The sequence below is a fragment of the Aegilops tauschii genome, chromosome 3 (assembly GCF_002575655.3).
Source record: "Aegilops tauschii subsp. strangulata cultivar AL8/78 chromosome 3, Aet v6.0, whole genome shotgun sequence".
NCBI lineage: Eukaryota > Viridiplantae > Streptophyta > Magnoliopsida > Poales > Poaceae > Aegilops > Aegilops tauschii.
In genome coordinates, this window is record NC_053037.3 from 413,635,505 (window position 1) to 413,707,593 (window position 72,089).

Here is a 72,089-nt window from a genome sequence, read left to right on the forward strand (position 1 = left end):
CCCGAGGACTATGCGGACATGACTAAAATGCTCGAGAAGTAAGTTCAATCGATCATTATCGCACCATATCGGCAACTTTGTTCATTTTCTGATAACAAGTGATTGTTTTCTTTGTCTCGCAGGGTTTGGAAAGACTTCACCGCACAAGCTCCGGACTGCCGGGGGAGCTACAATTTACATACCTGAAAGTAAGTACTACTAGCTAGCTAGTTCCGCGCATCTCCCGTTGATTCTACCTACTTTCATCAATACCATTTATAATGCTTCATTATCAGTTTGATTGACCTCTATTTCTCGTAAAGTGCTTGTGGCAGGAACCCGGGAATGATTACTATGGATACTACGTCTCCGAGTTCATCTACAATGCGACGGCCAAGAATAAGCGGGGCTACTCTAAAAGACAATTTGAAGTGCGTAAGCAATAATATTCATAATTTTATTTTATTACCATAATTTATGTTGAGTTTCATTCATATACATGTATTGGCCCCCTTCTTCAAATTAGATGTGGCAGATGCGGAATGAACTCCTACCACAAGATCGCACGCGAGCAATTCAAGAGGAATTGGTGGGATTCTTTCTTGACCACGTCATCAATAAAGCTAGAGAATATCATGTGGAACTTGAGTTCAGATGTTAGGGTATTGTAAGACATCTTACATTTTATATATATATATATATATATATATATATATATATATATATATAGCCAGTAGCGTCGGATAGATATACGAAAACTTGTTGTTCGACCAATCTCTCGGAGAAGGAGAGGTCGATCACTTCTCTCTGTATATGTTCATGACGATCTTCTGTACTTAATGATTTCCTTCATTTGCTTACTAGCTAGTGTGTCGAGTCCTCTCTATATGTATAGTACGTAGCGTCGACCAAGCACGGAGATAAGAGAGGACACTTCTCTTTATTAGCTAGCTAACACAATATATGAAACCCCTAAATTAACCCTACAAAACCCCCCAAACCCCCCCCCCCTTCAGAAAAAAAAACAAAAACCCTAGCCCCTGAACTGCTGACGCGTGGACGCTTATTGGTCCCGGTTGGTGCTACCAACCGGACAAAAGGCCCCCCTGCCTGGGCAAGCCGCAGCGGCCACGTGGAGCCCCATCTGTCCCGGTTGGTATAAGAACCGGGACTAAAGATATTGGGCTTTAGTACCGACCCTTTAGTCCCGGTTCCCGAACCAGGACAAATGGGCCTTATAAACCGGGACAAATGGGCCCTTTTCTACTAGTGGAGGCGGCCTGGACGCGCCCGGGCGCGTCCGCCACGTCAGCCCGGCCCACCGCTGGCCCACCCTGACCCCACAAAATCCCCCTCCGGAGCAAACCCTAACTCACTTCACTCCGCTCCCTGACGCTCCTCTTTCCCCAATCCGTCCAATCCCTAGCGCCGGCGAGCATGTCAAGCACCGGCAGCCACTCAGACGGCAGCTCCGAAGACGAGTATGAGATGGCGCTCCGCATCGCGCCCGAGCGCTCGTGGGTCGATACGGGGGCTCCGGGTCTGGTGTGACGCCTCCTGTCACCCGTCGCCACAGCGCCAACCCTTCCCGCACCATGCGCGGATCTGCGCGGGCTGCCCAATCTGCTCCGCCTGCCCGACGGCCTCCTCCACCTCCGGCCTCTGCTCCGCGCGGGCAGCGGTGGGTTCTAGTGCCCGCTCCGCCGGCGCTGCAGATGCGGACTCCAGAGTCGGAGGCACGTGTCGCCTGCCACGAGAGGCAGAGGCCAAGTAAGATGGGGCGGGTCCAACGCGGCTGCGCAGTCCGCCCGCCGCCGCCACGTGATGTCGGTGCCTGATGAGGAGGAGCGTCTCCTCCAGTGGGTGTACCGTCGGTCACTTAATTACCACGGTGGAGACGGACGCCCGACGGCTCCGAAGGATCATCGTCAAGCAGCTATGGCTCGGCATTGAGCTATCCGAGCGGGAGGCGGCGGCGGCAGCGACGGAGGCGGCAAGGGTGGCCTAGCTCAAGCACAAGCAAGACCGCATCGTCCGGCGCTTGCAAGGCTACATCGTCATCTCCTCCTCCTCCCCCTCCTCCTTCTCCGACGGGTCCGACTCTGACGGCTATGACGTCGACCCACCTCCTGCCGCGGATGCCTACATTAGCGCCGGTGACTGGAAGGGCAAAGGGCCGGCAAGGAAGTGGTGAAGCTCGCCCTCTCCTTTTATATAATCTAGTTCTAGTATGTAGTTAGAATGTGTCGGATCATTGAACTGTGTGAACTATGCCCGTTTGGTGATCTTTTGGTGATGTTTATATGAATTATGCCCGTTTGGTATCGGTTTATATGTCCGTTTCCTGTTGATTTTTATCGTTTGGTGATCTACGTACTACATTGCATGAACGTGTATGGATATAGGCTACCGGATATAAGATACACGATTGTGGAGACGCGTATTTACGGAGTGCCCAGTCAGTGTCCACGGACGCGCCAGTTGTAGATGCTTTTACATGATACTATTGAAAAAGGAAAATAAAATGGGAAACAATTCCGCTCTTAAAACGACACGACACGAAGTATGTCGTGTGGCAATAGGTCTACTAGAACGGAAGGCCTCCCGAAAATTAAGAAGAAGAAAAACAGTCAGAATGTTGTCAGAAGAACCGAAGAACTATATCGTGACATTTCAAACTTGCAAACTTGCAAACTTGCAAACTCAATCGCTCTCGTTCAAATCGAATTTCTGATGCATCGCATTCCTAGTGCGGTGACCGCGTCTGACAACGCTATACTCCCACATCCTCTTATCCACTCTCTAGTTGACAACTAAAGATTTGAGTGTGTTAGTCCATCCGGAGGTTGGTTTTTATACGGAGAGATTCGATATTTTGTGTAGGACCAACGTACACAAATCCACTCAAAATAAACAAAAAAACATACACAAATCAATGCTTCTCGATCTCATACTTAACTCACAATCGACCGGTGGTGTATTTCCTGCAGTAGGCACAAAGATTCAGCTTGTAGGTGGCGCACGTTACTAGCCATTAGTAACACATAAAGATTCAGCTTACAAGTGCACGTTACTGGTCATCGATACGTGCATTGCATTTGCCAATTTTTTGAAAAATGGTTAGAGTTGTCATAGACGAAAATTTGTAGGAATTTAAGATTTCAAAAAATCAAATGATGTCTTTATCTTTACCATTAAAGTTTAGTTAGTGCCCGCGGTCTTCATGTCACCTCCCCTTCGCCCCACCTGGTCCCACCCGATAGATGCAACATTGCTTCACCCCTTTCCATGTGTCGCCCAACATAGCAACGGTTGGTTTACCATATGTTGTTTGTGATACGGCACTCTCCATACCCTCATCTACATTAGAGCTAGCAATTAGTTGTCAACGAATCTCCACAATGATTCAAAACAAATGATTTCACTCTCAATCTACTCTCAGCAAATCATTGCTCCAAATCATGGCTTCTGGTACCTCTCATCCAATGTCACCCCATGCTGTCTTGATGTGTCGCTCTGTCCATCTAATCCACTCCTATTCATCGCCACGAGCCTACTAGCGATGATAGGCGGCCTGTCGGAAGTTCTCAGAGATTGATGCATAGGTAGATGAACTCCTCCCCCGCCCAATTGCAAATCTGAAATGGAATCTATAAGTGGCATAGCTAAACCTCAATCAGGAATTTATGATCCACGTAGCATCTATCCATAGCACGTATGCATACACATCTGAGATCCATTTCCAGACATGCATACTAGAGAAAAGTTGCAAGTTATATATTTTCGTTGTTGTTATTTTTTTTCGCCATGCCAATATATGTGGGATATGTGGCATGTTGTGTTCAAGCAAATGATCTGCCGTAGAGTCTCCATCGACTAAGGGGCTGTTTGATTTGCGACTAACTTTGCCAAAGATTGCACACCTAAGGTTAGGCAAGTTTGACCAACCTAGAAGAGTGTTTGGTTCAAGCCACACCTTAGGCAAGCCACACTTGGGCCCAACATGGCATACATAAAAAAAGTGTGGCAAGATTCACTTAGGCTTGCCAACTTGTGGCTCTCATTTTGATGAACTAATCTTAGGCAAGCTTGGTAAAAATGTGTGGCAAAGTGTGACAATGCTAGTCCTAAAACCAAACAGCCGTTAGTTGTTGTGCTTCCCGTGTCTGCACGGGGTTGACCGGCTGACCACGTCGCCTACTAGCTCCAAAGGGTCGGCCTGTTCACCATTGATGATCAGTGTGGCAGCTTTAGCTGGCCGGCCGGGTTCGGCCGCCCGAGACGCTGCAAGAGAACTCGGTCCACACCGATTGCACAGTTTGCAGCTGTACTAGAGTTCTAGAAAGCATGACCCTGATTGATCCGGTGCAACGGTGAAACACGAGGAAGGAGCGGTGAAAACAGCCCGTGTCCTCTGCTCCTGGGCGGCTCAACCCAGTAGCAGCCGCCGTGCCATGGTAGATCCCAGTATAGTGAAGGTCCGTTTGTCCGTACTATTTCTGCTGGTACCACGGTAGAGTGGCTAGTGGCTAGCGCTGGAGTAGATAGCGCTGTGGAGTGTAGACATGAGCCTACCGGTGTACGTACATGTCGTCTACCACGTGGGACTGGTGCCTAAATCTACAGAGAGGGTGGATAAGCCTTTTAGGTTCTGCTTGATTTTGCTGGTGAAGCACATGCGTTCGTTCATTTTTCTTTGGCCGATTGTTTCAGAAACCAAAACCGCCAACAAAATTCGCCCACTCTCGGATGCATTCCGTCGGATGCGTAGATCGATGTAATTAGGGCCTATGGCTATGGAGCAGTCAGCAGTGCCTACAAATTTGATGGTCATGCTCCTGTCGGGCGTGCCGGCAACGAGTGCTCCTGCCACCGTGCCGGCCCCTGCATGCGCTGCCACGGCGCGCGACATGGCCGAGAGGGAGATGGGTGCCACCGCAACGGCGAATCATTTTGCGGCCTCGTGGCACCAGCTGCTGCTTTTTACCATCCCGGAGTGTGGTCGCTCGAGATCCAACATGGTGCCAGGCACGGATCGCTGAAATGCCACCTTCTACTTCGTCCACGAAACGGGCTCCGGTAAGCTGACCCGAGGACCTTGACTTCAATATCTAAACAAACTGGCATCTCCAGACAATATGCCACTTCATACTAGTAGGTCGGAAAAGATGGATCTTCCATCTATGGAAACTCCGAAGATTCCTTTTTTTAAGCCGTACAGAAAGGTAGAACAGCAGCAAGTACAAATATCAACCGTAGTGTGACTACTTGGCAAAAAAGAAAAACGTAGTGTGACTACTGGCCCCTGCTTTTTTTTTGAGACAAACTACTGGCCCTTGCTTGACTTGTCAAGACTGGAATCGACACAACGCACAAGAACGCTGAGGCGGCAAGGGCCCAACGATGAGCAACACGGGCAGGTTCCCAACGTGGTAGGCCCTTAGCGCAGGACCAGGCAGCAGAATTGGCCCAAATCAAAGAAAGACCACTACAGGATGTGATCTCGATCTCCATTCATTATTGTTGGCGCAACATTTATCCAATCAGCAGCAACAATACAGCACCAGAGCGCAAAGACCCTTAATAACTTGCTCTCCTTTTTGAGATTCAAATATGCACAACCAGATCGACATAACTTGGTCTCCTAAGCAGACATTTCCAAGCCAAAGCATATGGCAACCGGCAAAGCTTTGGCAGTCATCAAACCAGGTGTCAGCTTGTCACAAATATACATAGTAGTATTATACTAGTAAGGTGGTAAAGGACCAGCCACGCGTGAAATCTCCAACTGAAGTGACAGTTAATTCAAAAAAGGCAACAGGGGGCTTTTCCGTATACAAGTCATAAAGGAAATGTAGCATAGAAGCATGGTTATGCTTACATCCTTATAAAGTGGCATGAAAAGGCACTACCCATTTGTATATAAAGTTCTATTCCTCAGTCTTCTGGGCCTTCTCAGCTTCTGGAAGTGGAAGCAATCTACCACGCCCCATTGTAAAGCCCCTTGTTCCATCCGGCATTCTCGGTCCAGAAATAGGCTTGCTTGCAGAGTCCGAACCAGGAATAGTAGGGGATGAGCCGTGCCCTGATATGGATATTGAAAACATTAGAAGTGTGCGCGTCCTGTACACTCCACTATAGTTATGTAACATAAATGAGGAAATTAGAGTCAAGGGTGTAAAAGCACAAAGGCTTATGAGGTTTGCCTTCCGCGTTTCTGTTTGGTTATCAAGAATGTGCATGCAAGGATAATCAGGGTAGTTCTTTGGCTCGTGCAAAGGATAAGCATGCTAAAGCAATGGTTCTATCCACAAATTTAAGCCCGACAGAAATTCCCACGTTAATCCTCAAGTTGGAAAGGGACCTAGCTGGGGAAACAGATGACACGACATTGTCACATGGACTAGGTAAATGGAAGTATCACAGCGCATTTAGCAGAGATAAAAAGATCAATCCAGCTTCCCTTACGGAGATTAACATGTTTACCATCTAGCTTCTCTTAGTGTTGATTTTGGAATAAACTCAAGTTATGTGTTCAAATGGACTTCATACAAACGGATGTTGTTCTATCACTACAGAAGTACAAACCATAATCAGATCCAAAATTTCAGTAGGTGACGATTGAGTAGAATACCTTGTCCACTCAGGCCTTTTCCTTGGATTCTGTACCTGCCTTTTCGACCACCGCTAGCATTTGCCCTTTGGTGTTGGCGCACTTCCTGTAGATATGGACAACTGGGTATCACTATCAGCTTTCTTCTGAAACTATACATATGTAATTCTAGTTTGCAGCATGTGCACCGCACAAGAAAAAAGGCCCAGACTATCAGCATGGAAGTGTGCAGGCAACGAATGATGCACTAAAATACAGGAAACTGAACCTTCAATCGTACAATAGAGCATGAATGGAACAAGTATCGAAAAATTCAGACCTCATGGTTAACATCAGAGTTCACATTCTCCTTATCTGAAGCAACCTCTCCTGAATCAGCACCACCATTTTTTTCTGATACCGACTGCTGTACTTCTTTCGAAAACTGGCCCTCGTTGTTCTTTCTCAAACATGTTCCATGATTTTCTTTTGAAGACTGGATATTCTTTCCTGATCCCACTACACTTCGTTTAGCCAGAAGTATGACTCTCATCCCAGTTCTCCAGTTCCTCTCATCGTTTAAGGTGGCCACCTAATATAATAAAAATTTCAAAACATCTTAAAAAGAAGGTAATTATACTAGATGTATAGCTCTTCAATTAGCACCGAATGGGTCATTGAATATGAGGTGAATAACTTACAGCCTTCTCAGCTGCCTCCACTGCTTCATACTCAACAATGGCATGTACCTGCACAACCCTCAAGTTACTTGATTCAGCACCACAAGATAATTTTCTCAAGATGTAGAGACGAATGAAGTTATTACTTAATTAAACAGAATACGTATATATTTCCATTGAATAACTAGTTACAATAGAGTGGTTATTTACCAGGTTAATAAAAATGTGCAGAGCTACGTATTGACAGGTATAAAATCAAGAACTGCCATAAATTATCGGTAAGATCTTAAATATGCCACCACTAACCAGATGTTTACAGCATACCTTATTACTCAACATGAAGTCAGGCTTCTTCGATGCTGCAGATTCTCCAACTGCATGTGGATCATGGATGGTTATCTTCATAATTCTGGTATATAAAATGATAAAGTTCAGTTTCAGAATGATGTAGCATTTGCTATTAACTGCCTTCAGAATGTCACACCATAAATTACCAACTGCAATAAAAGCACAGACTACTATAAATGTCCAGCTAACATACTTGCCAACTGATCCAAATTTCTCCTGTATACTCTCCAGGGAGAAATCCAGAGGTAGATTTTCCACCACAACAGTCCTTTTCTGAAAATGGTTTTAAGCTAAAAGTCAAAACATAGTTAAAGAGGGTAAAGTTAAACATTCCAGTACGGAAGGAATCAGAAATTCACCTTCACGTCTTTCAATTCATTGCATGGTAAGGGATGTAACCTTCTGACCCTTTTCCCATTAGAGCTCACAACCTTATAAGACAAGATGACAATTATAAGTGGATATCAAGTAGCCCACACATATTTCCATCTGTATGATCTCCAAAGTGCCAGCAAAGAGAACAAAAGCGCAAAATATTACCAGCTTGGATGATGTCCTAAGGGCAGCTTCAATTGTAGAGTGGTCCTGAACAAGTTTCTTCATTTTTCTGAATGATGCAATAACTCCAAGCGGAACTATTGTAAAGAATAACACACCATTAGAAGAGAGCATTCTACATTTCTATGACACACTACATGAGATGTTCATTAAAATCAAACCATGATGCACATCTATTAAATATGGGCTGAAGTACAATAACTGCCGAGCAACACTAAATATTGAAGAAACACAGCACAATAGAAATCCACAAACGTAGAACCAAAAAAAACACTGAATAAAACATAGTTTACATCCAAACGGGTGCTGAATGGAATGCTGTTTAGGGCTTTAGGCTACTTCATAAGTGTTATTTAGTATAGTGTGTGCATACAAAATTCCAGCAAATATCAAACATATATGATGTATCTGTCTAAAAACGAAAGCAACTCCCTGCCTTGCAAAAGAAAGTGCAGTATTTCTGCCATTCTGTTTGGCACGTTGTAACTAGAGATCACATATATTTCGAAGGAACTATTTGGTTCAGTCCTCGCATCATAATTCCACAAATTATGCCTGCGCAAATTGCTTATTTCTTGTATTTTGTAAGATCTTCATTTATTTATTTATGTTTAAGGGAGTAAGATATTTTATTTACCATTCACCTTATATTGCTTCATGTGAAATTTGAAAATGCGACTCGGTCACCATCACATACAGAACAATACAAATAAAAGCAAAAAATCAATCCATCTTAACAAAATTATGGAGCTATATTTCGATTAGTACAAAATTTCGTTCCTGCGTGCACTGGGCCCAGACATGCCAGACCTAGGTCAAAAATCTGCTTCATTGTAGGCTAAGGAACAACTCAGATGAGTAAGGTACATATCATATTCCTGGGGAAATAATCTTGACAGAGCTACCATGGTGGAAGACCAGGCAACATCTGTCAACCAAGGGATCGGATGTATTTATCTTCATGGTCCCAAACTCCCAAATCAAACCAAAAGCAAGGCAAAATTAACAGAAACCACCAAAAGGGAACTGACAAGATGCTATGCATAGATCTTAAAGAAACAGAAATAAACAATGAAGCCCAATAGTTATTCCACAAGACACTGCCCATGATCTCTACTTGTTTGAATAGAATGGAGTGAATCAGAACAATGTATATGTAATATTCACAGAGGCCTAGACCAGCTTCTCGGCACAACTAAACAAAGCTGCACCATGAGTACCCATGTAAAAGCCTCATCATAAGTACCTGTCACATTTCATCATTTTCATCTCCATTCCACTAGACAGAACAAAGCTAGGGCAAGAGCAAAACATCATGTTTACTAAGGCAGTAATCCTGAGGACCGAGTTTGCAGAGCTAGACCATGCACCATAATGTGTAGGCATGCAAAAATGTTCCACAAAAACAGATGCCAAGAAAGGACTTCAAATTGAATATGTACTGCTGAAAATGCAGCAAATTCTAGCCTTCTAGGGCAAAAATGTTCCACAAAAACAGATGAACAACAAAAGCTTGTTTCTAATACAAGTTCAAATAACGTGGTTGACAAATATAATGGTGCCGTTAGAATAAAAACACTCGTTGTAAGAAGTTGAAAACAGCCAGAATAGTTCATCCATTTTCCATGCCTATTGTCTCATAAACAAACCTAACACAACTAGGAACTAGAATATGTCAACTTCTGAGCACCGTGATACAGAGTGTTTTCATTACATGTATGTCCGAAGGCAATGGCACACTACTTACCATTACCAAGGCCCTCCTTGTTCTTCATCACAAATTTCAACATAAACTCATCTGTGGGAAGATTCTCATCGCTGAAGTAGTACTCCACCTGCAAATATGGAACATGTTACCTTCTAGTAACAAGCACAGCATTCAGAATATAATTTGCTTGCACGAATACAGGATTATACGATTTTTGTGACACGAACTATAAGAGGATGCATTATAGTATATCTATATGAAGGGTGCTAAGTGCTGACTAAAGAGAACACGATACTCAGCATTCTCACGCGAACCAAGTATCAAAAACCGGACTACCATCGGTATACCTGTTTAACTATCTTGTCACGGAGCTCGTCCGTAAGCACGACACCAGAGGTAACCACGTCGGAGGCCTCCGAGGAGGCATCAATGACGGGGACGATGAGGGGGTCGTCCTCCGCCTCAAGAGGTGGCGATGGCAACAGGGGCACCACGCTACCTGTGCCAACATTGGTGGCCTCGGAAGTGTCGGGGACGATGAGGGGATCCTCCTCCGCCTCAAGAGGCCGCGACGGCGGCACCACACCACCTGCGCTAACCACGGAGGCCTCCGAAGAAGCGGGTTCGACGGAGTCGGGGACGACGACCGGGTCGTCCTCCGCCTTGATAAGAGGCGACGTCGAAAGGGCGCCGACCTTGGAGGGCTCCGAAGAAGCGGCATCGGAGGCGTCGGGGACGACGACGGGGTCGTCCTCCGCCTCCGTCTCCAGACGCGGAGGTGGCTGCGGCAGGGATTCGGGTGCGACGGCGACGGGGTGTGGAGCCTGGCCGTCCATACCGGAGGGGATCAGGGGAGCCGAGTCGGCCGCCGACCGGTCGCCGCCGCTCTTGGTCGATGGCGGCTGCGGGGACGGGTGTGACTGCGGGCTCGAGATTGATGTTCGTGTGGGACTTGGGCTATATACGACTCGATCGGTGAGAAACGGCCCGCTGGACAACTGAAACTGGGCCAGAATGTTGTGTTCGTTTTACTTTTAAGAAAAAAAAATGGAAGTAACTATCTGATCCCTCAAAAATATAAAGGCCAGTACTGGGCGCCGGTGCGCCGGCCGAAAGTTTCGGCCGGTCAAACCCCAGTCGTTCGATTTACTGAATAATAACCGTTCAGATTGCATCTTCTACCTTGCTTGGAGGTCAAAGCCTCCTCCTTCCTCGCGTACGGGCTGCGCTCGACGCAAACGCATCCTCCACCATGGCGCCTCTTTCTCTTACCCGGCCCTTGCGAAAAAACTCCCGCCTCCCGTGTCTACCCTCCCGCGAAGGACGCCGCTCCTCGCTCGCCTCCTCGTCGACTTGTTGGCAACCACGCCGCCGCTGTTGAAGCTGCATCTCGTGGGTGTTTTGCGGCCCTCGTCGCCATTGGTTGCAACATGGCGTTGCTTCGTGGTCGCATCCTCCGCTGTCGTTTGGTAGCAGCCTCGCCGTTGCAGCCTGCAACCTCGCCGTCAACCCGTCGTAGCCTCGCCGTCATAGCCATTGCCGGCTCTAGCTTGAAGCTTTTTTCATGGTCGCTTGAAGCTTTTTTCGTACCTGCTTCCAGCTTTTCCATGAGGGTTGAAGTTTTTCTGTCATGTCTGTTGAAGGTTTTTTCTTTATCGGTTGTAACTTATACTAGGCCGGTTGAAGCTTTTTTCCATGTCCGTTTGCACCAATTCGCCGCCATTGCCGTCGCAGGTCGCGGTCTCCCCCCACATATGATGGATGTAGCAAAAATCCGGCCGGTAGTAGCAAAATCTTAGGATGGTTGCAACAAAAAGCCACTGCCCTAGTAGGTCGCAGACCCGCCGTGACGAATGTAGCAAATCCGTCGCCGGTAGTAGCAAAAAAAGATGACGGTTGCAGTTTCTAGCTCAACTGGTTGTAGCTTTCAGGGGGGAGGTCGTCGTTGGAGTGGAGCTAGATGGATGGACGGAGTGCACCATGAGGACGAGGGGGTAGGTGACACACGCCATGGCGCGTCTTCTCCGGCACCGATGGGCCGTCCCATATCGCTGGCCAAGGTCGTTGCAGCTCCGGCGACCCCGCGGTTGTAGCATCCGCCAACGTCGTTCCAGCATCCCATCACTGCCGGTCTCCAGGATCCTGTCACCGCCAGTCTCCAGGATCCTGTCACTGCCAGTCTCCAGCACCCTGTCGCAGGACGCCATGGTCGTCGGTTGGTGGCGAAGGCTTGGATTGGATTGAGAAAGGAGAGAGCCAGGCGTGAGGAACGAATGGATGGGAACGAGTGCATCGCGTGAAGTTGTTTGCATGGGCCTGTGTGTTAGTGCGTTACGTGACCGAGCGGCCGGCCGAAGTTTCGGCCGGCGCACGGTTTTCAAACGTTTCCCAAATATAAAGGAAACTTACCTTCAGCCGACCTATTGCGTGCAATCGTTCTCCCCCTCTGTGTCCGTTGGATTGACTCTTGATCAGACGCTCAAGAGCAAGCCCTCTGCGTCCATGTTTTTTTTTTGCAATTCGGCCTTTGTTTCAGAACCGAGGAGGGGCTAGATCCCGCAGCGGCAGAGACTTGGGCGGCTGCGAGGGCGACGGCAGCAATAATTCTAGCCGGATCCAACGAGGATGATGCACGGGCAAGAGGCGGGGATGTCCAGGAGCAGCGGGGGCGGAGACTCGTGCAGCTCAGAAGGAGATGGCGGCGAGGATTGCAGGCAGATCTCGCTGGATCCGATGAGGATGGCACGCGGGCAGGCAGGGCGACCTGGTCGGAGGTGCAGTGGTCGCCGACAGCGCCGCGAAGGCGTGGATGGGCGGCACCAATCCTCCCTCACCACCATCCGGTAGAGCTCACGGCGAACGACGGTGATGTTTTTTTTGCCACTTCCTCTCTGTTGCAAGAGAGATTTTTCTGTAACACCAGCCATGTTGAAAAACTTCCTATATTATGAAGGTGAAGACAAAAAATTAATTATGCAACATTACCACTGCCTGCAAAGTTTTCGTGCTATAATACCTTTATTGCAAAGGTAATCTGCAACAATACCTTAGTTGCAAGGATTTTCTGTAACAAGACCTCTGTTACAAAACTTCTGCAACAACAGCTTTGTTGCAATGGTGAAAAACGTCGCTCTGTCGCACGATGTCGCCACATCAGTGGCTCGCCAGGTGACAGATCTTTTAAGCAGTGCCCAAAAAATAATCTGACAGATACCCCTTCAGGGTAACCTGAGCGGGCGCTCTTGGGAGCCTCTCCGGGCGTCGCATGGTGTGCCCAACGACTGGCATGTGTCGCACGCTGGTACGCTAGCGGGATCTCTTTTTTTCCACACCTATTTTTGGGTTGTCTTTCTTGTTTTTTCCTAGGTTCCACGAGAGCGGCAGGGATTTCCACTCCACGTGTCGCACGTTGGTGCACCATTTGGCCAAGGTAATGTTGCGATTTTTTTTAAAGCAGTGATTTCCACAAGAAGCATATTCGTGTTTTCAAAAGGAAAAAATACAGCTTGTGCTTCCATGAGAAGCACAACTATACTTTCTAAGAAGAAAAAACACAACATGTGCTTTTTGAAAAGAAGAAAAAACATAGTATGTGCTTGCACAAGAAGCATAAAGGACAATTATAGTTTTGCTTCCCAAAATGGGGAAAAGTACAGCTTGTGCTTCCCAAAAAGGAAAAGGACGGAAGCACAATTGTGCTCCCCGAAAATGGCAAATCATAGTTGTGCTTCAAAAAAACACAAGCGTGCTTCTTGGTTCCGTTTTGGTTTTTTCGTCTCCAGACTTCTTTTTCCTGGTTTCATTTTTCGGTTTTTGTTTTTATCCTGGTTTTTTTGGCTTTTCAAAAAAAATGCAAGCTTATTGAAACCTATTAAAATGAGATCTAGTTTCGAAGATCTCGACGCGATAAATCCAACAATGAAAACAGTTCATGATTTGAGCACAATTCAAGAGATTTTTTTTTTTGATAAAATGAATCTAGGAAAGAAAGGAAAAACTCAAAGTTTGCAACAAGTGGGATGAAAGTTAGAACTCGGGAAAAGATTGTCATGACATACAGTACGTTATTTGTCAGCATAAAATAAGGTAGGAGTAACATTCGCAAGGGGGCCCTTAATTAGTCATTTCAAAGAAAAATAGAAAAAAAAACTCAATCCACGTTCGGGCAAACTATTTAGGGAGCGTCTATTCGGGATTTCCATATTCCTATTCAGCGCTCAAGGCGCCAGCTACAACGTTTTCAGTAGCTGGCGCCCGCATGCTTCTTCCTTCATTATGTAACTGGGCTGACCGGTTTTAGTTCCCCCAACCAGTTTTGAAAACTTTCTAGAAGGTGTTCTCAATTTTATAGGGTGGTTTTTTCTTGGGTTTTTTAGGATGGGTGATACATCTTCATCGTATCTATTTTTTCAAACACTTTTGCTCTTGTTTTGGACTCTAATTTGCATGAATGAAACTAACCCAGGCGGACGATGTTTTCAGCAGAACTACCATGGTGTTATTTTTGTACATAAATAAAAGTTCTCTGGGTCGGACAAAAAATTGCGGAGATTTTTTATTGAATAAAAAAAATATTGGAACGAAGATCCACCGGAGGGGCGCCACCAGTTGATCACAAGGCAACAGGGCGCGCCCAGATGCCTTGTGGAGCCCACGAGGCTCCATCTGGCCTAATTCGAAGCCTATAAATTCTATCTTCCCGAGAGAAAAATAAGAGAAGAAGTTTCATCGCATTTTACAATACGGAGCCGCCGCCACCTCCTGTTCTTCACCAGGAGGGCTGTTTTGGAGTCTGCTCGGGGCTCCTGAGAGGCGGATTCGTCGCCATCGTCATCATCAACCCATCTTCATCAACAATTATATGATGCTCACCATCGGGAGTGAGTAATTCATTCGTAGGCTTGCTGGACGGTGATGGAGTTGGATGAGATTTGTCATGTAATCGAGTCAATTTGTTAGGGTTTGATCCTTAGTATCCACTATGTTCTGAGATTGATGTTGCTATGCTTAAAGCTTGTCAGTAGGGCCCAAGTGCCATGATTTCAGATTTGAACCCTCTATGTTATCATCAATATATTTGAGTTCTTGATCCTATCTGCTAGTTGTATGCACTTGTTATTGTTCTGATCTGTAGACCCAAGGTGACAACAATTGGGGTACTCTTCGAGGATGAATGCAATTCGAGGAGTTCATGTATTCACCATGTGTTAATGCTTTGTTCCGGTTCTCTATTAAAAGGAGGCATCAATATCCCTTAGATTTCCTTATGGACCCCGCTGCCATGGGAGGGTAGGACAAAATATGTCATGGAAGTTGTATTATAAGCACATATGACTATATACGGAATACAGGTCTACATTGAATTGATGAATTGGAGCTATTGTGTATCACTCTATGTTGTGACTGTTACATGATGAATGTCATCCACACAAATACCCATCATTGATCCAACGCCTACACTTTTCTCATATTGTCTTTGCGAAGTTACTACTACTTCTACTGCTGTTACAATCATTACAAAACTGCTACTGCTACCGCTACTATCAAACTATTCTACTATTGTGGTACTAAATACTCTGTTGCGGAAATATTATTTTCCAGGTGTGGTTGAATTGACAACTCAACTGCTAAGGCTCATAAATATTCTTTGGCTCCCCTTGTGTCGAGTTAATAAATTTGGGTGAAATACTACCTGATGGGGTCACCTACTATAGGTAGGGTCATGGGCCTGACATCTAAGGCCCACCTAGGGACCCACACCATCATTGGAAGGTCCTAGAACCGCATGCACATTCAGATGCGCACCCATGGAAATCCACTTGGATGAACCAACGACACTCGGACGTCTTTCCTCCAGTCAGCCTCGCCAACAACACTCGGCAGAGAAGGCGTAGGGGCGATGTGGGAACTGCAATGGTCGAGTAGCTTAATGCTGGACTTCAAGTGTAGTTATAGCTGCCATTACCAGTAACTGTTGTAGTTATGCTCATTCAACTCCCTTGTAATGTGGCATTTATGGGCCAAGGCGCACTCTATATAAGCCTCCCTTCAACTCCATGGCAAGGGTTCAACACCTTATGTAATCACATAGCCCAAGAGAAAACAAGCCTCCGGGCACGAGACGTAGGGCTATTACCTCTCCGAGAGGGGCCCGAACTCGCTAAATCCGAGTGATACACCTGTGCCATAGCTAGGCTCCGCCCTTTGTTCGTACCCCTAGTACTCATTGTTAGATTCGTTGCCTCGATAGTTGGCACCCACCGTGGGGCTGTGCGTCTAGCGAATATTCGACGCATGTGGAATTTTCATCATCAGCATGATCCTGGGCGGTGAGATCCGATTCGGAGCTCTTAGCTTCATCACCGATGATTCAGCGTGGCTTCCGGAAGCCCCGCTGGACGTGGAGTTGCTGCCCATCCATGGCACAGCGCACTTCCATGCATCATCATACGGAGTCCTTCTCCGCCAGCCATTAGTTCCGTACCGGGTGGCTCCCCTTCTTCCTGCTGGCCGCCGTTGCAAGCGCTCACGGCTCCAGCGCTGGGTCAAGCATGTTGTGGCCCTCCAGGCCGCGGCAAGTGATACATCTCCAACGTATCTATAAATTTTTATTGTTCCATGTTGTAATATTATCATTCTTGGATGTTTTACAATCATTTTATATCAACTTTATATCAATTTTTGGGACTAACCTATTGACATAGTGCCCAGTGCCAGTTGTTGTTTTTTACTTGTTTTTTACTTTGTAGAATATCAGTACCAAACGGAGTCCAAATGCAGTGAAACTTTTTGGAGATTTTTCTGGACCAAAAGGCACCCAGTGGGCCAAAAAAGTACCAGAGGGGAGGCCCGTGGGTAGCACAACCCACACCAGGGAGCACCCAGGAGCCCAGGCGTGCCCAGGGGGTGTGCCCCCCATGTAGCCCCCCTGCACCGCCTCTTCGCCCTATAAATTCGCAAATATTCCAAAAACCCCAGGGGAGTCGACAAAACACGATTCCAGCCACCGCAAGTTCCAGAACCACGAGATCCAATCTAAACACCATCACGGAGGGGTTCATCATCCTCATTGGTGCCTCTCCGATGATGCGTGAGTAGTTCACCATAGACCTATGGGTCCGTAGGCAGTAGCTAGATGGCTTCCTCTCTCTCTCTTTTGATTCTCAATACAATGGTCTCTTGGAGATCTATTTGATGTAACCCTTTTTGCGGTGTGTTTGTTGGGATCCGATGAACTTTGAGCTTATGATCATATCTATATCCATGAATATTACTTGAGTCTTATCTCTTATATGCATGATTACTTATAGCCTCGTATTTCTTCTTTGAATCTTTGGTTTAGTTAGGCCAACTAGATCGATTTTTGTTGCCATGGGAAGAGGTGCTTTGAGATGGGTTTGATCTTGCAGTGTTCTTTCACAGTGACAGAAGGGGCAGTAAGACACACATGTATCGTTGCTATTAAGGATAACAAGATGGGGGCTATTCCTACATGAATAGATCTCATCTACATCATGCCATCGTTCTTATTGCATTACTCTGCTTCTCCATGAACTTAATACACTAGATGCATGCTGGATAGCGGTCGATGTGTGGAGTAATAGTAGTAGATGCAGACAAGAGTCGGTTTACTAATCTTGGATGTGATGCCTATATATTGATCATTGCCTTGGATATCGTCGTAATTATTAGATCTTCTATCAATTGCCCAACAACAATTTGTTTACCCATCGTGTGCTATTTCTTAAGAGAAGCCACTAGTGAAATCTACGGCCCCGGGGTCTATTCCTTATCATATTTGCTTTGAGATCTATTTTTATTCGCTTTTATTTTCAGATATATTATTCCAAAAACTCAAAAATACCTTGCTTCACTTTTTTTATCTTATTTTATTTCATGTTTTATCGAGAGATATTTATCCAATCTACCACAAATTTATCTATCTTTTTACCGTGGAGGGATGGACAGTCCGACTTGCGCGTAGGGTTGCAAGTATTTGTTCTTTGTGTGCAGGTACTGTTTACATAGTGTTGCTTGGTTCTCCTACTGGATTGATACCTTGGTTTCACAACTGAGGGAAATACCTACCGTAGCTGTACTGCATCATCCCTTCCACTTTGGGGAAATACCGACATAGTTTCAAGCGACATCAAAAGGAATTTCTGGCGCCGTTGTCGGGGAGACATTATCAACATCTATCAGGTTCCCAATCACAATCTCATCTCCTTGCAATTTACATTATTTGCCATTTGACTCTCGTTTTCATCTCCCCCACTTCACAAAAATTTGCCGTTTTATTTGCCTTCTTTTTCGTTTGCCTTTTTCCCGTCAGATCTATCTTTTTGTTTGCAATCTTGTTTGCCTACCTCGTTGCCATGACTAGCAGTACTACTCCTCCTTTGTCACCAAATTTTGAAGTTCTATACTTCAAGCAGAAACAAGGCGAAATTTTAAAAAATGGTTGGTATCGGTTAATGGAATCCTATCGCATTTGCAATCTAAAAGGGGATGCAAAGATTTTGCTTCGTAATTTTTACATAGGTTTAACTTTGCATCATGGACAACTCTTGGATTTTGCCGCAAAAGGAAATTTTATTGAGCTCAATGCCAATGCTACTTATGAAATCTTAGAGGGGATATTGGGGGTTCCATCACTAAAAAAGGGGTTTTGTTTTACACAAGAAGGGTTCAAATTTTAGACAAATTGGTTGATTTACATAAACATATGGCCGAGTTGCAAAAATATACTGAACCTCTCAAACATATTAGTGGAAACCTCAATCGCATGAATACCTTGATTAGTCTTTGCAATAAACGGTTGGATATTTTAGATCTCAAGATGGTTTCTTTTCCTGAGAATTTGGGGAAGCGTAAAGAGCCTCCCGGCTTTGAGAAAGCCCTTACCAAGGCAGCAAAAACTAAAGATGACAATACTTGAATCTATGGATTATGCCTAGCTAGGAGCATAAAACGTAGCGCTTGTTGGGAGGCAACCCAATGAATAAATTTTATTTTTGCCTTTTTCTTTCTGTTCTTGAGTGTTTGCACAATCATGCTACTGTTATGATTGTGTGTTTTTATGTTTTAATTCGTGTTTGTGCCAAGTAAAGCCTTTGGGATCATGTTTGGTGATAGTTGATTTGATCTTGTTGGAAAACAGAAAATTTTGCGCCCAGTAAAATAATTTTCATAATTCACAGAAGCGCGATAAAGTACTTATTTTTTTACACAAGATTGATATACAAATTACCTACGTTATCCTAATTTTTCAGAATTTTTTGAGTTACAGAAGTATACGAAGTTTCCAGATTACTACACACTGTTCTGTTTTTGACAGATTCTGTTTTTGTTGCATTGTGTGCTTATTTTGATGAATCTATGGTTTGTATCCTGGGGGGTATAAGCCATGGTAAATTTTGGAATACATTAAATATAATGCAATAATAAAATATGAATGGGTTTGCAATAGTACTTATAGTAATGATTTGCTTTATTATACTAACGGATCTCACGAAGGTTTTGTTAAGTTTTGTGTGATTGAAGTTTTCAAGTTTTGGGTGAGATCACGATGGATGAAGGAATAAGGAGTGAAAAGATTCTAATCTTGGGGATGCCCCATGGCACCCCAAGTTATTATTCAAGGAGAACCAAGCAACTAAGCTTGGGGATGCCCCGGAAGTCATCCCCTCTTTCTTCTAACGACCATCGGTATTTTACTTGGAGCTATATTTTTATTCGTCACATATCATGAGTTTTGCTTGGAGTTTCTTGTATTATATGAGTCTTTGCTCGTTTTGCTTTTTTAGTTTGTCACAAGTATCCTTGCTGGACACACCTATTTGAGAGAGCCAAAATTATGCTATGATTTGTTAGAATTGCTCTTTATGCTTCACTTAATTTTTTTTGAGCTATGGAATTGCTCTAGTGCTTCACTTATATCTTTTTTAGCACAGCGTGCTTTGATATTTTTGAAGAAATACTCTCATGCTTCACTTAGATCTATTTGAGAGTTAGTAATTTTTTGAAGAAATTCTCTCATGCTTCACTACAGGAATCAGGTTCTTTGCCGTCCACCATGGCGGACGGCAAAGGCACCAAAGGCGGACGGCAAACCTCTTTGCCATCTGCCACCAACGGCAAAGATGTCCAGCAAAGAAAGTGATGGTAAATAGGTTCTTTGTCGTCTGCTATGTCAAAGCGGATGACAAAAGCCCTTTGCCGTCTGTGACTGACGGCAAAGAACATGGACGAAAAATAACAGGTGTTAGCCACGTTAGGAGCCTAACGGCGGCCTTTGCCGTTCGGGAGCAGACGGCAAACATGCCCTCTCATTTGCTGTCTGCCATCTTACGTCAGCCACACGTCATGCCCCCCCAAGTCTTTGCCATCTGCCACAGACGGCAAACTCCCACAACCTTTGTCATCCACGGACGGCAAAGTAACCAAATGGGTCAGCTCCCAGATTGCACAGGTTGCTGCTCCGTGGCCTCTTTGCCGTCTGTGGCAGACGGCAAGGTGCCTGTATTGTTTCTGTTTTTTCTATTTTCTGTTATATCCCTGCATTTTCAAAAGATATATATGATATATATAGTTCCAACCTCAAACATAGCCCATGTATCAAACATCTAGCAGTCCATCAATGCAACAGAACACATAGGGTATTAAAAGATCCAATACATAAATAGTTTCACGGAGTTCATCCATATATATACATACATAGTTTCACATTGTGCATCAATACAAATGAAAGCAAGAACTAAACACTAGTAGTCCATCAATGATGCTTCCATGAAGTGAATCAAACCTGCAAAAATGGGAGTAAGAAAGTTAGAATAAGAAGAAGACTAGAATAAGAATAAGAATAAGAATAAGAAGAAGAAGAAGAAGAAGAAGAAGACTAGGAGAAGAAGAAGAAGAAGACTGAAGAAGAAGAAGAAGACTAGAAGAAGAAGATATTTTCTTCTTCTTCTTTCTTATTTCTCATCTTTCTTCTTCTCTTCTATCTTTTTATCCTTTTCCTCCTCATTCTCATTCTTTTTTTTCTTTTTTCCCTTTCTTCTTCTATTCTTTCTTTTTCTACTCTTCCTTGTTTTTCTTCTTCTTATTCCTTATTTGTGTCATTTTAGAGCTAACTTAGGTAATTATGACATTTTTTAGCTAACTAAGCTTATTATGTCAATTTGGAGGAAAATAAGGTAAGTATAGGTAATTTTTGTGCTAACCTAGGTGATGATGCCATTTTTTAGCCAACTTACATAAGTATAGCTCATTTTTATCTAACTTAGGTAATTATGCCATTTTGGAGGAAAATAAGCTAAGTATATGACATCTATGAGAGCCAAGGTTATTATGCCATTTTTGAAATGAATAAGCTACTTATGTCATAAATGAACTAAATAAGATAATTATGTCATTTTGGAGGTACCCTCATCACAACAAATGCGATCAAGATCGCAACTAAGGTAACAATTGATCCAACGATATAATGATACCAAGCCTCATTATCAATGGCATATTTTCTAATCTTCTTAATCTTCAAGCGCATTGCATCCATCTTCATCTTGTGATCGTCGACGACATCGGCAACATACAACTCCAATTTCATCTTCTCTTCTTCAATGCTTTTCATTTTTTCTTTCAAATACTCATTTTCTTTTTCAACTAAATTTAACTTCTCGACAAGAGGTCCGGTTGCAATTTCCGGTTCACATAACTCCTAGATAAAAATATTTCTATGTCAACTTGATGGCCATAATTGTCATAAATGCGAAATGCAACAAATAGTTATAAAAGAGAATATACCACATCCGAATCATAAACCGGGCGAGGGCCGGCGGGGACGGATATCAAGACCATGGCACTATGTATAACAAACAATAATGCAAAGTAAGAAAATTATACAAGTAACTATATAAATCATACATTCATACAAGTAACTATATAAATCAAGTACAACATAAAAAATTGAATACCTAATAATAATCTTGATCGTCGGGTTCAATAAATGCTCTGGGATCAATAAATGCATCATCATCATCACTATCATGAATGAAGTGCTCATCGGGTTCAGCGGCATCAACATGTGGAAGGCCACCTTTACGTAATTGGTCAAGCATTGACAAATCATCTGCAGTAGTAACCTCTTCTTGTTCAGGCTCTTCTTGTTCCGGCTCAGGGGTGAAGTCGGCTTCTCTGTCGCTGTCTACTTCAATGTTCTGGGGTGAAGTAGAGCGTTTCTTGAAGCGTTTTTTGGAAAGACGTGTTTCTTGGAAGAATTCACCTTCATATGTGTCTGGGTTAATGTGAGGTTCATAATCCTCTTCATTGGGGGGAGGTGGTCTAACACGTGGCGGCACTTCATAAACGACATCCCAACCATTCTGATTTGGATCAGTTTGGCAGGCCCACGGTAGATAGAAAACTTGGGTCACCTGTTGAGCCGTAATATAGACATCGGGAACATCTAAATGGGTGCTTTGATTGATTTCGACTAGCCCTATATGTTCATGAGTCCTTCTAGTCTCCTTCGGCCGGAACCAATAACATTTGAAGACTACGACGTTCGGTGGGTTTTCACCATAGAATAGAAGTTCACAGATTGCTTCAACTCTCCCATAATACTCGATACCTCCATCGCTTATAGTAGATACACAACAATTTGTAAACTTTCGGCCGACCATAGATAGCTCTTTGCCGTAGGTACGAAAGCGATATCCGTTGATGTCGTATTTGTCAAATGAACGGACCTTGTAGTCAAAACCATTAGCGACTTGTCTCAATTTGGCGTCCATAGACTCTGAATTAGCCTACAAGTTTAATACGAAAGTATTGTTGCATTAGCCGCAAATTAGACGAAGAAAATGAGAATGGTCTAATGGAAATTACCGTTTGTTTGAACCAAGAGATGAAACCGAGAAAGCTGCCTCCTAGCTTTGCCAGAAGCTCATACTCTTGATGGATTCCTTTTCGATCCCCGCTCCATCAGAGAATTTGGCGAAGTATCGACTATATCAAATATCCGGGAATAAGAGATTTTCAAAGGAATTAGAAGTTGCGAAACAATGTACCGCGATAACTTACTCAATGTACGGCCGCACTTCTGTTAGGTTGTTGAAGATATACAACGAAATGGTCCTCCATTCTTCGACATCCAACGATATTGGTTTCGAAGCACCAGCTGGTGCGAGATTCCCTTTGAATAGGCTGAGGTTGGATCCACCTTTTTAGGGTCGCTAGCATTGTACTGAGGCTTCAGATTATGCAAATGACGATTTTTGGATTCGTAGTGTGTTGTCACGAAGTTTGCCGCCTCCTCAGTAATGAATACCTCGGCCATCGATGCTTCAATTCTACGTTAATTTTTATATTTTGCTCGGAGAGTCTTCTACATCCTCTCAGTTGCGTAGCACCAACGATTTTGCACGCCCCCCCAATCTTGCCTCGGTCGGGAGATGCAAAATCAAGTGTTGCATTGGATTAAAGAAGCCTGGCGGAAAGATCTTATCTAACTTGCAGATCAACTCCGGCGCCAACTCTTCCATGTCTTCTAGCACGGCAGGCGTTTTTGCACAAAGAACACAAAAGAAATAGCTCAGCTCTGCCAGTACTAGCCATTCATCCTCAGGGATAAAGCCATGCAACATCACCGGCATTACCCGCTCAATCCATATGTGCCAATCATGACTCTTGAGACCAAATATTTTCAATTTATCAAGACTCGCTCCCCTCTTTAGATTCGCTGCATACCCATCGGGGAACATCAATTGCATTTTCACCCACAAGATAATTTCCCTCATAGCTGACCTTCCAAGATTGAACCATGCCTTTGGCTTCATCCAGTTCTGCTTTCCTTTCAGTTCTTGCATGTTTTGTAACTCTTTCACATAGCGCCTCTTGATCGACTCTAGCCTTAGTATTATCCTTTGACTTCCCCTCTATGCCGAACAATGTACCAAAAAGGGCCTCCACGATATTCTTTTCAGTGTGCATCACGTTGATGTTGTGTGGGCAAAGGAGGTCTTTGAATTAAGGCAGATCCCACAAGCATGTCTTGTGAGTCCAGGCGTGTTTCGAATTATACCCCTTGAAATACCCTGGACGCTCTGGATCTGGCTCGAGAGCGTTTAACTGATCCAGGGTCTCTTGTCCTGTCAACGGAGGTGGTGCAGAGTTTTTGACAAATCTACCTTCATGAAGTTCTTCTTGTCTTTCCTGAACTTATGGCGAGGATCAAGGAACTATCTATGCAAGTCGAAGCAAGAAAACTTGCGACCCGCATGCAGCCAACGAAAATGAAGAGCTGTCTTGCATGTGGGGCACGGGAACCTTCCATGCACACACTAGCCAACGAATAGCGCATACGCCGGCAAGTCATGCGTCGAGTACATGTACTAGACACACATTATGAAGCTCTTTTGGCTAAATGCGTCGTATGTCTTGAACCTATTACCCCAAGCTTCTTGCACTTCGTCCTTAAGCGGTTGCATGTACACATTCATATTCTTCCCCGGATAGTTCGGCCCTGGAATTATCAACGTCGGGAAAATGTTCTTTCTTTGCATAATCTGTCCAGGGGGGGGGGGAGATTGAGTGGAAAGACAAATGCGGGCCAACAACTGTATTGGGTTGCTGTCTGACCAAACACACTGAACACATCTGTGCTGATGGAGACTCAAGGATGCCTTGGATCTCCTGCTTTTTTCGCATTAATGCATCGAAGCACGTCCACGCTTCACCATCCGATGTGTGTACCATCATCAGATTCCCATCTGCATCTAGTTCGGTTCTTTTGCCCGTTTTGTGCCATGTCATCTGTCTAGCCGTCTCTTCGACCATGAAAAGACATTGAAGTCTTGGTACGATTGGCATATACCGAAGAACATTAACGCGGATTTTGGTCTGTGTCTTCTCACCCATACCGTTGTCTACCACAACATACCTGGAAGACTTGCAAATGGGACAATAGTTCAAGTCCACATACTCAAGCCTAAATAAGGCACATCCTTTCTCACAGGCATGTATCTTCTCATAGGGCATCTTAAGAGCACGGAGGATTTTGTCTGACTGGTACAGGTTTGCAGGCAGTACATGGCCTTTGGTTAGAAAGCGTCCAAACACTGTCATCATCGCGTTGTAGCATTCTCTGCCCAAGTTGAATTGAGCCTTCAGAGCCATTATTTGTGAGATGGCATCAAGCTGACAAAGCTCAGTGTACTCATGGAGAGGACATTTTGAAGACTCCAACATTTCATTGAAGGCCTTTGCAGATTCCTCCATCTCATCGTCCGAATCCCGAGCATCATCAAAGTTTTGCACCATGTCTTCCATCTCGGTACCATGCTCGTCGGTGCGACGACGAACCACCTCAGCTCTGGCACATTGGGCAGACTCACCATGAAATGTCCACATCGTATAACCAGGTGTAAAACCACTCTTCTGCAGGTGTTTGCCCATTTCATCCTCTGTCCTCTTTTCCCAATTGTTGCACCGGACACAGGGGCACCAGTTTTTCCTCTGGCCATTTGCAAATGTGGCTTTCACAAACCCCTTGGTTTTTGTTAACCATTCATTGGCAATCTCTTTCTAACTAGTGCGACCGGTGTACATCCACGCACGATCACTCATCTTGCTTAGCTACTGGACAGACAAGAAATATATATAATTTAGCATATATATTCATCAGTTAATCTAGTTTGTCAATTTTATTAAGTCCATGCAACCTACACTCTAATAGGTAAAGATAGGTCCTAATCCCACCCCAGTATGTGTAGATTGAGTATGTTCTCCATGCTCTACCCCATTCCGAGACAAAATTTCGGTAGCACCTCCTCGCTGTTCTCCTGATACACGTCTCGGCAAAAAGCCGAGAGAATGTGCATCCGGAGAACAACAGGGAGGCGCTGACGAAATTTTGTCATGGAATTGGGTAGAGCATGGAGAACGTACCCAATCTACACATACTCGGGCTGTCCGTGGAGATCGCTGGACAATCCGAATGAGTTACGGTGATAAATATGCAAATGAATGCATATTTATCGATGCAACCCTTTCGGACGGGAGACGCATACTAGTTACGCGACTTAACATGAAAATGAAATCCACTGACATGATTAAAAGAGCGTAGGAGGTGAAGGTGGATTCGTAGCTCACCCTCGGCTGTAGAGGAAGTAGTCGAACAATGGCGGGATCACGGACCAAAAACTTCGACCAATGATGACTCCAAGGAGATGAAATAGCACAAAGCCTGCAAATTTTACCGATCGAGTCAAGAAAATTTAGGACATCACATCACATAAAAGCATCGACACTTCAAACTATGAAAAAAACTTCGACCCCTCGGTGATCCTCGACCCTCGACACCTCGACCTTCTTTTCCTTCATTTTCTACTTCTTTTTTCATCTTCTTTTTCTTCTTCTTCTTCTTCTTCTTCTTATTTTCTTCTACTCCTCCTCCTCCTCGTCTTCTTCTTCTTCTTCTTGTTCTTGTTCTTGTTCTTCTTCTTCTTCTTCTTCTTCTTCTTCTTCTCTCCTCCCCCTTTTCTTCTTCTCCTCCTCCTCCTCCTCTTCTTCTTGTTAGAACTAATCTAACTAACCTAACTAACACTAGTAACTAACCTAACTAACAATAGAAAAAAAAGAAAAAAACAGGGGTAGAGGCTCATCCGGAGTGGGGCGCCGGGGGCGGTGGGTCGCCGGGTCGTCGGGTCGGCGGGGGCGGTGAGGCGCCGGGCCATAGGGGGGTGGTGGGCCGGCTAGTGGTGGGGTGGCGACGACATGGTGGGGTGGTGGTCGGGGCGGTGACGGCGGGGTGGTGGGGTGGTGCGGCGGGGGGTCAGGGGGCGGCGACTGAGGGAGTCATGGATTAAGGGGTCCTCTAGTGTCCGGGATGTGTAATGGGCCGAACTGATGGGGCGTGAAGATACAATAAAGAAGGCCTTCCCCCGTGTCCGGATAGGACTCTCCTTTGCATGGTTGACAATATTGGCAACCGGATGTATAGTTTCCTTCTTCTGTAAACCGACTCTGTACAACCCTAGGTCCCTCCGGTGTCTATATAAACTGAAGGGTTTAGTTCGTAGAGGCTATCAGAATTCATATAGGCTAGACATCTAGGGTTTAGCCATTACGATCTCGAGGTAGATCAACTCTTGTAACCCCTATACTCATCAAAGTCAATCAAGCAGGAAGTAGGGTATTACCTCCATTAAGAGGGCCCGAATCTGGGTAAACATTGTGTCCCCTTTGTCTCCTATTACCTTCGATCTTCAAACGCACAGTTCGGGACCCCCTACCCGAGATCGGCCGGTTTTGGCACCGACATTGGTGCTTTCATTGAGAGTTCCACTGTGTCGTCGACGGCAGGATCGATGGCTCGCTGATGCATCCATTTTGCATCATGCTTTTATATCGATATTTATTGCAATATGGGCTGTTATTACACGTTATGTCACAATACTTATGCCTATTCTCTCTTATTTTATAAGGTTTACATAAGGAGGGAGAATGCCGGCAGCTGGAATTCTGGGCTAGAAAAGGAGCAAATATTAGAGACCTGTTCTGCACAACTGCAAAAGTCTTGAAACTCCACGAAAGTCTTTTTTGGAAATAATAAAAAATTACTGAACGGAAGAATACGCCAGGGGGGCCACCACCTGCCCACGAGGGTGGGGGGCGCGCCCTACCCCCCAGGGCGCGCCCCCTGCCTCGTGGGCCCCCTGTTGGCTCTCTGGTGGCCATCTTCTGCTATATGAAGTCTTTCTCGAGAAAAAAATCATAAGCAACCTTTCGGGACGAGACTCCGCCGCCACGAGGCGGAACCTTGGTGGAACCAATCTAGGGCTCCGGCAGAGCTGTTCTGCCGGGGACACTTCCCTCCGGGAGGGGGAAATCATCGCCATCGTCATCACCAACGCTCCTCTCATCGGGAGAGGGCAATCTCCATCAACATCTTCACCAGCACCATCTCCTCTCAAAACCTTAGTTCATCTCTTGTATCCAATTCTTGTCTCCAAGTCCGGGATTGGTACTAGTAGGTTGCTAGTAGTGTTGATTACTCCTTGTAGTTGATGCTAGTTGGTTTATTTGGTGGAATATCATATGTTCAGATCCTTTATGCATATTAATACCCCTCTGATTATGAACATGAATATGGTTTGTGAGTAGTTACGTTTGTTCCTGAGGACATGGGAGAAGTCTTGCTATTAGTAGTCATGTGAATTTGGTATTCGTTCGATATTTTGATGAGATGTATGTTGTCTATCCTCTAGTGGTGTTATGTGAACGTCGACTACATAACACTTCACCATTATTTGGGTCTAGAGGAAGGCATTGGGAAGTAATAAGTAGATGATGGGTTGCTAGAGTGACAGAAGCTTAAACCCTAGTTTATGCGTTGCTTCGTAAGGGGCTGATTTGGATCCATATGTTTCATGCTATGGTTAGGTTTACCTTAATAATTTTGTTGTAGTTGCGGATGCTTGCAATAGAGGTTAGTCATAAGTGGGATGCTTGTTCAAGTAAGAACAGTACCCAAGCACCGGTCCACCCACATATCAAATTATCAAAGTACCGAACGCGAATCATATGAACGTGATGAAAACTAGCTTGACGATAATTCCCATGTGTCCTCGGGAGCGCTTTTCTCTATATAAGAGTTTGTCCAGGCTTGTCCTTTGCTACAAAAAGGATTGGGCCACCTTGCTGCACTTTATTTACTTTTGTTACTTGTTGCTCATTACAAATTATCCTATCACAAAACTATCTGTTACCACTTATTTCAGTACTTGCAGAGAATACCTTGCTGAAAACCGCTTATCATTTCCTTCTGCTCCTCGTTGGGTTCGACACTCTTACTTATTGAAAGGACTACGATAGATCCCCTACACTTGTGGGTCATCAAGACTCTTTTATGGCGCCGTTGCCGGGGAGTGAAGCGCCTTTGGTAGGTGGAATTTGGTAAGGAAAAATTTATATAGTGTGCTGAAATTTACTATCACTTGTTACTATGGAAAGTAATCCTCTGAGGGGCTTGTTCGGGGTATCTTCACCCCGACCAGTAGAGCAAAGAGTTGCTCCTCAACCTACAGAACCTACTAAAAATGAAAATGAAAATGAAAATGTCCACTTTGAGATTCCTTCGGGTATGTTAGAAAAACTGCTAGCTAATCCTTTTGTAGGAGATGGAACAAAGCATCCTGATGAGCACGTAATATATGTGGATGAAGTTTGTGGATTATTTAAGCTTGCAGGTATACCCGGTGATGTTGTTAAGAGGAAGGTCTTCCCTTTATCTTTGAAGGGAGATGCATCGACATGGTATAGGCTATGTGATGATACGGGGTCATGGAACTATAAACGATTGAAATTGGAATTTCATCAGAAATTTTATCCTATGCATCTTGTTCATCGTGATCGCAATTATATATATAATTTTTGGCCTCACGAAGGAGAAAGCATCGCTCAAGCTTGGGGGAGGCTTAAATCAATGTTATATTCATGCCCCAATCATGAGCTCTCAAGAGAAATAATTATTCAAAGTTTTTATGCTCGGCTTTCTGATAACAATCGCACCATGCTCGATACTTCTTGTGCTGGCTCTTTTATGATGAAGACTATTGAATTCAAATGGAATTTATTGGATAGAATTAAACGCAACTCTGAAGATTGGGATCTCGACGAAGGTAAGGAGTCAGGTATGACACCTAAGTTTGATTGTGTTAAATCTTTTATGGATACCGATGTTTTCCGTAAATTTAGCACTAAATATGGACTTGACTCTGAGATAGTAGCTTCATTCTGTGAATCTTTTGCTACTTATGTTGATATCCCCAAGGAGAAGTGGTTTAAATATCATCCTCCCATAGAAGTAAAAGTAGCTACGCCTATTAAAGTTGAAGAAAAGACTATCACTTATAATGATCCTATTGTTCCTACTTCTTATGTTGAGAAACCACCTTTTCCTGTGAGGATAAAGGATCATGCTAAAGCTTCAACTGTGGTCCGTAAAAGCAATATTAGAACTTATACACCTCCTGAGCAAATTAAAGTTGAACCTAATATTGCTATTGTTAAAGATATCTTGTCTGATAATATTGATGGGCATGTTATTCATTTACGTGATGAAACTGCCAGAATTGCCAAACCTTGTGCTAAAGATAAACATAGACCTGTGGTAGCCATGCCTGTTATTTCTGTTAAAATAGGAGATCATTGTTATCATGGCTTGTGTGATATGGGTGCTTGTGCTAGTACAATACCTATTGACTTATACAAAGAAATTAAGCATGATATTGCACCTACTGAGTTAGAAGATATTGATGTCACAATTAAACTTGCCAATAGAGATACTATATCACCAATGGGAATTGTTAGAGATGTTGAAGTCTTGTGCGGGAAAACTAAATATCCTGCTGATTTTCTTGTTCTTGGTTCCCCACAAGATAGCTTTTCTCCCATTATATTTGGTAGACCCTTTTTGAACACTATTAATGCTAGGATAGACTGCGAAAAGGATGTTGTTACTATTGGTCTAGGTGATATGTCTCATGAGTTCAACTTTTCTAAATTTCGTAGACAACACCGTGAAGAGGAATTGCCTTGTAAGATGAAATTATTGGTCTTGCTTCTATTGCCGTACCTCCTAGTGATCCTTTAGAACAATATTTGCTAGACCATGAAAATGATATGTTTATGAATGAAAGAAGGGAGATAGATGAAGTATTCTTTAAACAGGAACCCATCCTGAAACACAATTTGCCTGTTGAAATCCTAGGGGATCCTCCTCCACCCAAGGGTGATCCCGTGTTTGAGCTCAAACCTTTACCTGATACCCTTAAATATGCTTATCTTGATGAAAAGAAGATATATCCTATTATTATTAGTGCTAACCTTTCAGAGCATGAAGAAGAGAGACTATTGAAAACTCTGAAGAAGCACCGTGCTGCTATTGGATATACTCTTGATGATCTTAAGGGCGTTAGTCCCACTCTATGTCAACACAAAATAAATTTGGAGAAAGATGCCAAACCAGTTCGTGATCATCAACGAAGGCCGAACCCTAAGATGAAAGAAGTGGTAAGAAAAGAAATACTAAAGCTCCTTGAGGCAGGTATAATTTATCCCGTTGCTAACAGTCAGTGGGTAAGTCCTGTCCATTGTGTCCCTAAGAAGGGAGGTATTACCGTCGTTCCTAATGATAAAGATGAATTGATTCCGCAAAGAATTATTACAGGTTATAGGATGGTAATTGATTTTCGCAAATTAAATAAGGCTACTAAAAAGGATCATTACCCCTTACCTTTTATCGATCAAATGCTAGAAAGATTATCTAAACATACACATTTTTGCTTTCTAGATGGTTATTCCGGTTTCTCTCAAATACCTGTGTCAGCCAACGATCAATCTAAAACTACTTTTACTTGCCCTTTTGGTACTTTTGCTTATAGATGTATACCTTTTGGTTTATGTAATGCACCTGCTACCTTTCAAAGATGCATGATGGCTATATTCTCTGACTTTTGTGAAAAGATTTGTGAGGTTTTCATGGACGACTTCTCCGTCTATGGATCCTCTTTTGATGATTGCTTGAGCAACCTTGATCGAGTTGTGCAGAGATGTGAAGAAACTAATCTTGTCTTGAATTGGGAAAAGTGCCACTTTATGGTTAATGAAGGTATTGTCTTGGGGCATAAAGTTTCTGAAAGAGGCATTGAGGTTGATAAAGCCAAGGTTGATGCTATTGAAAAGATGCCATGTCCCAAGGACATCAAAGGTATAAGAAGTTTCCTTGGTCACACCGGATTTATAGGAGGTTCATTAAGGATTTCTCAAAAATTTCTCGGCCTCTGACTAATTTATTACAAAAAGATATACCATTTGTCTTTGATGATGATTGTGTAGAAGCATTTGAAATAATTAAGAAAGCATTGATCTCTGCACCTATTGTTCAGCCACCTGATTGGAATTTACCCTTTGAAATTATGTGTGATGCTAGTGATTATGCTGTAGGTGTTGTTCTAGGGCAAAGAGTTGACAAGAAATTAAATGTTATTCAATATGTTAGTAAGACTCTAGACAATGCTCAAAGAAATTATGCTACTACTGAAAAAGAATTCTTAGCAGTTGTATTTGCTTGTGATAAGTTCAGACATTATATTGTTGATTCTAAAGTAACTATTCACATAGATCATGTTGCTATTAAATATCTCATGGAAAAGAAAGATGCTAAACCTAGACTTATTAGATGGCTTCTCCTGCTACAAGAATTTGATATGCATATTGTTGATAGAAAGGGAGCTGAGAACCCCGTTGCAGACAACTTGTCTAGGTTAGAAAATGTTCTTAATGACCCACTACCTATTGATGATAGCTTTCCTAATGAGCAATTAAATGTCATAAATGCTTCTCGTACTGCTCCATGGTATGCTGATTATGCTAATTATATTGTTGCTAAATTTATACCACATAGTTTCACATACCAGCAAAAGAAAAAGTTTTTCTATGATTTGAGACATTACTTTTGGGATGACCGACATCTTTATAAAGAAGGAGTAGATGGTGTTATTAGACGTTGTGTACCTGAGCATGAACAGGAATAGATCCTACGCAAGTGTCACTCCGAGGCTTATGGAGGACACCACGCTGGAGATAGAACTGCACATAAGGTATTGCAATCTGGTTTTTATTGACCTACTCTCTTCAAGGATGCCCGTAAGTTTGTCTTATCTTGTGATGAATGCCAAAGAATTGGTAACATTAGTACACGTCAAGAAATGCCTATGAATTATTCACTTGTTATTGAACCATTTGATGTTTGGGGCTTTGATTATATGGGACCTTTTCCTGCCTCTAATGGTTATACACATATTTTAGTTGCTGTTGATTACGTTGCTAAGTGGGTAGAAGCTATTCCAACTAGTAGTGCTGATCATAACACTTCTATTAAAATGCTTAAAGAAGTTATTTTTCCGAGGTTTGGAGTCCCTAGATATTTAATGACTGATGGTGGTTCACATTTTATTCATGGTGCTTTTCGTAAAATGCTTGCTAAGTATGATGTTAACCATAGAATTGCATCTCCTTATCACCCGCAGTCCAGTGGTCAAGTAGAATTGAGTAATAGAGAGCTCAAATTAATTTTGCAAAAGACTGTTAATAGATCTAGGAAGAATTGGTCCAAGAAACTTGATGATGCATTATGGGCCTACAGAACTGCATATAAAAATCCTATGGGTATGTCTCCATATAAAATGGTTTATGGAAAAGCATGTCACTTACCTCTCGAACTAGAACATAAGGCTTATTGGGCTATTAAAGAGCTCAACTATGATTTCAAACTTTCCGGTGAGAAAAGGTTATTTGACATTAGCTCACTTGATGAATGGAGAACCCAAGCTTATGAAAATGCCAAATTGTTTAAAGAAAAAGTTAAAAGATGGCATGACAAAAGGATACAAAAGCGTGAGTTTAACGTAGGTGATTATGTATTGCTATACAACTCTCGTTTAAGATTTTTTGCAGGAAAACTTCTCTCTAAATGGGAAGGCCCTTACGTTAGCGAGGAGGTCTATCGTTCCGGTGCCATAAAAATCAACAACTTCGAAGGCACAAATCCGAAGGTGGTGAACGGACAAAGAATCAAACACTATATCTCAGGTAATCCTATAAATGTTGAAACTAATGTTATTGAAACCGTAACCCCGGAGGAATACATAAGGGACACTTTCCGGAACGTTTCAGACTCCGAAAAGGAATAGGTATGTGGTACGGTAAGTAAACCGATCCCAAAACATTTTTATGGCAATATTTCTCCATTTTGGAATATTTAGAAAAATAGAAAAATAAGAAGCAGTCCGGGAAGGACACGAGGCCTCCACGAGGGTGGAGGGCGCGCCCTACCCTACTGGTCGCGCCCCCTACCTCGTGGGCACCTCGTGTGCTCTCCGGACTCCGTTTTCTTGCACGATACGTATTTTGGTCGGTAAAAATTCATTATATAATCTCCCGAAGGTTTTGACTCCCGTATCACGCAGTTGTCCTCTGTTCTTGTTTCGAGCTATTTTTTCTGACAGAACTCAATCATCATGACGTCTCCAAGCGACCCCAAGGACAAGTTCTCCGAGAAGGTCATCAACCCCTACCTCGCGGAGGTGCTGCAACACCCTCAAACCATTGAGATGCATGATGGGTTGCTGCACATCCGCGATGTTGAGGGACCACGGAGGACCGGAAGCGTGGAGACAAGGCTTGAAGCAATGGAGCAACAGGTTTTCAAGTGCCAAGAGATGGTGGAACGTGGACTTGACTCCAATCACATAATGATCACGGAGTTCACCAACAACCACAAGCTGGATGCCAAGGACATTGGGGAGGCCATCTTCAAGCTCCACGAGAAAATCGAGCACCTCCAAGCCCAAATCTATGACCTGCAAAACCAAAACTGTGAGTATGAATATAGATTCAAAAGGATGAGTTTGGCTGCAGATTTAAGGATCCTGGAGACTCGATCATCCTTCTATGATGGTGAGCCTATGCCTTGGAAGATGGACGACAAGCCTACATCATCAACAATCCCTTCACCAGCAAAGGAGACATAATCACATGGGTATGGGCACTCCCCTTGGCAACTGCCAAGCTTGGGGGAGGTGCCCCGGTATCGTATCACCATCACACTCCTATCTTTACCGCTTTCTTAGTTCGATCCTTTTAGTAGTATCTTGATCTAGTAGAATAAAGTTTTGGTATGATCTAGTTTTGAATTTTGCTTTATGATCTCTCTTTGTAATCGAGTCTGTGAGCTATATATAATAAAGATTAGTGTTGAGTCAAGGGCTTGATTATCTTGCTATGATCTTGAGTGAATAAAAGAAAAGAGAAAAGAATAAAAAGGAATAAAAATATCATATTGATCTTATTGAGAGTAATGACTTCACATAGAAAGAGTATGATGATTAAAAATTGTTGGGAGTTGGCAAACATAGCTTTGGTCATCGTTGCAATTAATAGGAAGTAATAAAGAAAGAGAGGTTTCACATATAAATATACTATCTTGGACATCTTTTATGATTGGGAGCACTCATTAAAATATGACATGCTAAAGAGTTGGTGTTGGACAAGGAAGACAATGTAATGGGTTATGTTTTCTTATATCTGAGATAAAGTATATTGTCATGGATCATCCAACATGTTGGGCTTGTCTTTCCCCCTCATGCTAGCAAAATTCTTTGCACCAAGTAGAGATACTACTTGTGCTTCCAAATACCCTTAAACCAGTTTTGCCATGAGAGTCCACCATACCTACCTATGGATTGAGTAAGATCCTTCAAGTAAGTTGTCATCGGTGCAAGCAATAAAAATTGCTCTCTAAATATGTATGATTGATTGGTGTGGAGGAAATAAGCTTTATACGATCTTGTGATGTGGAAGAAATAAAAGCGACGGACTGCATAATAAAGGTTCATATCACAAGGGGCAATATAAAGTGACGTTCTTTCGCATTAAGATTTTGTGCATCCAACCCTGAAAGCGCATGGCAACCTCTGCTTCCCTCTGCGAAGGGCCTATCTTTTATTATTATCTTCTTCCTTATGCAAGAGTCATGGTGATCTTCACCTTTCCTTTTTACATTTTATCCTTTGGCAAGCACAGGGTGTTGGAAAGATCCTGATAGATATATCTAATTGGATGTAAGTCAGCATGAGCTATTATTGTTGACATTACCCTTGAGGTAAAAGGTTGGGAGGCGAAACTATAAGCCCCTATCTTTCTCTTTGTCAGATTAAAACTCCGTAACCACAAGTATTGCGTGAGTGTTAGCAATTATGAAAGACTAAATGATAGTTGAGTATGTGGACTTGCTAGAAAGCTCTGACATAGACTCTTTCTGATGTTATGATAAATTGCAATTGCTTCAATGACTAAGATTATAGTTTGTTAGTTCTCAATAAAGTTTCTGATTCATACTTGGCATTGTGAATAGATTATTACTTGAGCATAACAAATCATATGACAATATCCATTTATGTTGCTGTTATGAGAATAATCATGATGCCCTCATGTCCGTATTTTATTTTATCGAAACCTCTACCTCTAAACATGTGGACATATTTATCGTTATCGGCTTCCGCTTGAGGACAAGCGAGGTCTAAGCTTGGGGGAGTTGATACGTCCATTTTGTATCATGCTTTTATATCGATATTTATTGCAATATGGGCTGTTATTACACGTTATGTCACAGTAGTTATGCCTATTCTCTCTTATTTTACAAGGTTTACATAAGGAGGGAGAATGCCGGCAGCTGGAATTCTGGGCTAGAAAAGGAGCAAATATTAGAGACCTGTTCTGCACAACTGCAAAAGTCCTGAAACTCCACGAAAGTCTTTTTTGGAAATAATAAAAAATACTGAACGGAAGAAATACGTCAGGGGGGCCACCACCTGCCCACGAGGGTGGGGGCGCGCCCCCTGCCTCGTGGGCCCCCTGTTGGCTCTCCGGTGGCCATCTTCTGCTATATGAAGTCTTTCGTCGAGAAAAAAATCATAAGCAACCTTTCGGGACGAGACTCCGCCGCCACGAGGCGGAACCAATCTAGGGCTCCGGCAGAGCTATTCTGCCGGGGACACTTCCCTCCGGGAGGGGGAAATCATTGCCATCGTCATCACCAACGCTCCTCTCATCGGGAGAGGGCAACCTCCATCAACATCTTCACCAGCACCATCTCCTCTCAAAACCTTAGTTCATCTCTTGTATCCAATTCTTGTCTCCAAGTCCGGGATTGGTACTAGTAGGTTGCTACTAGTGTTGATTACTCCTTGTAGTTGATGCTAGTTGGTTTATTTGGTGGAATATCATATGTTCAGATCCTTTATGCATATTAATACCCCTCTGATTATGAACATGAATATGATTTGTGAGTAGTTAGGTTTGTTCCTGACGACATGGGAGAATTCTTGCTATTAGTAGTCATGTGAATTTGGTATTCGTTCGATATTTTGATGAGATGTATGTTGTCTATCCTCTAGTGGTGTTATGTGAACGTCAACTACATAACACTTCACCATTATTTGGGCCTAGAGGAAGGAGAGGAAGGCATTGGGAAGTAATAAGTAGATGATGGGTTGCTAGAGTGACAGAAGCTTAAACCCTAGTTTATGCGTTGCTTCGTAAGGGGCTGATTTGGATCCATATGTTTCATGCTATGGTTAGGTTTACCTTCATAATTTTGTTGTAGTTGCGGATGCTTGCAACAGAGGTTAATCATAAGTGGGATGCTTGTTCAAGTAAGAACAGTACCCAAGCACCGGTCCACCCACATATCAAATTATCAAAGTACCGAACGCGAATCATATGAACGTGATGAAAACTAGCTTGACGATAATTCCCATGTGTCCTCGGGAGCGCTTTTCTCTATATAAGAGTTTGTCCAGGCTTGTCCTTTGCTACAAAAAGGATTGGGCCACCTTACTGCACTTTATTTACTTTTGTTACTTGTTGCTCGTTACTCGCCTTGTCATTAACGACAACATTACCTCTGGAAGGGCCCTAGCTCCAGGACAGGTCCTCCAGCTCGGCGGTTTTACCATGGGCGCCCGCTTGGCCGTTAAGCCAAAGACATCCCCGAAATCGCCAAACATCATATCCGCATCGGCCCCGAACACTCCGAAAATATGGATCCGGCAGATGTCTCATCCTTGAACGAACTACTAGATCACATCGCCGCCCTAGGGGTCGCAACAGACTATGATCAGATTGGGCTTAAACCCGATCAGAGCGAAATCACGTCCCCGCTGATCACCCATCTGATAGCAGTCGTGGAGGAACAAGCCGACAATACTTCTCCCCCTAAGTTAAGAACAAGCTATGTTCGGATTTCTGAGCCCTGCGTGCCGGATACCCATCTTCGGGAAGAGACCTCATGTCCTCTGAACATAGAACCGGGTGTTGAACCCAAAAGCCACCAGGACACTCCGGATCCTGGGCTGGTGACCTCAGAAATTCTTCAAACTCCGGATGCAATAGTGGGTCAGGGTTCGGATTTTAGCCCGCCCACCCACCACAAGCAATATTCCCCAAGCCATTCAGGTCCTTCCGACGTATGCGACCTAATGTATGTGCGACAGCAACCTGAGGAAACGGTCCATCACTTCTGGGCTACATTCCTCCTTGTTAAAAACAAGATTAAAGATTGTTGTGACGATGACGCGGTTTCAGTCTTTTGCCGCAACTGTACGGGTGAGGGAATACTCAACGCCCTCAACTGCCGCCGCATACCGCACTTTGCAGATGGCGCACATAGTACAGAAGTACTACGCAATGGAAAGCGCCTGGAAAGCCCAGACAGCCCGGTGGGAACCTCCTACCTTTAAGCAGCCCACCGGGCGGACAAAAAGGATGCACCCTTACGGGGCACCCGATCATCATCTCATGGACAAAAAAAATCAAGCCCTTCATGGAATACAGAACTGTCCTTGACGACCTGCTCGACAGACAATGTCAGATACATACGACGTCGACTACCGAACCAACACATAGCCTTCGGGCATGTTGGGTACTCCAGCAGGTGGCTAAGAGCGGCGAGGCCATCGTAACCAACATCACTCCAGAGAGGCACTCTTCGGAGGACGCTGATCTCAATGTTTTTATGGTCTTCGAGACCTTTTCTTCCAACAATCGGCACAAAAGGGCACTACGCGACCTTGCCGAAGTCAACCAGGTAGCCGCAATAAATCCTTGGAACGATATGGCGATAACTTTCACCGCCGATGATGAGCCAAGGGCCAGATCAGTCCGAGCACCAGCCGCCCTGGTCTTAAACCCAATTGTGGATGGCTTTCGGCTCACTAAAGTGCTCATGGACGGCGGCAGCGGATTGAACCTCATAAGATACGCTCCAAAAAATGCAAATCGACAAAAGTCGCATTGAGCAAAGCGGCACCACCTTCCGAGGCATTATCCCCAGTCGAGAAGCACGAAGCTTGGGGAAGATTAAACTTGACGTCCTATTCGGCACACCGGAGAACTACAGGTCCGAAGAGTTGCTCTTCCACGTGGCACCTTTCAACAGTGGATATCACGCCCTGTTGGGGCAAGACGCATTCACATGCTTTCAAGCCGTACCCCATTACGGGTACATTAAGCTCAAGATGCCAGGGCCCAACGGAGTTATCACTATCACTAGTGATCCGGATATAGCACTCCGCGCCGAAAACAAAACTGCATCCCTAGCCCTCGAGGCGCTATCGAGGCCCTCGCGGCCGAGGAGCTAACCACTCCGCGATCCACAGTGGACAAGGATGATGTAATCCTCGACAAGAGGCCCAAATCCACTTCCTTCAAGCCAGCAGATGAAATAGTCAAATTTCAAGTTCACCCAACGAATCCTAACACAACAGCAGCCATTGGAGCACAGCTGGATCCAACGATCGACGCCGCTCTAAGAGCGTTCCTGCGCGAAAATTGGGACATCTTTGCCTGGCATCCTTCGGATATGTCAGGAATCCCACGCAGATTGGCCGAACATAGCCTCAACATAATAAAGGGGTTCAAACCAGTCAAGAAAACGGTGCGGCGGTTTTTCGAACCCAAGCGACAAGCTATGGGGGAGGAGTTAGCCAAACTACTTGAAGCCGGGTTCATCAGAGAGATCAAACACCCGGACTGGCTAGCAAACCTGGTCATGGTGCCAAAGAAGGACAAATCCTGGCGCCTTTGTGTCGATTTGAAAGACCTCAACAAGGCCTACCCTAAGGACCCCTTCCCGCTGCGCCGCATCGACAAAATCATTGACGCTACTGCAGGACACGATTCACTGTGTTTCCTCGATGCATACTCCGGGTACCATAAATTAAGATGAAGGAATCCGATCAGGCCGCAACGGCATTCATTACTCCGTATGGGCCTTTCTGCTTCAACACTATGCCTTTTGGGCTCAAAAACGCTGGCGCCACTTACCAACACATGATTCAAACATGTCTGGAAAAGCAAATTGGTAAGACAGTGGAGGCATACGTATATGATGTCGTTATCAAGACTAAACTTGTCGAATCATTGGTGGACGACCTATGCGTCACATTTGACAACCTTCGAACATATGACATACGGCTCAATCTGGAAAAATGTGTCTTCAGCGTTCCAGCCGGAAAACTACTCGGGTTCATCGTTTCCAATAGAGGAATCGAAGCAAACCTAGCAAAAATCTGAGCCTTGTCACAACTGGCAATGCCAACAGACTTAAAGCGGGTCCAAAAACTAGCTGGGTGCGTAGCAGCCCTGAGCCGCTTTATTTCCAGATTAGGAGAGAAGGCGCTACCACTTTATCACCTGCTTCGACGTACTGACCACTTTGAGTGGCGGATGCGGCAACAACCGGATTGGAAGAAATAAAAACTTTGTTAGCAAGCAACCCAATCCTTGATGCACCAAACATTGGCGAACCTATGATGCTCTACATATCTGCAACTCACCAGGTGGTGAGCGTTGTGCTCGTCGTCGAACGAGAGGAGGAGGGACACAAATTCCCACCCCAAAAACTAGTATACTATGTATCGGCGGTCCTTACACCATGCAAATCCCGATACCCACACTATCAAAAGATAACGTACGCGGTCTTTATGGCATCTCGGAAGCTGCGGCACTACTTTCAAGAGTGTTCGATCACGGTGGCTTCCGAAGTACCACTCAATGACATCATAAATAATTGGGACGCCACCGGCCGCATTGCCAAATGGGCTATCGAGCTCTTACCATTTGAAATAACATACAAACCATGCCGAGCTATTAAATCTCAGGCGTTAGCCGACTTTGTCGCCGAATGGACAGAAGCTGAACTCCCTAAAGAGTACATCACATACTCCAACTAGGTGATGTACTTCGACGGCTCTAAAATGTTAGCCGGATTGGGGGCTGGTGTCATCCTAACATCCCCTACAGGGGACACAGTCCGTTACGTACTACAAATCATGTATGCGGACTCCAACAACGCAGCCGAATATGAGGCACTACTGCATGGTCTCCGAATGGCTGTTTCCATGGGCATACAACGCCTTGAGGTGCCCGGGGATTCGAACCTCGCAATATCCCAAATAAATGGAGAATTCGATGCAAAAGATCCAAAGATGGTGGCCTACCGCAACGCCATACTCAAAATATCAGCTCAGTTTGAGGGGCTCGAGTTTCATCACGTGGCTCGAGACAGTAATCAAGCCGTGGACATCCTTGCTTGAATGGGTGCTAAACGCGTCCCACCTAAAACCTTTGTGGAAAGGCTCTTCAAGCCATCCGTGGTATGGCAGGACGAGAGCGGCAATATTAGTCCGGAGCCGATCATACCCCCAGACACCGAACACCATTCTGATATCATCGGGGGCTCGGGCACCGAAATAACACCTTCCGCCCATGTAATCATGGTTGTCATTGCTCCATGGACCGAACCTTTCCTAGCCTACCTTAGTAGGCGGGAACTCCCTGATGACCAAAATGAGGCATGTTGCATAGTTCGGTGCTCGAAGGCCTACAAAGTTCATGAAGGGGAACTCTAAAAGAAAAGTACTACTGGAGTTCTCCAAAGATGTATCTCCGAAGAGGAGGGACGACATCTCTTCGCTAAAATACATGCTGGTCTCGGCGGCCGTCACGCCGCAGCTCGGGCCCTTGTAAGTAAGGCCTTCCGTACAGGTTTCTTTTGGCCCACGGCCCGAGCAGACGCACATGCCCTTGTACAGCGTTGTGTCGGATGCCAGCTTTTTGCCAATCAAAGCCATATGCCGCCCACTGCCCTACGAACAATCCCCATTACTTGGCCTGCGCAGTTTGGGGGCTAGACATGGTCGGACCCCTTAAAGGGGGAAGCCATAAGAAGAAATATTTGCTGCTTATGGTGGATAAATTCACTAAGTCGATAGAGGTGAAACCAGTAAAAACGGCCGAAGCTGGGCCAGTGATCGTCTTCATATCTGGTGTCGTACACCGTTATGGCGTCCCGCACAGCATCATTACTGACAACGACTCTAACTTCACAGCCGATGAGGTGAAAAATTGGTGTGCTAACCTGGGCATAAAGCTCGATTACGCCTCCGTATATCACCCTCAAACAAACGGCCAGGTCGAACGGGCTAATGGCCTCATAATGAGCAGCATCAAACCCAGACTACTGCGATACTTATGGGAGTCAGATAAGCATTGGGCCTCGGAACTCGATTCCGTACTCTGGGGACTACGGACCACGCCCAATCACACGACCGGATACACACCCTTATTCATGGTGTACGACGTAGAGGTTGTCTTGCCCTGCGACATTATTCATGACTCACCTCGAGTGCGCATGTATGAAGAGACAGAAGCCGAGCTCGATCAACAAGATGATACGTCTCCAACGTATCTATAATTTTTGATTGTTCCATGCTATTATATTATCCATCTAGGATGTTTTATATGCATTTATATGCTATTTTATATGATTTTTGGGACTAACCTATTAACCTAGAGCCCAGTGCGAGTTTTTGGTTTTTCCTTGTTTTTGAGTATCGCAGAAAAGGAATACCAAACGGAGTCTAATTGACGTGCCAATTTTTGATGATTTTTTATGGACCAAAAGAAGCCCCCGGAGTAAAAGAGTTGGGCCAGAAGAGTCCTGGGCCGTCCACGAGGGTGGGGGGCTTGCCCTACCCCCCTGGGCGCGTCCCCCTATCTCGTGGACGACTCGGAGACCCCCCTGACGTGAGACCTACGCCACAAATTCCTATAAATATAGAAGCCTCCAGAAAATAACCTAGATCGGGAGTTCCGCCGCCGCAAGCCTCTGTAGCCACCAAAAACCAATCAGGACCCTGTTCCGGCACCCTGCCGGAGGGGGATCACTCACCGGTGGCCATCTTCATCATCCCGGCGCTCTCCATGATGAGGAGGGAGTAGTTCACCCTCGGGGCTGAGGGTATGTACCAGTAGCTATGTGTTTGATCTCTCTCTCTCTCTCTCTCTCTCTCTCTCTCTCGTGTTCTTGATTCGGCACGATCTTGATGTATCGCGAGCTTTGCTATTATAGTTGGATCTTATGATGTTTCTCCCCCTCTACTCTCTTGTAATGGATTGCCTTTTCCCTTCGAAGTTATCTTATCGGATTGAGTCTTTAAGGATTTGAGAACACTTGATGTATGTCTTGCATGTGCTTATCTGTGGTGACAATGGGATATTCACATGATCTACTTGATGTATGTTTTGGTGATCAACTTGCGGGTTTAGTGACCTTGTGAACTTATGCATAGGGATTGGCACACGTTTTCGTCTTGACTCTCCGGTAGAAACTTTGGGGCACTCTTTGAAGTTCTTTGTGTTGGTTGAATAGATGAATCTGAGATTGTGATGCATATCGTATAATCATACCCACGGATACTTGAGGTGACATTGGAGTATCTAGGTGACATTAGGGTTTTGGTTGATTTGTGTCTTAAGGTATTATTCTAGTACGAACTCTAGGATAGATCGAACGGAAAGAATAGCTTCATATTATTTTACTACGGACTTTTGAATAGATCGATCAGAAAGGATAACTTTGAGGTGGTTTCGTACCCTACAATAATCTCTTCGTTTGTTCTCCGCTATTAGTGACTTTGGAGTGACTCTTTGTTGCATGTTGAGGGATTGTTATATGATCTAATTATGTTATCATTGTTGAGAGAACTTGCACTAGTGAAAGTATGAAACCTAGGCCTTGTTTCGAAGCATTGCAATACCGTTTACGCTCACTTTTGTCATTAGTTACCGTGATGTTTTATATTTTCAGATTACAAAAACCTATATCTACCATCCATATTGCACTTGTATCACCATCTCTTCGCCGAACTAGTGCACCTATACAATTTACCATTGTATTGGGTGTGTTGGGGACACACGAGACTCTTTGTTATTTGGTTGTAGGGTTGTTTGAGAGAGACCATCTTCATCCTACGCCTCCCACAGATTGATAAACTTTAGGTCATCCACTTGAGGGAAATTTCTACTGTCCTACAAACCTCTGCACTTGGAGGCCCAACAACGTCTACAAGAAGAAGGTTGTGTAGTAGACATCAAGCAATTTCTGGCGCCGTTGCCGGGGAGGTTAGTGCTTGAAGGTATATCTTTAGATCTTGCAATCGATTCTTTTTGTTTCTTGTTTTATCACTAGTTTAGTCTATAAAAGAAAACTACAAAAAAATGTAATTAAGGGTGCCTCATATGCTTCATCTTTTTAATGTCTTTCGTGAAAATGATGGGAAGGAAAATTGTGCTCAAGTACTAGAAGAAGAATTACATAGAATGCTTGGCATAAAATGTGAATGATGAGCAAGATTGCAATGTTGTTAGTATGAATTCTTTGAATACCCATGACGCTAATGATATGCAAAGCCACAAGCTTGGGGATGCTATGTTTGATGAAGATGATATGTTTAGTCCCCCAAGTTTTGCTGAGCAAATTTATTATGATGAAAGCATGCCTCCTATTTATGATGATTATTGTGATGAAATGTATGCTATAAAGAATAAAGATAACCATGAAACTTGTCATCATGATTTTAATTTTCAATTGGATTATGCTTCACATGATAGTTATTTTGTTGAGTTTGCTCCCACTACTATTGATGAGAATAAATTTGCTTATGTGGAGAGTAGTAAAATTTCTATGCAAGTAGATCATGAAAAGAATGCATTATGTGCTGGTTATATGGTTGAATTCATTCATGATGCTACTGAAAATTATTATGAGAGAGGATCATATGCTTCTACATATTGCAATAATATCAAGTTTCCTCTCTATGTGTTGAAAATCTTGAAGATTTGCTTGTTTTACCTTCCTATGCTAGTTGTTTCATGTTCCCATAAATTGTTTGCTCACAAAATCCCTATGCATAGGAAGTGGGTTAGACTTAAATGTGTTAGTAATATGCTTCATGATGCTCTCTTTGCGTTTCAATTCTTATCTTTTATGTGAGCATCATTGAAATCATCATGCCTAGCTAGGGGCGTTAAACGTTAGCGCTTGTTGGGAGGCAACCCAATTTTATTTTAGTTCTTTACTTTTTGCTCCTGTTTAGTAATAAATAATTCATATATCCTGTGTTTAGATGTGGTTTTATTGTTTTAATTAGTGTTTGTTCCAAGTAGAACCTTTGGGAAGACTTGGGTGAAGTCTTTGCAATCTTGCTGTAAAAAACAGAAACTTTTGCGCTCACGAGATTAGCTGCCATTTTTTTTACTGGAGAGTGATTTTAGGTTGATTATTTTTGCAGATGATTAATAGACAAATTCCTCAGGTCCACCAATTTATTTCAGAATTTTTTGAGTTACAGAAGTATTCGAATGATACAGATTACTACATACTATTCTGTTTTTGACAGATTCTGTTTTCATTGTGTTGTTTGCTTATTTTGATGAATCTATGAGTAGTATCGGAGGGTATGAACCATAGAGAAGTTGGAATACATTAGATATTACACCAATATGAATTTAGAATGAGTTCACAACAGTACCTAAGTGGTGATTTATTTTCTTATGCTGACGGAGCTTACGAGTTTTCTGTTAAATTTTGTGTTGTGAAGTTTTCAAGTTTTGGGTAAAGATTCGATGGACTATGGAATAAGGAGCGGCAAGAGCCTAAGCTTGGGGATGCCCAAGGCACCCCAAGGTAATATTCAAGGACAACCAAGAGCCTAAGCTTGGGGATGCCCCGGATGGCATCCCCTCTTTCGTCTTCGTTCATCGGTAACTTTACTTGGAGCTATATTTTTATTCACCACATGATCTGTGTTTTGCTTGGAGCGTCATTTTATTTTATTTTGTTTTGCTTGCTGTTTGAATAAAATATTAAGATCTGAAATTCTTAAATGTTAGAGAGTCTTCACATAGTGGCATAATTATTCGACTACTCATTGATCTTCACTTATATCTTTCGGAGTAGTTTGTCATTTGCTCGATCTTCACTTATATCTTTCGAAGTAGTTTGTCATTTGCTCTAGTGCTTCACTTATATCTTTTTAGAGCACGGCGGTGGTTTTATTTTGAAGAAATAGATGAACTCTCATGCTTCACTTATATTATTTTGAGAGTCTTTTAGAACAGCATGGTAATTTGCTTTGCTTATAAAATTAGTCCTAACATGATGGGCATTCAAGATGGGTATGATAAAAACTTCCATATAGAGTGCATTGAATACTATGAGAAGCTTGATACTTGATGATTGTTTTGAGATATGAAGGTGGTAATATTAGAGTCGTGCTAGTTGAGTAATTGTGAAATTGAGAAATACTTGTGTTGAGGTTTGCAAGTCCCGTAGCATGCACGTATGGTAACCGTTGTGTGACAAATTTGAAGCATGAGGTGTTCTTTGATTGCCTTCCTTATGAGTGGCGGTCGGGGACGAGCGATGGTCTTTTCCTACCAATCTATCCCCCTAGGAGCATGCGCGTAGTGCTTGGTTTCGATGACTTGTAGATTTTTGCAATAAGCATGTGAGTTCTTTATGACTAATGTTGAGTCCATGGATTATACGCATCTCACCCTTCCATCATTGCTAGCCTCTTCGGTACCGTGCATTGCCCTTTCTGACCTCGAGAGTTGGTGCAAACTTCTCCGGTGCATCCAAACCCCGTGATATGATACGCTCTATCACACACAAGCCTCCTTATATCTTCCTCAAAACAGCCACCATACCTACCTATTATGGCATTTCCATAGCCATTCCGAGATACATTGCCATGCAACTTCCACCATTCCGTTTGTTATGACACGCTTTATCATTGTCTTATTGCCTTCATGATCATGTAGTTGACATCGTATTTGTGGCAAAGCCACCGTTCATAATTTTTCATACATGTCACTCTTGATTCATTGCACATCCCGGTACACCGCCGGAGGCATTCATATAGAGTCATATTTTGTTCTAGTATCGAGTTGTAAATAAATAGAAGTGTGATGATCATCATTATTAGAGCATTGTCCCGTGTGAGGAAAAAAAGAGAAAGGCTAAAAAAAGAAGAAGAGAAGGCCCAAAAAAAGGAGAGAAAGGCCAAATAAAAAAAAGAGAAGGCCCAAAAAATGAGAGAAAAAGAGAGAAGGGGCAATGTTACTATCCTTTTTCCACACTTGTGCTTCAAAGTAGCACCATGATCTTCATGATAGAGAGTCTCTTATTTTGTCACTTTCATATACTAGTGGGAATTTTTCATTATAGAACTTGGCTTGTATATTCCAACAATGGGCTTCCTCAAATGCCCTAGGTCTTCATGAGCAAGCAAGTTGGATGCACACCCACTTAGTTTCTTTTGTTGAGATTTCATACATTTATAGCTCTAGTGCATCCGTTGCATGTCAATCCCTACTCCTCACATTGACATCAATTGATGGGCATCTCCATAGCCGTTGATTAGCCGCGTCGATGTGAGACTTTCTCCTTTTTTGTCTTCTCCACACAACCTCCATCATCATATTCTATTCCACCCATAGTGCTATGTCCATCGCTCGCGCTCATATATTGGGTGAAAGTTGAAAAAGTTTGAGAATGCTAAAGTATGAAACAATTGCTTGGCTTGTCATCGGGGTTGTGCATGATGAGAGCATTTTGTGTGACGAAAATGAAGCATGGCCAAACTATATGATTTTGTAGGGATGAGCTTTCTTTGGCTATGTTATTTTGAGAAGACATAATTTCTTGGTTAGTATGCTTGAAGTATTATTACTTCTATGTCAATATTAAACTTTTGTCTTGAATCCTTCGGATCTGAACATTCATGCCACAATAAAGAAAATTACATTGATAATTATGTTAGGTAGCATTCCACATCAAAAACTCTGTCTTTATCATTTACCTACTCGAGGACGAGCAGGAATTAAGCTTGGGGATGCTTGATATGTCTCCAACGTATCTATAATTTTTTATTGTTCTATGCTATTATATTATCCATCTAGGATGTTTTTTATGCATATTTTATATGATTTTTGGGACTAACCTATTAACCTAGAGCCCAGTGCCAGTTTCTGTTTTTTCCTTGTTTTTGAGTATCGCAGAAAAGGAATACCAAACGGAGTCCAATTGACGTGCCAATTTTTGATGATTTTTATGGACCAAAAGAAGACCCTGGAGTAAAAGAGTTGGGCCAGAAGAGTCCCGGGCCATCCACGAGGGTGGGGGGGCGCGCCCTACCCTCCTGGGTGCGTCCCCCTATCTCGTGGATGACTCGAAGACCCTCCCTGACGTGAGACCTACACCAAAAACTCCTATAAATACAGAAACCTCCAGAAAATAACCTACATCGGGAGTTCCGCCGCCGCAAGCCTCTTTAGCCACCAAAAACTAATCGGGACCCAGTTCCATCACCCTGCCGGAGGGGGATCCCTCATCGGTGGCCATCTTCATCATCCCGGCGCTCTCCGTGACGAGGAGGGAGTAGTTCACCCTCGGGGCTGAGGGTATGTACCAGTAGCTATGTGTTTGATCTCTCTCTCTCTCTCTCTCTCGTGTTCTTGATTCGGCACGATCTTGATGTATCGTGAGCTTTGCTATTATTGTTGGATCTTATGATGTTTCTCCCCCTCTACTATCTTGTAATGGATTGAGTTTTCCCTTTGAAGTTATCTTATCGGATTGAGTCTTTAAGGATTTGAGAACACTTGATGTATGTCTTGCATGTGCTTAACTGTGGTGACAATGGGATATTCACGTGATCTACTTGATGTATGTTTTGGTGATCAACTTGCGGGTTTAGTGACCTTGTGAACTTATGCATAGGGGTTGGCACACGTTTTCGTCTTGACTCTCCGGTAGAAACTTTGGGGCACTCTTTGAAGTTCTTTGTGTTGGTTGAATAGATGAATCTGAGATTGTGTGATGCATATCGTATAATCATACCCACGGATACTTGAGGTGACATTGGAGTATCTAGGTGACATTAGAGTTTTGGTTGATTTGTGTCTTAGGTGTTATTCTAGTACGAACTCTAGGATGGATCGAACGGAAAGAATAGCTTCGTATTATTTTACTACAGACTCTTGAATAGATCGATCAGAAAGGATAACTTTGAGGTGGTTTCGTACCCTACAATAATCTCTTCGTTTGTTCTCCGCTATTAGTGAATTTGGAGTGACTCTTTGTTGCATGTTGAGGGATTGTTATATGGTCTAATTATGTTATCATTGTTGAGAGAACTTGCACTAGTGAAAGTATGAACCCCAGGCCTTGTTTCGAAGCATTGGAATACCGTTTGCGCTCACTTTTATCATTAGTTACCTTGCTGTTTTTATATTTTCAGATTACAAAAACCTATATCTACCATCCATATTGCACTTATATCACCATCTCTTCGCCGAACTAGTGCACCTATAAAATTTACCATTGTATTGGGTGTGTTGGGACACAAGAGACTCTTTGTTATTTGGTTGTAGGGTTGTTTGAGAGAGACCATCTTCATCCTATGCCTCCCACAAATTGATAAACCTTAGGTCATCCACTTGAGAGAAATTTGCTACTGTCCTACAAACCTCTGCACTTGGAGGCCCAACAACGTCTACAAGAAGAAGGTTGTGTAGTAGACATCACAGGACGACCTAGACAGCCTGGAGGAGGAGCGCGATGTTGCAAAAGCCCATTCCGCATTCTATCAACAACAGGCTCGGAGATACCAAAGCAGAGAAGTGCGGGCAAAGACTTATAACGTCGGTGAGCTTGTTTTACGCCTCCCAGAGAAGAAAAAAGACAAGCTCAAGCCAAAATGGGAGGGTCCCTTCATTATAGATGAAGTTCTCACTGGAGGAGCTTATCGCCTTCGCAATGCATCGGATAATCACTTAGAGCTGAACCCTTGGAACGCTGCTTGGCTCCGAAGATTCTACGCATAAGTCTGGCCATACTTCTTGTTCGTTCCTTTGTCTCCTTTTCATTTTTTCCTTTTTTCTTTATACGTTTTCCATGATGTGTTCGGATAAGCCGAACACTTGAGGGGTACACATCCTTAAATGTACACGCCTCACCATGACCGGGGGCTTCTGTAAGTAGAAGCTTATCATTATCCCGAGCCTCGAGCTCACAATATATGTGTCGTTTGCTGATATACATCCTTTTTGCCATTATATGCACCTCTATGACTTAAGTTTTTGCCAAGCTGGGTTGCCTTGCTCCTGTGCTTATGCCCTACATTCCCGATTGTTCGGCTAGGGCATAAAGGGAGCACCTCTGCGATTGTTACAACCGGGTTATCCGGACATGTACCTCAGACGGGTGAAGCCGAAAGCTAGCGTTCTTAAGGGAATAATTGGTCGGCAATCAAATGACAGATTGTTGCCGTATTGCAACCATTTTACACACCGCGAGACAGTTTTTCCGTATTACGGATCACACACCCCGACACGTGTAATTATAGTATGCCGACCCGAGGACAGGAACCCTTAACGGAACTATTCTCCTTGGAAGATGTTTCTTACATACGTAATATAACATACAGCCCGAACTCGAATTTTTGTCTATTCGAGCACAATGACCGGGTTGCCTGGTTTCCGGATATAATAAATACTTCCTTTTCATTTCGAATAAGTATCCGGAAACACTCCACCATTTTGGTTTGGAGGTTAAAGCTGAAAGCCTGCGATGACAAATCATTTCCATTGTTCGGATAAAAACAAAGGTTGATCATAAATGTACATTGTTACATTAAGTCAAAAACCTATTCCTTATCTATTCCATCTATAAGACTGTCTAGCCTACAGTCTTCTTGCGAATGTTTTGTAGCTATCATTACTTGATCATACACCAAATTTAATGGGATTTCTTTCCCATCCGGTCCCTGTGGTCCTACTCGGGCCATATGATTTGGGTCCAGTTTAGTGAAGCGTGTCTTCACCATGGCCCAGGCTTCTCGTGCGCCTTCACGGCAGGCGGATGTCTTCCATAGCTCGAACCGGCGCCGGGCACCTTTGAACAAGTTGGCCAGGCCCTCCATACTTTCTGGAGGAGTATCAGATGGCCATAACGCCTTCACCATACTCTTCATGGCTTTCCGGGCCCGAGCATGCACCGCGGACAACTCCTTTAGCATGTCGCCTTGAAATCCAGATACTTCCTCTTCTGGTCGACCAGTTAACAGACCTGTAGCAACAGGGTCATGATATCCCACATTATGGACTAAACATGTGCACCTAGGGTGGTTCTAAATAGGAGTGGAAGACATACCGAACATGGCGCCCTTCAGTTTCTCATTCTCCTTCTGAACGGCCGATAATTGAGCCTTCAAGCTCTCTATCTCTTCGAATTGTTTGTTCCTTTCGCTCCTCGAGATTTTTCTCCTGAGATGCGCTCGTCGCGATCTTTTTCAATTCCGCCAGTTTGAGGGTGATCACTTTCAGTTGCGTCTAGTTTGTGTTCAGCTCCTGGGCTAGCATAATGTACTTTTCTTTCAGAACCTGTAAAATATTATTGATCCTTAAATCGGTTTGCTTCACCGCTTCAAGTCTCGGGGGCTACTGGCATATGACCATATAAATTGCATAAAATTTTACCTGTATGTCCTTGGAGAACAACTGAGTGACTCTGGCAAGTCCGTCTCGAGCAGCTCGGATATATGCATCCACCGAACTGAGTACGGCGAACTCTTGTTCGGAAAAGGCCGGAGCACGCATAACCTCTTTTAATCGACGGTGATTCATCACGCTCTCCACTTCAGAATTCGTGACTGATACGTCATCCGAATCCTCTTGAGGAGGCGGAACTGGCATTGCATCGGCTCGCGTCCTATTTGGCGAGTCCGGTACCGGATCAGTGGACATCTGGCGAATCGGGCGTTTTCCCACCGTCTGCCGCGTACTCCTCCTGATGTCAAGGGTAAAAGGAGACTTTCAAATCCAGACTCATGCCTGGACATGTATTAAAGCACACGTACCTCTTGGAAGACTGTGAGGTCTCCGCAGTACTCCCGGCCCCTTTTCCTTTTGAACGACGGCCTTGTGTAGGGGTCGCCCTTGAGGAGATACGGTCCCTAGAGCGCCGATCCTATTAAAATCCGGATCAGTACAACGGGTAAAGATGCAGATAAGGATTTTCTTTTAAGAACCCTCCGGATACTCACGATGCAGAAGGGATAGAGGCGGGGGTAGTCGGCGGTGATAGCCACTTCCGAACCGTCAAGGCTTCCCTGATAAAATACCCCATCGTCGAACTCTATGTATATATCCGGATCCTCGTGAAAGCCAGGGTCTCGATCGCGGTTATGATCCTCTGGCTGTGGAGCGGGACAGTGGACGTCCTCGGTCATCTTCCTTCATGACTGTTTGTGGCAGCAAAGAGCAAATTTGATTAGCATCTGTAACAGCAATAAAATGACGCAGACGATCGAAATCTTACCCATTCAATGGGATTGTACATGGAGTAGCCTTCCCGGAAGTTTAAGCGGAGGAATTCTTCTTTCTCACCCTTATACAGATTGACCAAGATTGTGGCCAGTTCGGCCGGGGTATCCGGACCCTTCCCTCTATAACGGGATGCGTCATCTTCTCCGTTGTAACACCATAAGGGAGTTACTCTGGATTGGAGAGGCTGGACACACCTCTTTATTGCAATGGCCATGACCTCGACTATCGAGAGCTCGGTATGGGCTAACAACCTGACCTTGCCGACCAACCTCTTTATCTCTGCACTGTCCTCTTCCTTGGGACCTCGGGGACGCTAGTTGAGGCGCTTCTTTAAAGGAGCACTAGAAAATTCAGGAAGGCCGCGCCGAACTGGGTCTCGCAGTGGGACGTCATCCATATAGAACCATTCCGAAGACCACTTTGGATACACCTCTTTGGGAGTTCCTATGAGGTATCTGGATCCGGCTATACGCCATACTTCGGCACCACCCACTTCAAATATGGAGCCCCCTCGATGGCGGGGAACAAGGCAAAAGAACTTCCTGCATAGTTCAAAATGGGACTCGATGCCTAAGAATAGTTCGCAGAGGGCAACGAAGCCTGAGATGTGCAGAATTGAACCTGGGGTAAGGTTGTGCAGTTGGATGCCGTAAAATTCCAGTAAATCCCGGAGAAAGGGATTGTGACGCCCGGATAATTAGGCTACAGTAACCCCACGTTAACGATGCCACGTCACCTCAGATTACTGTTGATAATCTCGCGTTAGTTCGAAACGATTCATATTCAAAATTTGAATTTAAGTTAAACAATTAAAGTTTTCAAAAGTCAAAACTAAATTGTTCCTAATGTGTCAAATAATCCTTAGTAAATGTTGGTGGATAAATTATCTTTTAATAAAATATTTAAATGCACTAAAGTAATAGAAATGACCGCAAAAACAAATAATTAGACGCCTTTTATAAAGTTATAATAATAAAACTAAATTAGTATTGTGCCAAAATAATTGTGGCAGTGGACTGATTAGCAATACTAATTTAGGTGCTGACTGGGTATTTTATAAAACTAAAATAAAAGAAACTTTAAATGAAAACAGTAAAGGAAATAAGTAAAAGAAATAAAAGACAACCCCCCGACTGGGCCTTGGCCTAGTTGGCCGAAGGAGCCAGTCGGCCCAGCCGACCCACTCCCGCACCCCCTGGCCTACTAGGCCTCCTCCCCTCCCCGTAACCCACCGACACCCCACTCCTCCCCCCTTGAAATATCCTCCCCCTCTCTCCCGATTGGATCGGGATCGAGAGGAGGAGGCCGCCGACGCCGCCCGGTACCGCCTCGCCGCGACGCCGCATCGCCTCGCCCTCGTCCATCGCCGCCCGGACTCCCTCGCCGGCCTGCTTCATCTCCGTCACGACGTCCCCGTCCCCCCACCACAAGCCCCGCTGCCCAGTCCCCTACTTCCCCCTCGTGAGCCCCCCTCTCCTCGTCTCTCGCTCGTCCCTACATCGTCGCGCCCTGCCCCGCCCGGCGTGCCCCCGCGCGCGCACGCCCGAACCTCGCCTCGCTCTGCCGCTTCACTCGCCGCGGCCTCGTCCCGCACAGGCGCGCGCCAGCGCCCGCCGCGGCCACCACTCCGGCCGCTCGTTGCACTCACCGCGGCCCTGCTGCGCCCACGCCTCCCTTGCCCTGCTCCGCCTTGCCGCCCGCTTCCCCTGCTCCTCCCCGGTCACCGCCCGTCGCCACCGCCCCTGGCTTCTGCTGCTGTGTGCCCCCGCTCGCCCCCCTTGCAGCCCTGCTGCTCCGGCCGCGACCACAGTCGCCGTCCGCCCACGCCCGAGCGCCCTTGGGCGTGCGCCGATCGGGCAGCGCCCGTTGCCCGTTTGGCCCTATGGGCCACTGCCCAGTGGGGCCCCCCCGCCCCACGCCCCTCTGTTAAAAAAAAGAGAAGAATAAAAAAAATTAATTAATTAATTAAGTAATTAATTAACTTAATTAGATCTGTTAAATTAACCTGATTAACTCTGATTAGATAACCTAATAATTAATTAACTAATTAATTATGTTTAGTTAAACTGTGACTATGACAAACGGGACCCACATATTAGTTGACCAGTCAACGCCTCTGTTGACTGCTGACGTCATGCTGATGTCAGCGTGCACTGTTCTGGATAATGTTGGATTAAAATAATTAAATAAATGCTAAAAAGTGATTTAAATCTTTTAAAATCAATATAAAATAAACGTAGCTCGGATGGAAAAACCTTGTAAATGAAAGTTGCTCAGAACGACGAGACGAATCCGGATACGCAACCCGTTCGTCCGCCACGCGTCCCTAGCATAGCAAACCTGCAACCTTCCCCCTCCGGTTCATCTGTCCGAAAACGCGAAACACCGGGGATACTTTCCCGAATGTTTCCCCCTTTCGCCGGTATCACCTACTACCGCGTTAGGGCACATCTAGCACCGCGTTTGTCATGTTATGCTTTGTGATGCTTTGATTTCTCTGTTATTTATTGTGTTCCCCCTCCGTTACTTCTTTCCAGTAGACCCCGAGACCGCTGCCGGTACCCCTGTGATCGACTACATCGACGACGAATCCTTCTCTTGCCAGATGAACCAGGCAAGCCCCCCCTTGATCACCAGATATCGCCTATTCTTCTCTATACTGCTTGCATTAGAGTAGTGTAGCATGTGACTGCTTTCGGTTAATCCTATTCTACTGCATAGCCTGTCATTGTTGCTACAGTTGTTACCCTTACCTGCTATCCTACTGCTTAGAACAGGATGCTAGTTTTTCCATCAGTGGCCCTACATTCTTGTCCGTCCGTCTGCCATGCTATACTATCGGGCCGTGATCACTAGGGAGGTGATCACGGGTATATACTATATACTTTATATACATGACACATGTGGTGACTAAAGTCGGGTCAGCTCGTTGAGTACCCGCAAGTGATTCTGATGAGGGGGCTGAAAGGACAGGTGGCTCCATCCCGGTAGAGGTGGGCCTGGGTTCCTGACGGCCCCCGACTGTTACTTTGTGGCGGAGCGACAGGGCAGGTTGAGACCACCTAGGAGAGAGGTGGGCCTGGCCCTGGTCGGCGTTCGCAGATACTTAACACGCTTAACGAGATCTTGGTATTTGATCTGAGTCTGGCCATTTGGCCTATACGCACTAACCAACTACGCGGGAACAGTTATGGGCACTCGACGTCGTGGTATCAGCCGAAGCCTTCGTGACGTCAGCGACGGAGCGGCGCGCGCCGGATTGGACTGGAACGCCAGCTAGGCTAGGTCTGCTTCCGGTCGCCCTCGCAACATGCAGGTGTGCAATGGGCGATGGGCCCAGACCCCTGCGCCATAGGATTTAGACCGGCGTGCTGACCTCTCTGTTGTGCCTAGGTGGGGCTGCGACGTGTTGATCTTACGAGGTCGGGCATGACCCAGGAAAGTGTGTCCGGCCAAATGGGATCGAGCGTGTTGGGTTATGTGGTGCACCCCTGCAGGGAAGTTTATCTATTCGAATAGCCGTGTCCCTCGGTAAAAGGACGACCCGGAGTTGTAACTTGACCTTATGACAACTAGAACTGGATACTTAATAAAACACACCCTTCCAAGTGCCAGATATAACCCGGTGATCGCTCTCTAACAGGGCGACGAGGAGGGGATCGCCGGGTAGGATTATGCTATACGATGCTACTTGGAGGACTTCAATCTACTCTCTTCTACATGCTGCAAGATGGAGGCTGCCAGAAGCGTAGTCTTCGACAGGACTAGCTATCCCCCCTTATTCTGGCATTCTGCAGTCCAGTCCACTGATATGGCCCTTTACACATATACCCATGCATATGTAGTGTAGCTCCTTGCTTGCGAGTACTTTGGATGAGTACTCACGGTTGCTTTCCTTCCTCTTTCCCCCCTTTCCTTTCTACCCAATTGTCGCAACCAGAGGCTGGAGTCCAGGAGCCAGACACCACCGTCGACGATGACTCCTACGACACTGGAGGTGCCTACTACTACGTGCAGCCCGCTGACGACGACCAGGAGTAGTTAGGAGGATCCCAGGCAGGAGGCATGCGCCTCTTTCGATCTGTATCCCAGTTTGTGCTAGCCTTCTTAAGGCAAACTTGTTTAACTTATGTCTGTACTCAGATATTGTTGCTTCCGCTGACTCGTCTATGATCGAGCACTTGTATTCGAGCCCTCAAGGCCCCTGGCTTGTATTATGATGCTTGTATGACTTATTTATGTTTTAGAGTTGTGTTGTGATATCTTCCCGTGAGTCCCTGATCTTGATCGTACACATTTGCGTGCATGATTAGTGTACGGTCAAATCGGGGGCGTCACAGGGATGGATTGGAAATCCAAGGCCGTGCAGCAGGAAGGGGACGAAGCACACCCTCTCCTCCTTATTGGGGTTGGGGAAATTCTCAGCCATCACATTGTTGCCGATTGAGGCCAAACCCGCTCGGATGGAGACTAGATCTGCGAGGAGAAGATAGCCCTGTGTCTGGAGTCGACTCAGCTGAAGATGAGGCACTGAGCAGCTTTGCCAATCACCCTCTTGAGGGCCATGGGGGTGCGAGGAGGAGCCTGGAGCACTGGCCATGTTGGAAGGCTTTGTTCCTAGCTAACCTCGACGGTTTTTCTTTTGCACGGTGTGAGATGGCATTTGGGGATCTAAATCTCCTTATATAGATGTCATCCGAGCGTGGTGAGGGGCTTATTTACAAAAAATCACAGACCATTCGTATTCACCCGACGTGTGGAAATCGAAGCGACAACAGGAAGGAATCATAAAGGCAGAACATCGAAGTCAGAGCCAGATTGTTAGTGGTCCGAAGTATAATGGAGAACCCTCCTTGCAAAGCCGAAGACATAAGACGGATACTACGTCGTCATTGAAGGCAAGTTCGGGGGCTACCGAGGGAGTCCTGGATTAAGGTGTCCTCGGGTGTCCGTGCTGGGTAATGGGCCGGACTGATGGGCCGTGAAGATACGATAAAGAAGGCCTTCCCCCGTGTCTGGATAGGACTCTCCTTTGTGTGGTTGACAAGATTGGCAACCAGATGTATAGTTTCCTTCTTCTGTAAACCAACTATGTACAACCCTAGGTCCATCCGGTGTCTATATAAACCAGAGGGTTTAGTCCGTAGAGGCTATCAGAATTCATATAGGCTAGACATCTAGGGTTTAGCCATTATGATCTCGAGGTGGATCAACTCTTGTAACCCCCTATACTCATCAAAGTCAATCAAGCAGGAAGTAGGGTATTATCTCCATTAAGAGGGCCCGAACCTGGGTAAACATCGTGTCCCCTTTGTCTCCTGTTACCTTCGATCTTCAGACGCACAGTTTGGGACCCCCTACCCGAGATCGGCCGGTTTTGACACCGACAACGACGGCGAGGTGGGGTGGTGGTCGGGGGCGGCGACGATGGGGTGGTGGGGTGGTGCGGCGAGGCTGTAGGGTGGTGGGGTGGTGCGGCGGGGCGGCGGGGTGGTCCAACGGGGTGGCGTGGTGGGATGGCGAGATTGGGGACAGAGAGAGGGGAGAGAAAGAGGGGTGGGTCCGGGGAGAGAGAGAGAGGCCGTTAGTATGGATGGGCCACGGTCTTTGCCGTCCGCTAGCGGACGGCAAAGAGCTGGGGGGTGTGGGCCGCTACACCGTTGCCCTAAAATGGACCCCCACCCAAACTATTTGCCATTCGCTAGCAGACGGCAAAGAATTTTTGCCGTCTGCTAGTGGATGGAAAAGATTTGGATGACGGCAAATTGCATCTTTGCCATCAGCCAGTTCATTGCCATCTGCTTTTTGAACGCGGACGACAAAGACCTTCTTTGCTGTCAGCTAGCGGACGGCAAAGAAATGGCAGACGGCAAATTCTCTGATTTCAGTAGTGCTTCACTTATATTATTTTGAGAGATTGAAATCTTTATGCTCATGTTCTCCACTTAAATATATTTAAGCTTGTCAAAAGCAATGGCAATATATGAAACTAGTCCCAAAGTGATAGATATTCAAGAGGGATATAGTAAAAACTTTCATGAAGATCATTCGACAAATTAAACTTGATTCTTTGTAATAGTTTTGAGATATGATGATACTAATATATGAGTCATGTTGGTGAGTAATTATGCTTTTGTAAGAATATTGGTGTTAAGGTTTGTGATTCCCTATGCAAGCACGAAAGTCAATAGTTATGCAATGAAATTACATCCTACTTATGGTGCATTATTCGGTGTTAGTTATGCTTAATGCTCGCTTATGTGATTTTTCGTTTCTTGGTTGGTTGCTTCTCAATCTATTTGCTAGCCTCCACTTGTACTAAGTAGAAATACTGCTTGTGCATCCAACATCTTTAAACCTAGTTTTGCCATATGAGTCCACCATACCTACCCATATGCGGTATTTCCGTGCCGTTCTAAGCAAATTTGTATGTGCCATCTCTAATTTTCAAAATGAATTTCCTTTTTGTGTGCCTGTACCGCTCATGAAGCGGCAGGGGGTGGCTAATATTTTCCATGCTAGATATGTTATTCTCAAGATGAGTGTTTATTCACTTGTCATTGCACGAGAGTACGGCGGTAATAGGGATGCCCAGTCCTGAAATAAAAAGAAATCTACTTTATGTTGTCAAATAGTAAATTCCTTGGGAAGTGTTGGTATGGAAGGCACCCGTGGATACGGCTAGCCATGGATTGTGAAAGAATGGTGGAAAAAGAATAAACTTTATTTTATGTTTGGGAACCGCCTATGATATATCTAGCATGGAAAGTGTTGGGAATTACTTGGTCATTTTCGTTGACGGGAAAAGTATGCCTCTAAAAAAATTATCTTTCAATTTAAGCTTTGAGCTCTGGCACCTCTACAAATCCCTACTTCCCTATACGAAGGGCCTATCTATTTACTTTATGCAAATTTTATTTTTATTTGAGTCTCCATCTTCTCTTATAAAGCACCAACTAGGGAGCATTATGATCATACTTGAGCATTGGATGTAGCTAATATGCGAGTGTGTTTCATGAATGGATCAATGATTGAGCATGATGGGCTAGGGATAACTTTCTTTAGTGTTGATATTTTGAAAGACATGGTTGCTTGTTGATATGCTTGAGTATTGAAATCTTCATGTTAAAACGAGACTATTGCTTTGAGCAATATAAAAGTCCAAATGTCCATGCTACAAAAGAAAAGAATATGTGATGAACATGTTAGGTAGCATTCCACATCAAAAAATTTGTTTTTATCATTTACCTACTCGAGGACGAGCAGGAATTAAGCTTGGGGATGCTGATATGTCTCCAACATATCTATAATTTATTTATTGTTCCATGTTGTTATATTATCATTCTTGGATGTTTTAAAATCATTTTATAGCAACTTTATTTCATTTCTGGGGACTAACCTATTGACATAGTGCCCAGTGCCAGTTGCTGTTTTTTGCTTGTTTTTTACATCGTAGAATATCAGTACCAAACAGAGTCCAAACGCAGCGAAACTTTTTGGATATTTTTTCTAGACCAGAAGACACCCAATGGGCCAAAAAGTACCAGAGGGGAGGCCCATGGGGAGCACAACCCACCAGGGCGCGCCCAGGGAGGTTGTGCCCCCACGTAGCCCCCTGCACCGCCTCTTTGCCCTATAATTCCCAAATATTTCAGAAACCCTAGGGGAGTCGATGAAACACAATTCCAGCCGTGGCAAGTTCTAGAACCACGAGATCCAATCTAAACACCATCACGGAGGGGTTCATCATCCTCATTGGTGCCTCTCCGATGATGCGTGAGTAGTTCACCATAGACCTACGGGTCCATAGGTGATACGTTGGACTTTTCCTAACGCTTTTCCTCTTGTTTTGGACTCTAATTTGCATGATTTGAACGAAACTAACCCCGGACTGACGCTGTTTTTAGCAGAACTACCATGGTGTTGTTTTTGTGTAGAAATAAAAGTTCCCGGAATGGAACGAAACTTTGCGAGGATTTTTATATCATTAAAGAGAATTTCTGGAGCCAAGAGTAACCTGAGGGGGGCACCTGGGTGGGCACAACCCACCAAGGCGCGCCTGCCCCCAGGCACACCCAGGTGGGTTGTCCCCACCTGGTGGCCCCGCAGACCCTGAAACCGACGCTACAAAATCCTATTTTGCTAGAAAAAATGAGGGAGAAATAATTATCATGATCCACGAGACGGAGCCGCCGCCACCTCTGTTCTTCATCGGGAGGTCAGATCTGGAGTTCGTCTGGGGCTCCGGAGAGGGGGATCTTCGTTCTTCGTCATCACCAACCCTTCTCCATCGCCAATTCCATGATGCTCCCCATCGGGAGTGAGTAATTCCTTTGTAGGGTTGCTGGTCGGTGAGGAGTTGGATGAGATTCATCATGTAATCTAGTTAGTTTTGTTAGGGCTTGATCCCTAGTATCCACTATGTTCTGAGATTGATGTTGCTATGACTTTGCCATGCTTAATGCTTGTCACTTTGGGCCCGGGTGCCATGAATTATGATCTGAACCATTTATGTTATGACCATTATATCCACGTTCTTGATCGATTTTGCAAGTTATAGTCACCTACTACGTGTTATGATCCAGCAACCACAGAGTGACAATAGTCGGGACCACTCCCGGTGATAATCGTAATTTGAGGAGTTCATGTATCCACCGTGTGTTAATGCTTTGTTCTGGTTCTCTATTAAAAGGAGGCCTTAATATCCCTTAGTTTCCAATTGGACCCCGCTGCCACGAGAGGGTAGGGCAAAAGATGTCATGCAAGTTCTTTCCATAAGCACGTATGACTATTTACGGAATACATGCCTACATTATATTTATGAACTGGAGCTAGTGCCGTATCGCCCTAGGTTATGACTGTCACATGATGAATATCATCTAACAAATTACCGATCCAATGCCTACGAATTTATCTTATATTGTTCTTGCTAAGTTACTACTGCTATCGTTACTGTTGCACTTGCTACAAAAATACTGCTATCACTTTTACTGTTACTATTGCTGCTGTCACTACTATCAAAACTATCATATTACTTTGCTGCTGATCACATTGCTGCAGATAATTAATCTCTAGGTGTGGTTGAATTGACAACTCAGCTGCTAATACCCTCAAATATTCTTTGGCTCCCCTTGTGTCGAATCTATAAATTTGGGTTGAATACTCTACCCTCAAAAACTATTGCGATCCCCTGTACTTGTGGGTTATCAAGACCTTTTTCTGGCGCCGTTGAGCATAGCTATATTTGTTGAGTCACCTGGGATTGTTATCAATTTACCACTATGAAGAATCTGAAGGATGCTAAGACTAAGATTTATCCCTCTAAGACGAGGGGAGGTAAGGAACTGCCATCCAGTTCTGCTTTAGATTCACCTTCTGTTATAAGTAAACTTGCAACACCACCACATGCTATTAATCCTAATATGTCGCAAGGTATTGATGATGCTACTTCTGCTATGAATGATACCTATGATGATGCTAGTACCTTGCTTGATGATAATTATGTGCCACTTAGTGATTTTCTTGATGAACAAATTGCTAGAGTAAGACAACATGAAGTTTTTGAATCTGATGATGAGCTTGAAATTGAAAACCTTGAAACACCTACTAGAACTAGCCCTCATAGATATGAATTGCCTAAGGTACCGGAAGGCTATGTTATGAATGAAAAGACAACTAGAGACATTCTTGCTTGTAAGGATAGAGATGATCTAGAGAAATTATTATGCAAGTATAAAGAAAAATCTCTGAATGCTAGAATGAAATATGATCCTAAGTTTGCTACTTCCCCTATCTTTGTTCATGAAAAGGATTATGAATTCTCTGTCAACGCAGAGTTAATTAATTTGGTTGAATCTGATCCTTTCCATGGTTATGAAACTGAAACTGTTGTGGCAGATCTTACTAAGTTGAATGACATAGCCACCCTTTTTACTCATGATGAGAAGACTCGCTATTACTATATTCTTAAATTATTTCCGTTCTCATTAAAGGGTGATGCTAAAGCTTGGTACAATACTATTGCTCCTGGTTGTGTGCGTAGTCCCCAGGATATGATTTATAACTTCTCTGAAAAATATATCCCCGCTCAGAAGAAACAAGCTGCCTTGCAGGAAATATTTAACTTTGTGCAAATTAAAGAAGAGAGTCTCCCACAAGCTTGGGGGAGGCTTTGCTAATTACTTAATGCTTTGCCTGATCATCCTCTTAAGAAAAATGAAATACTTGATATCTTCTATAATGGACTAACCGATGCTTCTAGGGATTTCCTAGATAGTTGTGCTGGTTGTGTTTTCAGGGAACGAACTGTTGGGCAAGCTGAAGAATTATTGAATAACATATTAAAAAATTATGATGATTGGACTCTTCCTGAACCACCGCCTAAACCCACTCCGAAGAAGAGGGGTATCTTATATCTCAGTCCTGAAGATATGCAAGAGGCAAAGCAATCTATGAAGGAAAAAGATATTGAAGCTGAGGATGTTAAAAATTTACCTCCTATTGAAGAAATACATGGGATTAATATAATACACCACCACTGCATAAGGTGGTAGAGGTAAATCCTCTAATGAAGTTCAATGATAATGACAATCCTCACATTATGCACCCTAGCCAATGCCTTTATGAGTTTGAAAACTACTTTAGAAAACAAGATCAGTTCAATGCAAATGTTATGAAACAATTGAATACAATTCTGATATGATTGCTCGCTTGAGTGACTTGTTATTTAGAATCTCAAATGATGTTAGAGATGTTGGAAAACATGCTTCTATGCTTCAAACCAAGTTAGAACAAGTTGCTAAATCTCAAAGAGAGTTGCTAGATGAAATGAATAATAACATACATGACTTTGCTATTAGAGTAGCAACTAGAGGAGGTAAAATGACTCAGGAACCACTTTATCCTGAGGGGCACCCAAAAAGAATTGAACAAGACTCTCAAAGAGCTAACACGGACGCACGTAGTCCTTCTAAAAATAAAAAAGAAGAAAAATGATAGGACTTTGCATGCCTCTAGTGAACCTGAAGTAGAAAAACCTCCTGATAATGATAATGAAATTTCTATCTCTGATGCTGAAACTCAATCTGGTAGTGAACACTCACCTTCTGATAATGAAAAATATAATGATGAGGTTCATGAAGACACTAAAACAAATAATAAAGAACCAGACAATGATGTTGAGATAGAACCACCAGTTGATCTTGATAACCCACAACCTAAGAATACACGATATGATAAAAGGGACTTTAGCTAGAAAACACGGTAAAGAAAGAGAACCGTGGGTTCAAAAACCTATGCCATTTCCACCTAAGTCAACTAAAAAGAAAGATGATGAAGAATTTGAATGCTTTGCTGAAATGCTGAGACCAGTCTTTTTGCTACTCGCTTGACTAGTATCCTTAAAATGCCTCCTTATGCAAAGTACATGAAAGACATCATCACCAATAAGAGAAAAATACCGGAAGCTGAAATCTCCACCATGCTTGCTAATTATACTTTTAAAGATGGAGTACCTAAAAAACTTGGAGATCCAGGAATACCAACTATACCTTGCTCTATCAAAAAGAATTATGTGAAAACTGCTTTATGTGATTTAGGAGCTGCTGTTAGTGTTATGCCTTTCTCTTTATATAAAAGACTTGATTTGAATAAACTCACACCTACTGAAATATCTTTGCAAATGGCTGACAAATCAACTGCCATACCTATCGGTATCTATGAGGATGTGCCCATTGTTGTTGCTAATGTTACTATTTTGACTGACTTTGTTATACTTGAGATGCTCGAGGACGACAACATGTCGATTATCCTTGGTAGACCCTTCTTAAATACTGCAGGGGCTGTTATTGATTGCAATAAAAGCAAGGTCACTTTTCATATCAATGGTAATGATCATACGGTGCACTTTCCGAAGAAACAATTCCAAGTGAATGGTATTAATGTTATTAAAAAATCTCCGACAATCACTATTGGAAGTTTTCAACTACCTATAACTACTGTCAAAAAGAAATATGAAATGCTTATTGTTGGGCACACTCATATCCCCGTTGAGGTAACTTAGTGATTTACGAAAGTTCTTCGGTTTCATGCTAATCGAAAGTGGATGTTAATAAGACTTGATCCACCTTATTAATGGATCATTTTTTAGAGGTATGAAGTTGAGGAATTTAGTAAGCACTACCTTCTGTCCCGACCTTTTTTTTTTCTGTTTTTATTAGTTAAATAAAATAAAATGCCATGTTTTGTGTGCTTTCTGAATTTCCCGTGCAATAAAAAATGACCCAAAAATAAAAGTTCTCAGAATGCTCTGAAAATTTAATACGATTTTTTTTGAATATTTAAGAATTTTTGGTGCAAATAATATTAGAGGGAGGTGCACCAGGTGGGCACAACCCACCTGGGCGCGCCAGGACCCCCAGGCGCGCCCTGGTGGGTTGTGGTCCCCACGTGGGCCCCCTCACTTATCTCTTCACACCACATCATCACCTACCTCCAGAAAAAATTCACCTTTGCTCTCTCTCTCTCTCTCGTGTTCTTGCTCACAAACCCGCGGATTTTGATCTCTTTGCTCGAAGCTCCGTTTCCTAAACTGTTTTGGGGGATTGTTGCTTGGTATGTGACTCCACTGTTTGTCCAATTAGTTTTTGTTTTAGTGGTTTATATTTTGAATAATTAGCTACTCTTGGCGCTGCTGTAGATGATCTTGCATGTTGAATTCTTGAATTCTAAGTAGTTTGAATGCTTGCTATGGCCTCTATGTATCCCTATGAGTAGTTGCTATCAATTTTGTGGAGTTTTTTTGAGAAAAATTTTGTGGACTAAAATTTCAGAATTTTGTTCATAGGAAAAAGATGAATATCTTTAGGAAGTTTGCTTCCAAGAAGAACTCCAAAGGAGTTATTGGGGAGTCGTCTGACAGTGATCTCCATAACCGGAGGTTGGCGAAAGTACGACCGTGCGAATGGCCGCATATCCCGTTCATGGAAGAGGCTGGAATCCTGCAAGAGTTTACACAATATGCTGCTAATGCCGGCCTCACCGACTTCATCGTAGCTGAATGTGAGCAGTATCATCTCCTCAAAAACACCTTTGTTAAAAGTTTTAATTTCCTTCCTAGGAATAATCCTCTTGGGGTGCAATTCAATTTATACGCTCATTTCCACCAGATACCACTTACTGAGTTTTGTGAAATATGCTTGCTTCCTGCTCATGGTGGTTTGGTAGAGCCTAGGCTGACAGAGTTTGAGGCCTTTTATCATACCTTGACAGTGGGAGATGAGAGAGGGGTGTCGGGTATCACTGCCGCTGGCTTGCATTTTCCTGCTGTTCATTATTTCACTCTTTTTATTGCAAAATGCTTGCTTGCTAGAGAGAAGGTGGGCGCACTTAGTTCACCAGACCTTGCTGTTTTACGTCGTGCACTAGAGGGTGACAACACTTATAGCTTGGGAGCTATTGTGGCACGTCGCCTCAACGTTAATAAGTCCAAGGGTAAAATACATGGTGGTATTTTCGCTACTCGCTTGGCGGCTCGCTTTAATGTTGAGATACGCCTTCATGATTATCCTTTGCCCAAGGTTCACTTAGATCGCGCAGCCATGGAACACCACCATTTTATTGCACGAGATTACGCTAACATTCCTATTCCATATAAGCTGGTTTTCAGCATGGACACTCGTGATATTATTCCATTGCTTGCTCCTGCTTTGTTTGATCCTGTTGCCAGGGGCGGATATAGGATTATGCCTGCGGATATCATCGCCTACCGGAATGACCAGGCCGCAATAAAGGAGGAGCCTCAGCAGTGGGATGCGTGGATGCCTGCTCCTCAGTACCCCGACTACTATCCAGGCTACTGGTTGCTTACCAAGTTAGGCCAAAAGCGTAAGCTTGGGGGAGTACGTGTTTCCCACCGACATTACATTCATGTTCACACATTTCATTCCAGTTGTCGGTGTCCACACCTTTTCATTGTATCATCCATGTTAAATTTATTTTCTCGCTTTCTTCTTGTGTGTTTGAAAAACCTTAAGAAAACCAAAAAATTAGTTGTAGTGAGTTTACTTTCTATGCATGTTTAGTTGTAGTACTAAAAAGAAAACCCCCAAAAAATTCCTTATTCTTCTTTTGCTTGTTGGGAGCTTTCCCGTGTAAATAGTTTTTCACATCTTTGCTTTTCCCTTTTATTTGCTTGTTCAAGAAAACCAAAAACTCTGAAAATATTTCAGTATGTTTCTCTGAATTTCTTTTCTTTTTATTCGAGTCGTACCAAGGAGAAGACCACGATGAAAATGTTGAGTGGCTCTCATTTGCATAATTGTTGATCTAACAAAGAGCCCATTTTACCTTGTCTTCTCCCATTGAATAAAATGTTTGCAGATTCTAGCTTAGTCCACGACACTCTTGCACTATTATTATTTTCACATCGTTCAGTCCTGCAAGTGAAAGGCAATAATGACGATATTTGATGAACTGGTCGTGGCAGAGAGAAACTGGTATGAACTCGACTTGTTCTGTTTTTGTAAATATGTTTAACCTAGTATCCATGATTCACCCCATTATGATTAAACATGTTTGCAATGACAATTAGAGATTATAGTTTCTCATGCCATGCATAAGTAGCTGGGAGTGGATAATGATTTATCTTGGATATCAACATTGTGTTAAAATGATTGTGATGTAGTATGATGATATGGTATCCTCCTATGAATGTTCGAGTGGCGTAACTTGGCACATGTTCATGCATGTAGTTGAATCAAAACCAACATAGCCTCTATGATATTTATGTTCATGGTGTTCATATCCTACTCATGCTAGTGTCCAGTGTTACTTATGCATAATGCATGTTCATGACCATTGTTGCTCTCTAGCTGGCCGCTTCTCAATCTAATTGCTAGCCTTCGCCTGTACTAAGTGGGAATTCTGCTTGTACATCAAAAACCTTGAACCCAAGTTATTCCAGATGAGTCCACAATACCTACCTATATGCGGTATTACCCTGCCGTCCTAAGTAAATTTGCATGTGCCACCTCTAAAAACTTCAAATAAATATCCTTTTGTGTGCCTGGATCGTTCATGGAATGACAGGAGGTGGTCGGTACCTTCCATGCTAAGCGGGTTATTCTCAGGTCGAGTGTTTATTCACTCGCCATCGCATGAGAAAAGGGCGGTATTAGGGATGCCCAGTCCCAAACTGCAAACAGAAAAAGCTTACAAATAATCAAACAAAAACTCCCAATGGAGTCAAAACCTTTACCTTTATCGCTTGGGAACCGCCACTAGCGTGCTTAACATTGAAGATATTGATAACTGATGGTCGTGAAGTAAACAAGAAGGGTGCATGTCTCAAAATATCATTTACCTCCATTTTAAAAGCTGGAGCTCTGGCACCTCTGCAAATCACTGCTTCCCTCTGCGAAGGGACTATCTATTTACTTTTATGTTGTGTCATCACCTTCTAAAATAAGCGCCAGAACCTGAGAGCACCGCTATCATGCTGATGCATTGTGTGTAGCTAATGTAGGGTGCATCATGACTGGTGCTACCTGTTGAGCATGCATTGGTTTTCCCTTGAAGAGGGAAGGGTGATGTAGCAAAGTAGCGTAAGTATTTCCCTCAGTTTTTGAGAACCAAGGTATCAATCCAGTAGGAGATAACACGCAAATCGCCTAGTACCTGCACAAACAATCAAGAACCTTGCAACCAACGCGATAAAGGGGTTGTCAATCCCTTCACGGCCACTTGCGAAAGTGAGATCTGATAAAGATAATAAGAGAAATATTTTTGGTATTTTTGTTGTATAGATTGGAAAGTAAAGATTGCAAAATAAACGGCGACAGAAATAGCTAGTTGACGGGAAACTAATATGATGTAAAATAGACCTGGGGGCCATAGGTTTCAGTAGTGGCTTCTCTCAAGATAGCATATATTACGGTGGGTGAACAAATTACTGCCGATCAATTGATAGAAAAGCGCATAGTTATGATGATATCTAAGGCAATGATCATGAATATAGGCATCACGTCTGTGTCAAGTAGACCGAAACGATTCTGCATCTACTACTATTACTCCACACATCGACCGCTATCCAGCATGCATCTAGAGTATTAAGTTCATAAGAACGGAGTAACGCTTTAAGCAAGACAACATGATGTAGAGGGATAAACTCAAGCAATATGATATAAACCCCATCTTTTTATCCTCGATGGCAACAATACAATACGTGTCGTTTCCCTTTCTGTCACTGGGATCGAGCACCGCAAGATTGAACCCAAAGCTAAGCATTTCTCCCATTGCAAGAAAGATCAATCCAGTAGGCCAAACTAAACCGATAATTTGAAGATACTTGCAAAGATATCAAATCATGCATATAAGAATTCAGAGAAGAATCAAATATTATTCATAGATAATCAAGTTCATAAACCCACAATTCATCGGATCTCGGCAAACACACCGCAAAAGAGTTACATTAAATAGATCTCCAAGAAGATCGAGGAGAACTTTGTATTGAGATCCAAATAGAGAGAAGAAGCCATCTAGCTAATAACTATGGACCCAAAGGTATGTGGTAAACTACTCACACATCATCGGAGAGGCTATGGTGTTGATGTAGAACCCCTCCGTGATCGATTCCCCCTCCGGCGGAGCGCCGAAAAAGGCCCCAAGGATGGGATCTCACGGGTACAGAAGGTTGCGGCGGTGGAAAAAGTGTTTCGTGGCTCTCCTGGATGTTTTCAGGGTATAAGAGTATATATAGGCGAAAGAAGTAGGTCGGTGGAGCTGTGAGGGGCCCACGAGGGTGGGGGACCGCCTACCCCCTGGGGCGCGCCCTCCTGCCTTGTAGCTTCCTCGCTGCTTCCTTGACTTCCACTCCAAGTCTCCTGGATTGCGTTTGTTCCGGAAACGATCCTCGCGAAAGTTTCATTCCGGTTGATATTCCTTTTCTGCGAAACACTGAAATAGGCAAAAAAACAGCAATTTGCACTGGGCCTTCGGTTAATAGGTTAGTCACAAAAATAATATAAAAGAGCATATTAAAGCCCATTAAACATCCAAAAACAGATAATATAATAGCATGGAACAATAAAAAATTATAGATACATTGGAGACGTATCAACTGGATCTTTTCTACCATGAATTACAATGTTTAGTCGCCGCTAGAACTTTGGAGGTGCTCTGCATTTATGTTTTGCGGTCTCGGAAAGGGCTAGCGAGATACCACTATTGTCATATTATATCATGGTTGTTTTGACAACGTGTTGTGATAGCAGTTGGAACTACGTCGGTATTTCCCCGGAGAGGAAGGGATGATGTAGCACAACGACAGTAGAGTATTTCCCTCAGTTATGAAACCAAGGTATTGAACCAGTAGGAGAACCAAGCAACACAACGTAAACAACACCTGCACACAAACAACAACACCTCGCAACCCGACGTGTTAAAGGGGTTGTCAATCCCTTCCGGGGTACGGCGCCTCAAGATATGCAAACGGACATGAGGTAAATTGTAGTAGATTGATAGATCAAACGCCAAATAAAAAAATAAATATAAAGAGCATCAAGGTATTTTTGTATTTTTTGGTTTAATAGATCTGAATAAAAATGCAAAGGAAAAGTAGATCGCAAGGCAAATATATGAGAAGAAAGACCCGGGGGCCGTAGGTTTCACTAGTGGCTTCTCTCGAGAAAAATAGCAAACGGTGGGTAAACAAATTACTCTTGGGGAATTGATAGAACTTCAAATAATTATGACGATATCCAGGCAATGATCATTACATAGGCACCACGTCCAAGATTAGTAGACCGACTCCTGCCTGCATCAACTGCTATTACTCCACACATCGACCGCTATCTAGCATGCATCTAGTGTATTAAGTTCATGGAAAAACAGAGTAATTCAATAAGAACGATGACATGATGTAGACAAGATCCATTGATCTATATGGCGGTAGATATAGATCCCGTCTTTTTATCCTTAGTAGCAACGATACATACGCGTCGGTTCCCCTTCTGTCACTGGGATCAAGCACCGTACGATCGAACCCATTACCGGGCACCTCTTCCCATTGCAAGACAAATAGATCAAGTTGGGCAAACAAAACCCAAATATCGGAGAAGAAATACAAGGCTATAAGAGATCAAAGAAACTCAAATAACTTTCATGGATATAAAAAGATATGACTGATCATAAACTCAAAGTTCATCAGATCCCAACAAAAACACCGCAAAAGAGTTACATCATATGGATCTCCAAGAGACCATTGTATTGAGAATTCAGCGAGAGAGAGAGAAAGCCATGTAGCTACTAACTATGGACCCAAAGGTCTACAAAGAACTACTCATGCATCATCGGAGAGGCACCAATGGAAGTGGTGAACCCCTCCGTGATGGTGTCTAGATTGGATCTGGTGGTTCTGGACTCTGCGGCGGCTGGATGAATATTTTGACGCTTGTTCTAGGGTTTCTGGAATATTGTGATATTTATAGAGCAAAGAGGTGGTCCGGGGGGCACCCGAGGTGGGCACAACCCACCAGGGCACGCCCGGGCCTCCTGGCGCGCCCTGGTGGGTTGTGCCCCCCTCGGGGCACCCCCCAGGTGCAACCAGGGCCCATTGCCTTCCTTCTGGCCCATAAAAAATCATCATGGAGTTTTGTGGCATCTGGACTCCGTTTGATATTGATTTCCTGCGATGTAAAAAACATGGAAAAAATAGCAACTGGCACTTGGATCTATGTCAATAGGTTAGTACCAAAAAATGATATAAAATTGACTATAAATGATTATAAAACATCCAAGATTGATAATAAAACAACATGGAACAATCAAAAATTATAGATACGTTGGAGACGTATCAACATCCCCGAGCTTAAGTCCTACTCGTCCTCGAGTAGGTAAGTGATAAAAACAGAATTTTTGATGTGGAGTGCTGTTCATCAAGTCATATCATATTCTTTTCTTTATAACATTGACATTTGGACTTTTATGTGATTCAAAGCAATAGTCTAGTTTTGACATAATAATTTAGATACTCAAGCATATCAACAAGCAACCATGTCTTTCAAAATATCAATGTTAAAATAAGTTATCCCTAGCCCATCATGCTCAAACATTGATCGATTCATGAAACACACCCGAATATTAGCTACACCCAATACTTAAGCACGATTATATTGCATCCTAGTTGGTGCTTTTTGTAAGAGAAGATGGAGACTCAAAATAAAAAAAATGCATAAAGTAAAAGAAAGGCCCTTCGCAGAGGGAAGTAGGGATTTGCAGAGGTGCCAGAGCTCAAAGTGATTTTTTTTTTGAAATAAAAACATTTTGGGAGGTGTATCCATCCCACCAACGAAAACGACTTAGAGCCACGAACACTTTCCATGCTAGATATGCCATAGGCGGTTCCCAAACAGAAAATAAAGGTTATTCCTTTTTCCACCATTCTTTCACTTTCCATGGCTAGCCGTATCCACGGGTGCCCTCCATACCAACACTTTCCAAGGAATTTATTATTTGACAACATAAAGTAAATTTTTTTGCATTTCGGGACTGGGCATCCCTAAGACCTTTGCCTTACTCTCGTCCAATGACAAGTGAATAAACACTCATCTTGAGAATAACACATCTAGCATGGAAAATATTAGCCACCCGTTACCGTTCCGCAAGCGAAACAAACACACAAAAGAGAAGTTTATTTTGAGAATTAGAGATGGCGCATGCAAATTTTCTTAGAACAGCAAAAGAATACCGCATATAGGTAGATATAGTGGACTCATGTTGCAAAACTGGTTTAAAGGACTTTGGATGCACAAGTAGAGGTCATACTTAGTGCAAAATGAAGGCTAGCAAAAGATTGGGAAGCGACCAACCA

At 43.7% G+C, this 72,089-nt stretch overlaps 1 protein-coding gene across 1 annotated transcript; it reads right to left on the reverse strand.

Moving 5' to 3' along the window:
- Positions 1–5,634: 5,634 nt before the first annotated feature.
- On the reverse strand, positions 5,635–10,901 carry LOC109780893 (la-related protein 6A). The gene is made up of 10 exons (XM_020339486.4): positions 10,213–10,901; positions 9,905–9,992; positions 8,140–8,234; positions 7,959–8,030; positions 7,793–7,872; positions 7,576–7,660; positions 7,273–7,320; positions 6,912–7,163; positions 6,614–6,698; positions 5,635–6,064 (listed from the first exon to the last, which is right to left on the reverse strand). The coding sequence occupies exons 1-10, from the start codon at positions 10,699–10,701 to the stop codon at positions 5,910–5,912; spliced, it is 1,449 nt and encodes a 482-aa protein (XP_020195075.1). The 5' UTR covers positions 10,702–10,901; the 3' UTR covers positions 5,635–5,909.
- Between the last annotated feature and the right edge of the window lie 61,188 nt (positions 10,902–72,089).

Bases quoted from the DNA above. Each gene is read 5' to 3' on its own strand.
- LOC109780893 (XM_020339486.4), bottom strand. From the start codon at position 10,701: ATGGACGGCCAGGCTCCACACCCCGTCGCCGTCGCACCCGAATCCCTG. The intron at 7,873-7,958 runs GTGAATTTCTGA...AACCATTTTCAG, and splicing joins ATGAATTGAAAGACGTGAAG to AAAAGGACTGTTGTGGTGGA. The intron at 6,699-6,911 runs GTCTGAATTTTT...CCATATCTACAG, and splicing joins ACTCTGATGTTAACCATGAG to GAAGTGCGCCAACACCAAAG.